The sequence below is a fragment of the Vicugna pacos genome, unplaced genomic scaffold (genome assembly GCF_048564905.1).
Source record: "Vicugna pacos unplaced genomic scaffold, VicPac4 scaffold_20, whole genome shotgun sequence".
Lineage (NCBI taxonomy): Eukaryota > Metazoa > Chordata > Mammalia > Artiodactyla > Camelidae > Vicugna > Vicugna pacos.
Genome location: NW_027328741.1, coordinates 16252165 through 16324253, shown reverse-complemented (window position 1 = coordinate 16324253; position 72089 = coordinate 16252165). Strand labels below are relative to the sequence as shown.

Here is a 72089-nt window from a genome sequence, read left to right as displayed (position 1 = left end):
AAATTTTGTTTTGATGGGGGAGGTATTTATTTATTTGTTTATCTATCTATCTATTTATCATTTGTTTGTTTGTGTCTTTAAATGAAGATACTGGGAATTGAATCCAGGATCCTGTGTATACTGAGCATGCACTCTACAACTGAGCAAGAATTTTGTTATAGAATGAACTGTGTCCCTGTATAATTTGTATGTGAAGTCTAAAATTTGGCTGCCTCAGAATGTGACCTTATATGGAATAGAGCTGTTGAAGGTGTGATTAGTGAAGATGAAATCATGCTGGACTAGTGTGGGCCTCTAACATAATATGACCGGAGTCCCTGTGATAAGGGAATATTAGAGCATGAATACACATTGACACAGGGACAATGCCACGTGAAAATGAAGGTAGAGATTGGGGCAATGCTTCTTCACACCAAGGAATTCTCAGGACTGCCAGAAAACCACCAGAAACTAGGGGAGAAACCCTAGAAGGAATCAGCCCCACTAAAACCTAGATCTCAGACTTTTAGTATCCTAATCAATAAATTGCTGCTTAAGCCACTTAGTTTGTGGTATTTTGCAGGCCTCATCGGTTAATATATAGCCTTTTCTTTTCTTTATCAAATCCACTATTCTTTCCAGGCTTTTTCATCTTTATTATGATTCTTTAAGAGTCTCTAAAAAATTTGAATTTACCATCCCCTATAATGCCTAAAATGCTGGTCTTCTTGAGGATCGTCCTTTATATACAGTTTTAGAATAATATCAAAATCTGTGGTTTAAACTAGTACTCATTTATATACCGAAATTGCATATGCCTTCTAAAATCAGGCACAGATTACCCAACATATCTTAAACTGAATTCACTACACTTGGTGAATTTCCCTATCTTCTTGTCTCTTCCCCACTCTCTCTATTGTTGTAAGTCACTCCTTTGACTCAGTTACTCCAGCAAGAATCTTGAATGAAGGTCAATCTATATTTGTCAACTTCATGTCCTAATTTTAAATAGTACATAAGCCCATCAATTCTATCTCCTTAAAAATTCTTCAATAAATCCAGCTTTTTATAACACTTTACATTCTCTCCTGGTCAACTACAGTACTTTCCTACCTAGCATTTCTGACTTCTGCCTTATGTACTTCCCCCAATTCATTGCTTGAAAGTTGTTCTGTTTAAAGACCCATTCTGTTCTGAAAGATAACAGAGTGTATTGTGACTTTTTAATTTTATTTTTTATTTAACTCAGGAATAATTGACAAATAAATTGAAATTGTGTTTCTTAATACACATTAATGAGAATAACAGTTTTTAGATGCAGTTCATTTATGCAAAACATCTATCTATTTTTAGCATCTAGGTTTCTTTAATCTTAATGCATTTTGATTTCCATTCTTTGTAATGATGAAACATTGCAGATTTAAATAAATTTACATCAGAGTTTTTATTATCTCAAGTTTAAAACACCATAATCAAAGCCTCTTTTTCCCTGTCTACTTCACCTTCAAACCTCCTTCCCCTCCCCAAACACATGCATACACACACACACACACACACACACACACACACAAAGTCATCACTCTCTTTTTTTCTCTTTTGTGTCAGCAACATGCCATGGATATAGCAAACATATTTCTTGGTTGGTCTTTTTGTGAGTCTAAATGAGGTCCTTGTGCATCTGTAGGTGATTAAAAGGGAATTTTTGATTTCATAGAAAAGTGGTAAAATGCTTTGGAATGTCTTTTGAAATAGCATTTCTAAACTTGAAGTGGAATTTTGACATTTTGGCATTTAGCATTTTAAGTTTTATCCATTTATTAAGCAATTTTATGTGTTTTTGTCACCTGGCCTTTTCTGTCTTATTCATATATTTCCAGATGGTACAAATTTCTTCCCCAAAGAAAGTTCATAATGGCAAGAATGTTAGTTATATTCTTTATTTTGTGTTCTGTAAGGCTTTATTGATCCATACAATTCTAATAGCATCTTTTTTTCTGTTTTGATGGAAATGGGAGAATAAAAAATCATTTGTATCATTATAAGTCAAATACTACTTTCTTTCAATAATGAAATATTTTAAGTAAACTTATCTATTAACAGTTTCTCTTTTTAATTTTTTCTTGTTCATTTCCCCCCATGAATATCCCTAATTTTTAGCACAGTAAGCAAAATTTCCTTGGGTGACTAGTTCTTAGAAATTGTAAAATGCATTTGCTCAGGCAATAAGCACTTTACTATATCAACATATTTCTGCCATGCTTATAAAGTCATTAAGCTTGCACCTTTGGGAAGATTTTAATTAATTACAAAATGTCAATTAATCGATGGAGTAAAATGGGCAAAGGTAACATGGAACAGATTTAGCAATATACAAAAGAGTTGGATATCTTCAGTCTATGCTTGATAGAAAGTTCTAATTTCCCTATCTTGAGAAAAAAGGACACTGGACTTAGACATCTTTTTTCAATTTTGCTGTTAAGGAGATTTGGGCCCAGGAAGGTCACTTAACTGATGGACATCTCTTTTCTCATAAATGAAAGGACAGGACCAGAGTACGTAATTTCTAAAATTCTTTTCAACTCTAATATTTTATTTTTTTGTCAAAATCTATCAGCCTCAGTGATACATGTTGTCAAAGACTAGAGATATAGAGAATGATGATGATGATAATGATGATTTTGATAATGTTTAATATTATTGAGTGCTATATGCCTGCATTTGATTCCCTAATTGTTCTAATAGTGGAATATTACTGCCTTCCATTTTATTAGTGAGAAAATTGAGGAACAGATAATTTAACAGATAATATACCCAATACCATAAAGCCCTATGCCAAAGTCAAATATTTCAAATATTAAGCTTTATGGAAAAATTATTATCAGTGTTCATTAGTATCCTTTCTGTGCACAAGAAGACTATATTATTTATCCACTTGAAGATAATTGAGGTCATGTAATTAGCTTTGTCCAATGGCCATGAGTCAAATTTACATGTATAAGTTTTGGCACAAAGCATGGAAAACCCAGCAATGGCTCTGCAGGTGCCTCTTTTTCTGAGATGCCCATGAGGAGGCAGTAAGCTCCATATGGTGTTGCTTCAAGATGGTGGTAATTTCCTTGTTCTGAATCACTGAGTTTCTGGTTTTGGAACAGTTCATCTCGCTTCTTATCTGGATACAGACTTTGCTTGAGTAAATTCTAAATCTTTGTTGTTTAATCCACTGAAATTTGGAGATATATATATATGTGTGTGTGTGTACACACACACACACATACATACACACACACACACACACACACACACACACACATGAGTATACCTAGCCTATATACAAAATCAGGACATTTTTATCCTCAATGAAATTTAAGAGCATGAAACTTTGAAAGTTTTCCATGTTATCAATTATACCAGTATTTTCTGATATAACCAGCCACCTGGCAGTTAGCATTGGGTACCATGAAAACATTCTTAAGCATGAATTATTCTCTCCTGCTAGATTATCTCCTTTTTTCTCACTTCTTTCTCTCTTGAAACCCCTTATTCTTGCTCCCAAATTCTTTTTGAGTAAATACATACCCTAACAAATCCTCTTTTTTTTTTTTTTGGAAATATTTTTTCTTTCAAGTTTGAGATATAGTAAGAAATATTTGATTTTCAATACTGACATTTAATAACAGTGTGATCTCATCAAAGTTATGTCTCAGTCATATTCAATCTGAAAATGAAAAAAAATATGAGTATTATGTAAAAAAGGGTTAGATATGTGATAGCACTTCCCCAAATTGTGTGTATTGCTGGGGTCATAAATTTCTAAAAGGGAGAATTGGAGGATCAGAGAAAAGACGATATCCAACCCTTTGAAATAAAGCAGTTTGGGCTGCCCAAGTGGGTCTGCAAAGGTGGAAAAGATTAGGGAAAGCTGCTGTCTCCAATAATCTGTTGGGTCTCAGTGGCTCTTGGTCAGCAAGATTTTCCTTTGGGAAGATGATGTGGGTGTGGAGAGAAAGACAGCAAGAACTAGCTAGAATTCACATGTATCTGTTTGTTTGTTACTCGTACCTCTAAAATAACAGATTTCAGATGAGCTGCTTTATTTTCCCCTTCCAAAATTTGTAAAAAGAATTTCTTATTTGGGCCAGTTAACAAAGTATCATACAGGATAGGGGATTCTTGTAAACTTTTCTAGCTTAGCCAAGATGACAGTGCAAAAAATTGCTGCAAGTCAATTAATTTTCCTATACTTTAATTTCTTTATTTCTAAAATGTTTGATTTTGCTTCAGCAACTCAGTGTCATAGTTGTTGGAATCACATGTGAATATACACTGAAAATTAGGATAGTGATAAAAATTATTGTTGTTTCCAAAGTAATTGTGACAACATATTTTAAAACGATTTGCCTAAACACATCAATCTGTGATAATAAATATTTAATACATTTTAAAAATAGAAGCCTCTTGAAACAGTGTGAGCTTAACTTGTCTTGTGTATATCTGCTTGTTCTATAGTCTATGATTGTAGATTTCAAATTTTTACAGTGCAGGACACAAAATTTACATAAAAAATTCAATAATCATTTGTTAACTAAATCCTTACTTTTAACTTCTAAGATAATATATTAATAATTTAATATTCATGACACATACAAAGAGGTGGATAGCTTACATATTCTATTACATGGAATTCTGAAGTTCATGTACTACCAAGAAAAATATAAATATAGATTTGAATCTTATGTAACTGCTGCTCTGATAAAATTAGTTGGAAGAAAATTCAGTACTTTGAATTTTAAATAGTTATTATTTTTAATAGTTATTTACTTCAATTTTAGCTAGTGAACAGTGGAAACCAGCACACATTTAAGCCAGTAATTTCTACTTCTAGCCAGAAACACATAGGAACTGTGTATAAATAAATGCAAATGCCATTAATATATAGATTTCTAAAGTTCTACTATATTTTTCTTGGAAATGAAGAGAAATTTCAAAATTATCTTTCTTAATCCTATCATTTGATAGATAAAATAGAAAATTACCCAAAGAAAGAAAAATTATATAGATCATAAATAAACTTTTTGTATAATTTACTGAACTATTCATGTGCCTGTTTTATTTTATTATTGTTTTTTGTAATACAACTGACTACTTACACCAACCACTGTGGTATATATTTTACCAATTGTGCACATATTTCTATGATTCATTCATACAAATGTTGATTATGGTGTGTTCCAAATTCATTTGGGTTTGCAAACCTTATCATAACTAAGACAACTGAGGAATTAGAAATTCATTTTAAACAAAAATCAAAGGAGAATTTGCAAGAGACTATCCCAATCAAACCTATGGCCCTATTGCAGAAAACAGATTTTAAACAAATCTGGGCTAGGCCTTGTTATGTACACGGTATATAGACTGAGGTTCAAACCACAGTGCCTGATGTTGGGAGTATGTGGTCTTATTAAGATAGTGAAAGACATGTAGTCAGTAGTTACAGAGCAGTGCAAGTGTTTGACAATGACTGTTTCATAGGAGAGGCAGTGAAGGATTCATTTCTGTGTTTTCATCAGAGACATAGAGTTCAAAACAATGACTTTGGTCCTAAACTTAGGAGATTTTATACTACAATAAATAGTAGTAAGGAGGGTGTGTGGATATATTGTGTTCTGTATGTGGGGGCACACACACACATGCCTGTTGTGGGCAAAGATAATGTGTATTTTGCAGGGTTAGCTCATTTAGCCAATACTAAAAAAAAGGGGGGTGGACAATAGATCCCAAGTGACTTTGTGATTTTTTACTACTAATAATTATAAAGAAAAACACTGGCAAAATAAGTAAAAAGTACAGAATTTTTCTAGTTTTTTATTATTTTTTATTTTTTTATTTTCTTTTTTTAACATTTTTATTGATTTATAATCATTTTACAATGTTGTGTCAAATTCCAGTGTTCAGCACAATTTTTCAGTCAAAAATGGACATATACACACTCATTGTCACATTTTTTTCTCTGTGAGTTATCATAACATTTTGTGTATATTTCCATGTGCTATAGAGTGTAATCTTGTTTATCTATTCTACAATTTTAAAATCCCAGTCTACCCTTCCCACCCTCCACCCCCCTGGTAACCACAAGTCTGTATTCTCTGTCTGTGAGTCTACTTCTGTCCTGTTTGGTGCAGCCACTATGGAAAACAGTGTGGAGATTCCTCAAAAGACTAGGAATAGACTTACCATATGACCCAGGAATCCCACTTCTGGGCTTGTATCCAGAAGGAAATCTACTTCAGGATGACATCTGCACCCCAATGTTCATAGCAGCACTATTTACAAAAGCCAAAACATGGAAACAGCCTAAATGTCCATCAACAGGTGACTGGATAAAGAAGATGTGGTATATTTATACAATGGAATTCTATTCAGCCATAAAAACTGACAACATAATGCCATTTGCAGCAACAAAGATGCTCCTGGAGAATGTCATTCTTAGTGAAGTATGCCAGAAAGAGAAAGAAAAATACCATATGAGATCGCTCATACGTGGAATCTAAATCACAAAAACAAAAACAAAGAATTTTTCTAGTTTTTAAATTCAAAGTTTGTTTATTCTTTCAAGCAACTGTTATACTTACTGAAGGGGAATAACAGTTCCTGCCTTTTACAGTGAAGGAATAAAGAGTATTCATGATGTTACTTTTCATTAAAATATAAAATTTTCCATCCTAAGGTCCTAGAGAATGAGTTATTCTACCCTGATCAAAAATGGTCCTCTGGGCATTGACTCATATGGGGTAATTTAATGGAATTTCACATTCTGTAATCGAGACTATATGTTCATCTAATGATGCCAAGCATATTTTAAAAACCCCTCAATGCTGAAGTTTCAGTCTCCTGCCATGATTGTTCATATCTCTCAGTTGATTAATGAATCTAAATGACAATGCAAATCAAAGTCAATTTTCATATTGTGTTTACACCATTAGTGAAAATCTAATTAAATATCTAATAATTAATGCAACTCCTTCCAGGAGAGTTAATACATCAGAGAATGTCAACGGGGAATATCCAGTGGGAATATTACCTTCATTGTTGTGTTTCATATTGTGAATTGAGTGAATTATACTGTATATTGTATTTTATATGCATATTTTTTAAAAACTGCGTGGGCAAGACAATCCAGTTCTTGGTACAATAATGTAACTTTCTTTTAGTTGGACATTATTATATTGATAACATGTCTATGTGTCTGACACCAGGTCACCCAGCCAGCTAGCCAGTAAACATTTAGAGAGTGCCTAATACGTGACCAGCACTGTCTTAAATGTCAGTGATATAGAAAGTGTTAATATAGAGTCCTTTTTCTAAAAAAGATCTTTTTTAAAATTACTAACCATTACAATTAAGCTTCTAATTTTCAGTGGGGAACTTTTGAGTGGAGGTCAGGGAAGGTTATGGTGCATATTAGAATATCCTTTGCCATTATATTTCCACATGAGGAGTATTTATCTTCTCCTACTTTTGGGCTTGAACTTGTAACCTGCTTTGGCCCTTAGGCTATCAGCAGATATGATGTGATGCAAGCCAAGGCTTGAAATGTGCCTATGCACTGGGCTTTCTCTCTTGTACTCTACCTCTACCATGAAGACATGCTGAGTAGGCTGATTGGTTTCAAACAAATCAAAGGCACTTAAGATTAGACCTGAACTGAACCCATGTCCTAGAACTAAACAAAAGTGAAGGCATCAGAGGTCTCAGCAGAGCTGGCCTAGTGGGTCAGCAGTTTGAGTTAGAACCCCAGCTGAACAATTAGTCAGTGCATAAGAATATTTATCTTTATCACCCTCTAAGTTATGGGATGTTTTGTTGCAGACCCATAGCTGACAGACACAAATGAATCTGTGTTTTACAGTGATTGCAATATCAGATATGTTTTTCTTTTTAGATCTTCTATTTAAAAATATTTACAGGAGTATAAATATGTGTTCCCTGTTTTAAGGAAACAGAGGCTTCATCATTATTTAACTATAATTTAAGAACCAAGCAACAAAGGCAGAAACAGTGAAAACATCAATGGTATAAATGTAATAATATGAATGATTATATTCTACCAAATGTATCCATGACAATTTCTTAAGTGATCATCAAAGTATAGGCAAATTATTCTCCTCAGAAGGCCCTGTAAGCTCCCTGTGTAGTTAACCAGTTTACATAAACATGGAAGACAGTGATGGAGTTGCTTCTTGATTTAAAAAAAAAGTTGTGTCAGTGTGTTTAGGTAATTTTTTAGAGTTGTGTTTGTGTTTGATCTGAGTTGGCTCAAAAAATGACAAATAGGCAATGTAAATATAAAAATTCAAGGCCACTAAGAGAAAGAAATATATGCTAGACTTAAAGCCATTAATATGTAACTGTTAACTCCTTAAAATAAAGCACACTCTTATTTTATATTATACACCTCTAGTCCTTAGAGCTATGTCTTTCATGATTTTGGTATATCATGTATGAGCAATAAATAGTATTACGTGATTAAAACAATGATCACACATAAATATATTACTAATGAAAATTTAAATGTTTAGGGACCTTTGTATTGTTAGTCCTTGTATAATGTACTAAATTTACTAAAACAACCTTTTCATGTACATATGTACATTAATAATAGAAAGTCATTTGGCATAAATTAACTGTGTATTTTCAGTGATTATGGTCACACCTCAAATCTCTGGAAGTAGTTATTTGGTACACTTTGACATCGACCCCCTTAAAATTAGATTAAATTTTTAGTAACTATAAAATCTCTGACAAGAATATGCTCCTTCCAGCATATTATATATAAATATAAAATTAAAAGAAGGATGTACCCTCCTGTGAGAAAAGCAAATGTAAATATCCAGTTATGTGGATTAGGTGAAGCAAGGACCTAGCGTTCACTTTACATAGTTTTATAGTGGGCGTTTTTTCACCATGAATCTTTCATCACAGGTTGACTAAATGTTACTTGTTCATAACTCACAATTTAAATAGTTTGAGCTCAGGTACCCCTTATGAAAAAAGTGAGATTCAGCATTGCATATTTAATTCTTAAAGCGTAAACTGTCTCATATTTACTATCACACAAAATAACAGAACAAAAATAAGTAAATACAGTAGAAAAATATGAATCTGTAGACAAAATTGACCTGTAAAAATAAATGGGATTATTCCAACAATGCAAATTAGTTTGCCTGTATACAATAAATTAATGTATTATGGCACATTAATAGATTACAAAACTACAAGGGGAAAAGCAATTGATCATTTCAGAAGATGCAGAGAAAGTACGTGATTAAAGTCCAATACTATTCCTGATAAAAAGCTCTTAGAAAACAAGAAATGAAAGAACTTCTTTATTCTGACAAAGAATATCTGGAAAAAAAAACACCCAAAGTAAACTATTGTGATTAATACAAAAAAGGTAAAAACATTAAATTCAAAATTAGAAACAAGATAACAATATCCTCTATGACCTCTTCCATTCATCATTGTAAGGGAGGTACATAAGAACTTAGTAAGAAACAGAATCAAATGTATTATTTACTAGAATCTGAAAGAAATAATCTAAACTGTTTATGTTTAAAAAAATAAATATAAAAGAGTAGTTTTCAGGGACTAAATATCAGGTGTATTTCTATGCCTAGAAACAAAATGTTAGAAATACAATAAACAGATACAATTTTAACCACAGAAAATATGAAGAAAAGGAATTCACCAAGTAAATGTCTTGTGAGCCATCAGAAAAAAAATATGACTGTGTGGAAATGCATTAAAGATACAAAAGTAAATGGAGAAATATAGCTTCTTCATGAATATGGAAAGCCTATATTTTAACCATATAAAATCTTACCAAAGTGATTCACAGATTTAATCTCTATGATTAAATGCTGGCAGAGGTTTGAATGGTACTCAACAAACTTACTCTAAAATTTATATGGAAAAAGACACAGCCAATGATAGTCAAGTTATTCTTGAAGAAATTTAGGTGAGTGTAAATTCCAGCCATAAATATTAGGCAGTAACACTTAGCAGAAAAGTTAGAAAAACACTTACCCAAACTTGAAACTTTAAGTTTAAACTTTAAACTTTAAGTACAAGAGATGTGGTGTTGGGGCAAGGAATAGCGACTTTATTTGGAAAGCTGGCAGACCGAGAGGATGGCTGAATAATGTCTTGGAGAACCATCCAGGTCCAGTCACAATACAGGCTTCTTTTATACAAAACAAAAACAAAAACAAACAACAACAACAAACAAATAAAAAACAAGGGAAGGTGTATGGTAGGTTGTTGCAAACATCTTGCTGTAGAAATTCTTTGTTCTTGCAGCTGTCCATGAGGGGCAGTTCATGGTGTCCCTGTAAACCTCCAAAAAACAAATGTTATTCTCTATTCTACAGCTTGTTATCTTTATGTGAGTGCAAAGCTAGCAAGACCAAGCCTAGGAAACAGGGCACAGTGGTCAAAGCTAAAGGAACAGATCTAATATAGAGTCAGATTTTTTCTCCTCTATTACATTAACTTCAGAAAATTATAATATCCTTATAAATTAAAGGTTTCAACACACAAACTCTAGCAATTTCTTTCCTAAGTTACCTTCAACCTTCTGCCTGTGTTCAGTGTGCACCAAGATAAATATACAAGTATGTTTATAACATCATTGCTTATAGTAATCAAACATCATAAATAACTCAAACATCCACTTTTTGGAAAATGGATTAATGGAGTAATTTTTAAGTTGCATTCTAAAAATTTCAGTTTTATAAAAATTAATAATTCTAAATATAAAAATTGCAGTAAAGAGAATGTTTCAGGGGAAATTGAACAACAATATAACATTTAATAAATATAAATGGCAACTTAAACTAAATGATATCATTTTATTGATATATAAGTGTGTTCAAGAAATTATAAAGAAAAGCAGGAGAATGAATTTTTAAATCTCAGGATACTCCGTAGTGAAGAAAGAGAGGTAAATAGGATAAAATAAAAGCACATTAAGGGCTTTAATAATAAAGTACATGTTTTAGTTAATTTCAAAAAGAAGGTTGATAAATTTCAGTTAGCCAGACAATTAGCCATTTTTGTTGTTTAAATTTTATCTTACTTATTTTTATGAAAATAGTACAACTTTAGCATCATGAAATTTGTGGACACTTCCTTTCTGACTTACTATATAGTTATTTTTTGTCATTTTTATATGTACATTTAAAAATATATATTCTGTGAGGTGTACAAATTGTTAGACAAAGGTTGGAAACTCTATAAGAAAGTCCTCCCTGTTCTTTTTTGTCTAATTAATCTAGAAATCTTCAAGGGATTAGTTGGTTTTTATTATTGTAAATCTTCTCACTTTAATTTTGAGTTTCTCAGTATCCAGACATTCTTTTTTTGTCAGTCTACCCTATATCTACATATGTGAGAGGACCAAGACCCTGATGCAACAATCATTCTTCCCAGAGAAAGCCCATGTCCTGGGATCTATAGGACCCAGCAGCATATATAAATATATACTTATCTACATTGGCACATTATAATCACTCATAATTACCTTTGGACTCACTCTTGGTGTTGAATACTCTATGTGTCTGGACAAGTGTACAATGGTATTTATCCACTGTTACAGTACCAGACACAATTGTTTCACTGCCCTAAAAATCCTCTATGCTTTACCTAATCAATCTTCCCTTTCTCATAACACTTAGCAACTTTTCATCTTTTTATTATCTCCATAGTATTGTTTTTTCCAGAATATCATGAGGTTGGAATCATATAATACATAGCCTTTGTAGATTGGCTTCTTTCACTTATCATTATACATTTAAGGATCTATATTATCTTTTTATGGCTTAATAGCTCATTTATTTTCAGCACTGAATAATAATCCATTGTCTGATTGTTCTATGGTTTATCCATTCTCCTACTGAAGGATATTTTTGTTGCTTCCATGTTTTGATAATTACAAACAAATCTGATGTAAATATCCTTGTGTAGGTTCTCATGTGGACATAGTTTTCAGCTCCTTTAGGTAAACTGTAAAGAGTAGACTTGAAGGATTTTATGGTAAGAGCACATTTAGTTTTGTAAGAAACTGCCAAACTACTTTCCAAACTGTTTTAATCATTTTGTATTTCCATCAGCAATAAGTAAGAGTTCCTGTTGCTCTACATCTTGGCAGGATGTTTGGTGTTGTCAGTGTTCTACATTTGGTTAGTCTAATAGGTATGTAGTAGTATCTTCTTGTTTTAATTTGTAGTTTCCTAATGGCATACAATGCTGAACATATTTTCGTATGTTTGTTATCTGTCATCATCCTTGGTGAGGTATCTGCTCAGGTAATTTGCTCATTTTTTAAATCAGGTTGTTTAATGTTCTATTGTTGAGCTTTTTAGAATTCTTTGTATATTTTGGCTAATAGCCTTTTATCAGATATATCTTTTGAATATGCATCCTCCCAATCTGTGGCGTCTTATCATTCTTTTGACAATGTCTTTTGCAAAGAAAACAAATTGTAATTTTTTTTAAAGTTCAGCTTAGAAATTATTCCTTTCATTGATCATGCCTTTGATGGTATATCAAAAAGTAAAGTGAACAAAGTCAAAATATGGACTAGATAATCCTTTAAATAGCAGAAACTAATTTCCAAAGATGGAGCAAAATACCATAATGAACTTATAATATAAAAAACAGTTAACATGACTATTTTCTTGATATAAAGTAGAAAATATATATAAAAATATATAATTAGAAAAAATTTAACTATCCTTGTGTAGGATAGAATAATAACTATCAGAAAATAACAATAAACAGGTTGTTTTTTATATAATATTGGCAAAACTGGATTAGAAGACAGCTTCTTGAAATGTATGTTTTGTAGAAAAGTCATCCTGAATTTTAAAATCTAGAAAAGGCCAAAATATTATACAAGTATGAAATAAATGAAATTATCTTCAGTGGTATAATGAATGAGGCGTTTAATGCCTGAAAAACGCATCTGAAGGAAAAACAAAAGAAAGTCACTCAAAAAAAAGAAAATTAATGAACAAAGTTATATGTGGAAAACAAAATAAAGTCATAAATAAATTAGTCAATAATACATATGGATAAGCCTAAATTAAGTCAATTTCCCTATTAAAAGACATTAAAATGCATAAATTCTCAGATATTTGGGGGGAATCTCTAGGATATTTGCAAGAGGAACACTTAAACATGCTGCAAAAATTATTGAAAATAAAAATATAGAAAAAGAAACACCAGAAAGAAATACCTATTACTATAAAATGTAGTTATATCAGTTTTAGTTTTAAGCAACATAAATGAGCAAGGGTAAATATATTGGAAATGTCATGTTTTATTTCTCAGTTTGGGTGGTAGAGTAATGGATAAATATTTTATAATCATAACCTGTATGTATCAAATGTTTCATAATTTAGAAATGCAAATAAAAAATATAATCAAATCTTACTGTAATGTAACAAATAAAGAATTAAACATTCTTTTTTGTATGTAATTCCTGGGTATTATGTGTGTGTATATTATATATATGTATATTTTTGTCCTAGAATCAAATTATGCACACAATTTTGCTTTATGAACATTAGACATTCTATATTGAGAATCCCTGATTGTTTTCAAAGACTGTAAGTATAATTATTAATAACAAAGTAACATTTTATTTGTGAAAACCATAAGAAATATAATTACTCAGCTTTACTGATGTTGTTACATTGTTTTTAATGCTTCACACTGTAATTTTTCTATTAAAATAACCATTCTAATTTCTCTTTATTTATACATTTGAAATGATTTTAACTTTGTAATTAAATTATTAAAAATCTTTAGTGAATAATATAGATTATGAAATATAGAAACAGAAAAAATATTACTCACAAGCCCATAATTAACTAAATTTAATCTTTGATATAGAGACTTCCAGAATGCTATCATTAAAAATATACTCATTATTTTAATTATAAATTTTGCACAGAAATTTTAAAATGTTTTACATATCCAAGAAGTCATTAACTCTGTTTTCCTTTTCTTCTTTTTCCCCACTACTTATACCTGATAGGGATCAGTCTTGAAGGGATCATCAAGAGGACATGACTACTGGAATGTGTTTCGCTTGCCTTCCCTGCAGAAGTCCCACCAAGTACTCAGCCTTGCGACAGTAATGTGCTTGTTGCCGAGACCATCGGACAGTATTTTAAGGCTTCTATATAAACTTTTAAGATTCTGGTAGGGTTGCAGGGAGACTCTTGTGGCTGCTCAAGACAAGTCTCATAATTAAGTTATCTTGCTGATAAAACCTGCTGCCCACTAAGCTGCAGGGCTCTGCTTCTTTCTATGGTCTCCTTCCCGTCTGTGTTGGACCAGTTCATGGATCATCAAGCAGACTGGGCTGAAGTACATCCTCCAGAAATTCTCTCTGTGAAGATGTCTGGGTGTAAATTTTTTTTCATCCTTTTTATTTCTAGAAGTATATTTGGTTATTACTCTCACAACTGCTAATTTGTCCAGATGCATAGTTTTAAGCTTAGAGTGATTTATCTTCCTTTCATCATGCTGAAAATGTCTCTCCTTACACAGATTCATTATCATGGTGGCCCAGTTTTTTTTTTATTTCAATTTGAAATTATATAGGCAGAGGTATCTTTTCACCAATTGTTACATCAATGTTTTGAACTATTTTAATATACATGCTGTTTACTAAAATAAAATTGTATAACATGAGAGTTGTGGATTAAGTTTTATTTGGGGCAAAATGAGGACTATAATCTAGGAGACAGCACCTCAGATGGCTCTGAGGACCTTTTCTGAAGAGGCGGGGGAAATTCAATATTATATATGTAATTTTAGTGAAGGGGATTACGTGCAATCAAACACACATTGAGTTCTTTTGCCAGTTATGAGGAGCAGACGTCACCATTAATGAATTTTGTGCTCTTCTAGATATAAGGAGATGCAAGAATTGGGGCTTATAAAATCTTCTCCTGAAAACATCTATCTGAAGCTCTATTTTGTCAGTTTCCCCACAGCACAAAGTGCTCCATTCCTGATCTCCACTGTGAACTTTTAGGGAGTGATGGAGGTCAGCGGCTACAGTGGCTTGTGATTGGTTATAGTACCAAGCAGAGATAGCTGGCAAATGTTATAAACGATTATTCCCCTTAACATTTTTATTTGAATCATTTTTTGCTTACTTTTTTCTCCATTATAATTTTATATTATACTTAAAATATAAAGACTTATGATTGATAAAAATTCACTGTTAAATCTTTTATTTGTAAATATTAGAAAAGAAAGTTATTTTTGCTATCTCAACTTTTTTATAATTTTCTTTTAATTGTATCTGTGTTATTAACCATATAATAATCAATAATGCAAATTGATATAAAGTAACATGCATTTACAAAATCAAACAAGTTAGACGGAAGTATCATTTTAAGAATTACTTTTATTTATTGGCATTTATTTTGAAATATTTTCAAAATAGACGTGATCCTTATTTTGTCTACCTGTAGATTCAATACCCTTTAACATAGCATTTATATAATCATATCGTACTTCTTAAATTTTAAAAAATGTATCCTTTTCTTAGTATTTATATTTATTTTTTAGGATAAATATATAGTTACCATTCCTTCTGATTCTTTGAATGTCTTGGTATTACTTTGGCTTAACTACAAACATAACAACATTAGTGGTAACACAATTATAGAATTATAATATTTTTTCTTAAAGCTTTATAGCTATTTCCATAATATTTGGTGGCTAGTCAGTCTTTAATAGAAGAAGACAAGGCTATTCTTTGTTTTCTCTATAGAAGTAATTTTGTTTTTTGTTTTTTTTCTGGTCCACTTTTAAATTTAACATTTTGAAATAGATATAGATATATATCTATTTTGCATTATAATTAAGCTTTAAACATGGTATATTCTTTTACTTATCTTGATATGCCTATTTCCCTGCCCTGGGAACAAATCTGGATATCCAACAGTTTGGCACATTTTCTTGGTTGTTCTCTGATTGCTTAGAGTCAGGTCATACCCATGCTTTAGCTACTGCACTGGATGACTGAATTTCTAATGCTATTTCCGTCTTTTGAGCTGCAGTTTCATTAAATTTATGTATTATTTATTGTAGAAGCAAATAAAAGCTTATATTTGTAGGTAAATGGCATAAGTTTTAGTGGAATGTGGAGGTCACAATACAAATGTTTAGTTGATATAGATCTTTACTCTAAATAATGATGAAATTTTTTGATGTTAAGTTGCCTTCCTGCTTTCCTTCCCTCTTCTTTTCTTTCTTTTTGATTGGTATTTTTGGCTCTAAAATTTATTTTTTTGGCAAAATCTTATTTGAATTGATACAGAGATGAAGGATACATACACACACATAAATGTCTATATAAGCTCTGCTAAATAATCATAAAATCTGTTTCTCGAATCAATTCAAAATATTTTAAGAATGCTGCTTTCCTTGAATTAAACTTAATTCTTCTCACTTATTTATTAAGCAGCATTCCTTTGTCATGCACTGACTACAGCCTTGTTCTTCCACTAAGTAATTGTGTTTTATAAATTTGCAAGCAACCAGAGTGATTTCAGAATTTGTTAAAGATTTACAAAAAAGTGACATGATCTTAACCGCATGCTGCTATTGCCAATATGCCCGTTAGAGTGATGATTTTACTAAAAGCAATGTCTAACTCCTTCACATTCCTACAATAATGGCCTTATTATTATACTACAAAAGATGACATCTTCAAATAAAAATGTCTAACTCTATAACAATATTCCATGAATTCACTTATTACACAATATTAACAAACTACTTAAAGAATGAATCAAAACCATATAAGATATTATTTCACATGTATTGGAAAAAATAATATGATGAAGTAAATTAAATCTAATAGTGTTAAAATATTCAAAGCCTTTCTAATGATAAAAACTTTAAATATAAAATATTCTACTTCAAAAATGCTTTCAGAGATGTTATAAATGGTGAGAGGATTATATATCATATATAGTTTTCTGTTTATGAATTTGATTATAGCAATGGAACAGTGTAGTATTAAATTTAAAAAAATGCATATCATTTGAAGATATAAATTAACCTCAAATTTGGGTTGTAAATAATTTTATATTTAGCTTTCAGTTTTCTTTATGCGTTTTTATATAATTTCAGGAAAATAATTATCATATACAAATGTACAGATCTGAGTTTTTATCTAATATGTCTCAATCTCAAGAGTTCTAAAACCCCTCCATTTCCTTCTTTCCTTCCTTCCTCTTTCCTTCCTTGGTATAAAAGTTAATTGTTGGCAATATTTTATCAGAACTTATAATGTGAATGAAGGATGAAAGATATATACATATATACACACACACATATAGTGATGATCCAACTTGGAATAAATATTTCCATATTTCTATGAAAAAATATGAATGAATTTAACTATAGTATGTAATTCCTTAACATTTTTCATAATATACAGTATATGTACTTACAACTTCATACAGTGAACTTAATTGTTGAATATCAACCTTCATGCATGGAAGAGTTTTTATGTTATTATAAAGTATACTTTAATAATTGTGATAAAGGAGAATTACATGGTGTTAAGGAATTATGTTAATGTAATGGGCTTTATGAATTCACAAATTAGCTGAGCAATGAGAGTGATTGGAATTAGATAGGCAAATCCCTTGAGGGGAGTAGGGGATTGATCTGTAAAAGATTATTTCTAAGAGTGAGAATAGCATGTGCATGCCCCTGTAGCATGAGGGAACATAGTTAAGTACGAGGATTGTCAGAAGTATATCTATGATAATGATCCTGAAGGTGAACAAGGAGTGATTTGAGGCTACTAACAAGGGTAAGGCCAAATATGTAACAGTCAACATATTATAGCAGGCTGTCCGGCGAGCCGGCCCTCCGCCCGCGCCGCGGGGTGGGCAAGCGCCCCGCAGGGGTCTGGGGCTCCCAGCCCACTGCCCGGCCTCCCTGCCACATGCTATGCGTCATCCGGGGACGCCCCTCGCCAAGAGAGACCCTCAATCACAAGTCACCCGCCCTCCCCACCCTCCTCGCCGTGCCTTGCAACCCCGCCCCCGAACCGCCCTCCCGATCCCCGTGCAGTACCCCCCGTCCATCGCCGGGAAGAACGGCAGTAACTCCAGCAGCCGTGGCGGCTCTTTGAGCCCAAGGGGCGAGCGAGGCAGCCATTGGCGGAGGCCGCTGCCTCTGGCTGTCAATCCCGCGGCCCGGCCCCGCCCCACCGGCGGAGCGTGGCAGGACGCAGGGCCGCGGGGACTGTCGGGACGGTTCCAAGATGGCCGCGCGCTTGGGGTCCGCAACTGCTGGCGGCCCCGAGCCCCGTTCACTGCCACCGCTGATGACCAGAGACGCCGGTCGGATCGGCGACCCCGGGGGCTGTCCCCGCGTGGCGGGAGGCCGCCATGGCGACCCTGGAAAAGATGGTGAAGGCCTTCGAGTCCCTCAAGTCCTTCCAGCAGCCGCCGCCGCCGCCTCAGCCCCCTAAGCCGGCATCGCAGCCGCCGCCGCTTCAGCTCCTTCAGCCGATACCGGCGCCGATGCCGCCTCAGCAGGCACGGCAGCCGACGCCGTCTCAGCCCCTTCAGCCGGCATCGCAGCCGCCGCCGCCTCGGCCCCCTCAGCCGGAACAGCCGCCTCAGCCGGTAACGCCGCCGATGCCGCCTCAGCCCCTTCATCCGGCACCGCAGCCTCTACCGGCACCGCCGCCCGCCCAGCCCCCTCAGCTGGCACCGCAGCCGCCGCCGCTTCAGCCGGTACCGCCGCCGATGCCGCCTCAGCCCCCTCAGCCGGCACTGCAGCCGCCGCCGCCTCGGCCCCCTCAGCCGGAACAGCCGCCTCAGCAGGTAATGCCGCCGATGCCGCCTCAGCCCCTTCAGCCGGCACTGCAGCCTCTACCGCCACCGCCGACCGCCCAGCTCCCTCAGCTGGCACCGCAGCCGCCGCTGCTTCAGCCGGTACCGCCGCCGCCGCCACCTCGGCCCCTTCAGCCGGCACCGCAGCCGCCGCCGCCTCGGCCCCTTCAGCCGGCATCGCAGCCTCTACCGCCACCGCCGCCCGCCCAGCCCCCTCAGCCGGCACCGCAGCCGCCGAACCTTCAGCCCCCTCACCCGGCACCGCAGCCGCCACCGCTTCAGCCGGTACCGGCGCCGATGACGCCTCAGCAGGCACGGCCGCCGACGCCGTCTCAGCCCCTTCAGCCGGCATCGCAGCCTCAACCGCCATCGCCGCCCTCCCAGCCCACTCAGCCGGCACCGCAACCGCCGCCGCTTCAGCCCCTTCAGCCAGCACCGCAGCCTCTACCGCCACCGCCGCCCGCCCAGCCCCCTCAGCTGGCACCGCAGCCGCCGCTGCTTCAGCCGGTACCGCCGCCGCCGCCGCCTCGGCCCCTTCAGCCGGCACCGCAGCCGCCGCCGCCTCGGCCCCTTCAGCCGGCATCGCAGACTCTACCGCCACCGCCGCCCGCCCAGCCCCCTCAGCCGGCACCGCAGCCGCCACCGCTTCAGCCGGTACCGGCGCCGATGCCGCCTCAGCAGGCACGGCCGCCGACGCCGTCTCAGCCCCTTCAGCCGGCATCGCAGACTCTACCGCCACCGCCGCCCGCCCAGCCCCCTCAGCCGGCACCGCAGCCGCCACCGCTTCAGCCGGTACCGGCGCCGATGCCGCCTCAGCAGGCACGGCCGCCGACGCCGCCTCAGCCCCTTCAGCCGGCACCGCAGCCGCCGCCGCCTCGGCCCCCTCAGCCGGAACAGACGCCTCAGTCGGTAACGCCGCCGATGCCGCCTCAGCCCCTTCAGCCGGCATCGCAGACTCAACCGCCATCGCCGCCCTCCCAGCCCCCTCAGCCGGCACCGCAGCCGCCGCCGCCTCGGCCCCCTCAGCCGGTACCGCCGCCGATGCCGCCTCAGCCCCTTCAGCCGGCACCGCAGCCGCCGCCGCCTCGGCCCCTTCAGCCAGCACCGCAGCCTCTACCGGCACCGCCGCCCGCCCAGCCCCCTCAGCTGGCACCGCAGCCGCCGCCGCTTCAGCCGGGACCGCCGCCGATGCCGCCTCAGCCCCCTCAGCCGGCACTGCAGCCGCCGCCGCCTCGGCCCCCTCAGCCGGAACAGCCGCCTCAGCAGGTAACGCCGCCGATGCCGCCTCAGCCCCTTCAGCCGGCACCGCAGCCGCCGCCGCCTCGGCCCCTTCAGCCGGCACCGCAGACTCTACCGCCACCGCCGCCCGCCCAGCCCCCTCAGCCGGCACCGCAGCCGCCGCCGCCTCGGACCCCTCAGCCTGCACCGCAGCCGCCGAACCTCCAGCCCCCTCACCCGGCACCGCAGCCGCCACCGCTTCAGCCGGTACCGGCGCCGATGCCGCCTCAGCAGGCACGGCCGCCGACGCCGTCTCAGCCCCTTCAGCCGGCATCGCAGCCTCAACCGCCACCGCCGCCCTCCCAGCCCCCTCAGCCGGCACCGCAACCGCCGCCGCTTCAGCCCCTTAATCCGGCACTGCAGCTGCCGCCGCCTCAGCCCCTTCAGCCGGCACCGCAGCCTCTACCGCCACCGCCGCCCGCCCAGCCCCCTCAGCCGGCACCGCAGCCGCCGCCGCCTCGGCCCCTTCAGCCGGCACCGCAGCCTCTACCGGCACCGCCGCCCGCCCAGCCCCCTCAGCTGGCACCGCAGCCGCCGCCGCTTCAGCCGGGACCGCCGCCGATGCCGCCTCAGCCCCTTCAGCCGGCATCGCAGACTCAACCGCCATCGCCGCCCTCCCAGCCCCCTCAGCCGGCACCGCAGCCGCCGCCGCCTCGGCCCCCTCAGCCGGAACAGCCGCCTCAGCAGGTAACGCCGCCGATGTCGCCTCAGCCCCCTCAGCCGGCACTGCAGCCGCCGCCGCCTCGGCCCCCTCAGCCGGAACAGCCGCCTCAGCAGGTAACGCCGCCGATGCCGCCTCAGCCCCTTCAGCCTGCACCGCAGCCTCTACCGCCACCGCCGCCCGCCCACCCCCCTCAGCCGTCACCGCAGCCGCCGACCCCCCAGCCCCCTCAGCCGGCACCGCAGCCGCCGCCGCCGCCGCCTCGGCCCCCTTAGCCGGTACCTCCACTGCTGCCGCCTCAGCCCCTTCAGCCGGCACCGCCGCCTCAACCGCCACCGCCGCCCGCCCAGCTGTGGGTCAGGAGCCGCTGCACAGACGGTGAGTCCCTGCGGGCCCCTCCCCAGCCCTGCGCGGGTCTCCGTCCCTCCCTCGGCCTCCCACGAAGGCCCCGAAGCAGTCCGGGCCCCACGCCTCTGCTTTCCCGGCTGCGAAACTCGGGAAGGAACAGGGCTGTGTTGTGATCGGGGGCCGCGCGTCCTGTTCGGCTTCCTCTGAGCCACTCCCCACCCCTCTCCTCCTCTGGGCCAGGTGTAACATTTTGTCTTCCCTTTTCAACTGACGGCTTAAAACAGTGTTTCAGATAACTGTCAAAACACTGTACATGCAAAATACTAGGTTAACTTAAGGGAAGGAGTAGGAGAGAAGGGGGAAAGGAGCGAAGTTCACCGGTCACTTCTGCGGGGGAGGGTTAAGTGGTCACAGTGGTGAACGCGTAACTGCTACATGGCCCAGTGCGCTTACCATCATAGTCGTTACTGTTACTAACCCCAGACAGTTCTGGTATTAAGGAGGCATGACCACAGAACATGTGCTCATTGAGCTTAATTTTACACAAACAGTAAGTTTTCCACGGAATCAAGACAGGCAGTAAACGCCAGCTGCAGAGGACAGCTTGTGCAGGGCTGGAAAAGAGCATGGCATGATCAGAACTTTAGTTTGACTGGCTTGAAATGTAGAGGGAAAGGGAAACTTCACACTGATGAATCAGAGAGGAGATAGCTGTTTTTTATTAAACTAAAATGGTTGAATGAGCCTTGTTGATTAATGATTTGCCTTAGCAATTTGAATTTGGATTCTGCAAGTATTTTATAAGTTCTGTAAGAAGCTTGTTTTAAAATTTCAGAACTCTTAAGGTATTAGAAGTTCAGTTTTATTTTATAAGAATTTTTAAAAAGTGTTTATTTAACTCAATTAGAACAGAGTTCCTTTAACATAGGAGACTTTATTATCTCATGTATTAATACCCTCTAGAGGTACACAATGAAAAATGTGATTTATAAACAGATACATACAGACACAAGGAAAACAGAGCATGTAGCTTCAGTAACAGTTTAAGAGAAAAGTCAGAAACAGAAATCTTCCCTGGTCAAAATACCAAAAAAAGCACCTGGGGCTTATATCCCTTAATTGATTTGAGCTCTAAATGGACAAATACACATTTTTTTTAAAAAAAAAATTGCTAAGAACAAGATTCTTTTTCATGTTGAGTAATAATTTTGGAGTTTAAATAAATACCAACAATAGAGCTATGAGGGAGGAAAAATATAAAATACTGATTTTTTTATTTGATTTCACCGTAAGGTGCATTCTTAAATACATAGGAGACAACTGTCATGATTTGCACAACTCGCTTGCAAATAGTTCAACAGTATTAACAATGATTGAATTTAGGTGGTGGGCATATGGGAATTTATCATCTTATTAAACAGTTTTCTGTACTTCTGAGACTTATAATAAAACATTGGAAGGAACCTGTTAGACATAATGCTCTATGTGAAGTAATTTGTTCCCTTTGTGAAATTCTAGGAAGGTTAAAATGCATGTTCATAACTTCAAGAAAGTCACAAGCATTTATGATGTAATCAGAACTACCTGAGGATCTGTGAAACTTGGTGAGTTGGTGAATTTTTTAAAATGTCTTAAAACATTTTGTTTTTACAAAGATTACAGGAGTAAGAGAAGGTAAATCTTAATCAACTCTTAATATTTTTTTCCTGGTTGATGTGATATAATTATATGTGGGGAAAAAAAGGTAAATTCTAAAAGGAGACAGTACCTTGATGGTTTTCTATGGAGGAAACTCAAGCAGGAGGAAGTTTAATTTAAAAACATAAATTACTGCACTTTATAATACATTCTAAGTTGTCATTCTTTTGAATGCCTTCCTTTCCAGACAGATGTGTTATTCTGGGAGATCATCAGGACTTCTGGGTATTTGGAGGTATTGACCTAACCAGTGGAACTGCTGATTTATAAGAAGTTGTCCAGAATTTTGGAAAACTGATTAGTAGAGGTAAATAATGTTTCCATGGCAAGTGATGACAGAAAGTGACTTCAGTGAATTTTCCTTTGTTTTTAGGCAGATGTACCTTACCATGTATGTTAACAATGATTTCAAGCTGGAGACTGAGAAGAACTGCCATTTTTGCCAGCTGGGATGCAGAAAAATTTGGACTTCTGGGTTCCACAAATGGGCTGAGGTAACTAAGACAGTAAACATATCTTCTTGGTCAACATGTATCTCAGGGTAATCACAGATGTGTTCCATTACCTGATACTGTTTTAAATTGGATAAAAACAAGAAAATTTAAGAAATAGAGTTTGTTTTTGCTTTTACATCAGTTTGGCAAAACAGAACAACCTCTTAATTACTAAGCACAAACCAATTTTTTCATTATTTTTAAAATATTTTAGTTTCTATTTATATTGGTTTTGTGATAAGTAAGTAAAATCTGTAAGCTCAGAAAATAGTCAAACCTAGGAAACTACTTCTGACAAGTGAATTAGCCTATTGAAAATCTGATTTAGATCCTTGGCATTAATTTTCAAGTTTTTACAGTTTCCTTGGATTTCTTCTATCCAGGAAAACAACATGCTCTTTTTAGATAACTATACTCTGATTATAGTCTCTCCTTTATGGATTCAACACTAAATTGTAACCATAGGTATATTTTACCATTTACAAAAGTGCCTGGTTGGGAAGTGTAATACAATGATTTTGTAAATTGAATTACTCTAAAATTTCAAGGATTTATTTTTAATTCAATTATGATTAATTTTCATTTGTCACTGGCTCTTAATGCTTTATTTTAAAGTGTCTCTCATAGACCCCCTTCTTTCATCTTCTTCCCTTATGCTCTCTGTCCAGTAACTCTAAGTTCTTACATGTTCAAGGTAGGCTTGTGTATTTTTTTAAAGGCAGGCGCACCAAAAAGCACTTTCCTGTGACTATCCTCTGTTTTGTTCATTTATGAGTCCAAATTTTATAGAATTGATTTAAAGAATGTCATATCTTTCTTATTATTGTGAATGGTTTTTAAAATGCTTTCCTTCTGACTCATTTCTGCATACTTTAAAATAATAATATGAATCAAATAAGTATGGGAATAAAATCACATTTACTTGTATCACATTTGATTCCATTTATATGGCAAAGTCTTATTATGTTGTTGTTATGAACATGCATTTCATAATACACTTATTTAGATGAATCAGAGCTTATTCATTAAGGTCATTTACTTTTAGAAATATGTAATTTCTTGTGAACACATGTATATAGAAATACATGTGTCTTTTTATAATTTAAGCAGCTTAAAATACAGATAAAATAAATCCAAGATACAAGATAATATGCCTTGCATTAATTTAAATTCATGTGAGTTAAAAGACAATTTGAATATTGTTTCCCATTTTCTACTAGCTTCTTGATCATATTCAGCAGCACATTTACCTTTACATATAATTAAGGAATCTTTTTTATTTCTACTGTAGCTCTGTCATAATGGAAACTCTGCCACAGAATCAGCTGTCATCTATCCCATGTGGTCAAGTGCAGAGGTGAGAATTCTCATTTGTGGGATGACCACTCACAGCTTTAAATGTTTTTACTGTAACTGCTTTTATAAGGTAGCAAGCTAGAGAGAGAGAGAGAAACAGAGAGAAGAAAAGAGTTCTCTCTGCATATTCCCATGTTGTGTGATGGCATTAGTCTTCTTCTGCTGTATTTTTCTAGAATGTGTGTGCGTGTGTGCATGTATGTGTGAGAAATGTCTTGTCTTTGTCCTAATAGCCACTCTTCTCTCCCTCGAGTTTTTTTCTCTATCCTCCCCTCCTGTATTTTTCTTTTTCATCAATATCTTCTCTTTCAAAAAATTCTTGATAAATCAAATTTCCAACTTCCTCACTTTTTTTTTTTTTTACATTTTTATTGATTCATAATCATTTTACAGTGTTGTGTCAAATTCCAGTGTTCAGTACAACCTCACTTTTAATATGGTAAAGTTACTTGGATCCCCAACATCAAGGGATCTCATACTTTAATGTCTGTAAGGATTTCCAGAGACACCTTTTAAAAATACAGTTTTCCAGGCCTTACTTTGAGCAGTCCTCTTCCAGTAGATCCAGGGTGAGGCTGAGCATCTCCGAGCCTTCCCCCTTCATATTATGGTGCAGGGGATCAGGGGCAGTTTTCCTCTGGGTCTCCCTGCTGTTGCTATGAACAGCGGCTACAGCATCACTAATATTTTTCTTTCTTGTTTTAATTGCATTAATATTATCAACCAGTTAATAGCATTTTCTTAAAATTATGGTCAAAAGCATAGGTGTTTGATTTATAATGGTATCTGCAAACCACTCTTTTACTGAATTAATTTGTTTTGCTTGTATTTCCAAAATTGTAAATGCTGTGAGTTAAGTGACTGCTTTGCTTCAACTACAGGAGAATGTGAAAACACTCCAGGAGAGAGAGGTTGCATATATCAATGCAGACTCATACACAGAAGGTAAATTTTATTTCAGATTGTCATTAAATAGTATACCAGTATTTAAGTCTATCAACTCCAACTCATAAACTAGGATTATCCTCTTTCTATGAGATGCCTCAATAATACCTCCATTTCTCCATTTTACCAGAGAGAACATTATTATGATTCAAATGAATCAATATGATTCATAACTAAGCTATTGATCCTAATTTCTTTAGTATATTTACCATTTGCCTATCTTGGATTACTACTTAAAACTTTAGTACTTTTGACATTCTTCCTGTGGAGCTATTTTTAAAAGTTGGGCTAAAATATTTCATACAGAAATAGTTCCTGTATGTATTGGAACAACTCTGAAATAAGCACCCACTACAAACTTCCTTTTGACCCTGACATGTGGCATGTGCATCTGTAGGCTTTCATCGTATTATGGTTATTTCTAGGTAAGTGTCACAGGACACATGTTAGTTACTGACATGCTCTAGTCTAAAGTCTTCATATTGAATTGAATAAATGAATAAAAACATGAACATTATGGCCTTACCACTTCCTTTGCCAAAGACCCCTAGGTACTGCTGCCGTAATGAGCAATGACCCTTACTTTTACTGCAGGAGCTGCAGCCTTAGCAGCAGAGTCCACCTCTGCAGTCTCCTATCCTGAGTGTGTGCTGCAGCCTCTCTGGCTCCTGAAGAGTTATTTCCACCTTGTGTTTTAGTTTTAGCCAGACTGTCTGCCTGTCTATTTATCTCCCTACCTATCTGTCTATTCTAAAATTTTATTTATTTCTTTTTACTGAAGTACATTTGATTTGTAATATTAGTTTCACGTGTACAGCAAAGTTACTCAGTTATATACATATACATATACATATGCATACATATACATATACATATACATTGTTTTTAGATTCTTTTCCATTATAGGTTATTATAAGATACTGAATATAATTCCCTGTACTATACAGTAGGTCCTTGTTGGTTATCTGTTTCATATATAATAGTGTATATCTGTTAATCCTGAACTCCTAACATATCTCTTCCCTTCCCCCTTTCCCCTTGGGTAACCATAGTTTCATTTCTATGTCATGAGTCTATTTCTGGTTTGTAAATAAGTTCATTTGTATCTTTTTTTGTTTGTTTACATTCCACATATAAGTGATAGAATGTGATATTTACCTTTCTCTGTCTGACATACTTCACTGAATATAATAATCTGTAAGGTCCACCCTATTTTTAATTCTCCAGGAATGATGCCTTGAATTTGAAATCTGTTATATATTGTTTATAATTAGAAAATAAAGTTAGAATTAAATACAGGTTTGTAGTCCATTTGGAGGTATTAAAATTCTCTCAGATTTATTTTGCAGGCAATTATACTCTCAGAGTTGACTGTACACCCCTTCTTTTCCAGTTGGTATATAAACTGACAGAAGAGGTATGTAAATAGATCTGTTGTAATGATTTCTGATGAGTAGATAAATCAATAACTTTTGTTTTCTAAATTACTAATATTTAAACTGGTGACAGACATAGCTGATTTGTATAAACAAGAAATCAGAACGAGCTTTAATACACTACTTATGTGACATAACTATGAGAACAGTAGTGCTAGTCTCTGTTCTAATAATAGTTCCTAATAATTGTATACATTTGTTAAAATGTGCAGGGTCTATTGTTTCATGGGGCAGAGTCTCTTTGATATAACAGAAAGAATACTGAGCTGGGTTGGGGAAGCCTTGGCTGTGAAAATTGCCTTGGCTATTCATTCATTCATTCATTTATTCATTCAGGAAGTATTTATTGTGTGGTTACTATGTATCAGGTCCTATGAAAGGAACTCTAGCAGCAAAAGTGATAAAAGGACAAGGTTACTGAATCCAAATACTTTGTAATCTAGAGAGGCCACAGACCTGTAAATGAGGACTCATACTTCACTTGAATATTGGATACTATATACAGTGGAGGACAGTTGCAGAAGAGAGAAGTTAAAATCCTAGGGTAGCTGGTAGGTTGGAAAGCATTAGAAGGTGTTTAGAGAAGGATTAGTGGTTAGGCTGTAAAATGGAAGGATGTGAAAGCGGGGAGAATGTTTCTCCTCAGAGGACACAGGACCTAATAAAGATGTGGATGTGTGAAAGAACATTTCCTGACCTCTGGGTAATGCAATATAACCTCAATGTAAGGTGTTGGTGAAAAAGCTGGTAAGAAACAGGGCCTGAGACATAGGCCTAAATGTTCATAAATCTGGTGATGGTGAAATTAAAGAATCTTTAACAAGGTTGTACATTATCATTTTTATTCATTAGAAAAATTACTCTGTATCAGTGCAGTGAATACGTTAAGCTGTAGTAAGTCTAAAAGCAAAATGGAAATAATTCCACATACTTATTTAGTACACAGGAATTTATAAATACTAGTTATTGATGTAAAAACTACTCTGAAAATGCTACTGCACTCTGAATCTCTAAAAATTATGTGATCTACTCATTGAGTATATGTGTGCTTCATTTAAATAACCCCCATTATAGAATTTAACTGTAGAAATGTTTCTTTCAAGTAGGTATCACTTAGATGACAGTGGGAAGTAGATGTCACATCTCTGTGGTCCTGTTTCCCAATCGCCCTTCATCTTGCCCTGTCCTTTTCACTGTTAGTGTCTTTAACATATCATCCTACCAAGTGAGCATCCTCCCATGCCCATCACAACGCCCACCATACTGGGAAGCTTAGGTCCTTGATCCTTTTATTGAAATGTCCCATAAAAACATCTAAAAGCACGCTGAAAAGACAGCCCTTGTTGGGGAATCCTTCTCATGAGATACATTTACTCTCTGTCCTACAGAGGAGGCTCCTGCCTTTATAGGAGGGGTAGTAAGAATTTTAGGGCCAAGAAGGAGAAGCTTAGGTCTATCCCCTTTGTACATTTATTTAATAAGTATTAAATGTGTAAGTGGTTACCATAGTGACAGGATAAATCAAACATAGTTTCTGCTATTAGTGTGTTACCTGTGTAGCCAGGAGAGACTATGATCAAGAATTTTCAAATCCAAGATAGAGATTAAAATCACCAAAGGGTATACAGATAAAAGTGTGGGAAGCAAAAAATAAGTATCTTAGTTTATTATTTTACATGTTGGAATTAAACAGCCTGCTTAATGGGAAATTGCAAACTTTTTTCCCATTCTAAAGCCTCTTTTACATTAATTTGAATTTAATTTTCATGCCACTTTAGATACAATATATTTGACTTTCAGAGTTTTTGTTTTAGGTAGTTTTTTAACAGTTTAACTGGGAAATTAAAATGTGTATTTAGAAGTTACATTATCAGGATGAACTAATTAATTGTCCAGAAGAGAAGAGTGAGATTTTATAATCTTGTTTGATTTGATTGTCAGTGGAAGAATCAGACATCATTCATCTGGAGAAATGCTATTGGTTGCTGAGGGCTCAATCCCAAACTGGATGATTTGATTTAGAGACATTTGGCCCATTGGCTTCACCACCAATTCGTCCATCTCTGAGTGAAGGTGGGAATCCTTCTATTTTCTACAAATGTTCTTTGCTAAACACCTGAGCCTTGTTCCACCTTTGGAGCCTTGTGTAAGTCGGTTTACCTTTCTGCACTTGAATATTCTCATATATAAAATCAGTTTGACCAAGACAATCATTATGAAAGTGTGCTCCAGTGTGGTGCCTCAGCATCTGGTGCAGGGTCAGGGTGGTGGACACTGAATAGGCAAAGCTCTAGCTTCCACACATGACCCCACCTCTTCCTCAGCTGAGGAGTGTCTATTGTATTTCTTTTATATAGAAGAAGGTTCCACTGCTGTATACTTCCCCCACCCTTAAAAAATTAAGAAACCACTAGACCATCTCTAAGGTCCCCACTTAGCTCTAAACTTTTCACTACTATATATATTTTAAATGAGGTTTACAAGGAGCAGTTGTGGGTGATAATCACAAAAACTGTATTTGAAATCTGAAAGCTTGGGTTCTTCTTCTGATTCAGACCTTTTTAAAAAAAATTTCTTACTTTTAGCAAGTCATTTAACTACTTCTTAGCTTCAATTTTCTGCTCTTTGAGGGCACAGAATTAGATTCTTGAAATAGACAGTCTGTATTCTTCAGGTTTCTAGTGTGTTTTAGAAATATTTATTTGTTAGGGGAGCTAGAACAGACAGGGTTTCCACTTCAGCAGTGCAGTTATGTTTTTAACTTTTTATAATTAGAGATTGAGAAATCATTTCATTTGAAAATAAAATGATTCCATTTATTTTTTAGGAAAAGTTTAAAAACCAAAGGATTAGATTATAAATTGCCCTTTATTTCTGAAATTTAATATATTTAGTTATACAGATTAAGTGGTACAATGAAGACTGCAGTACAGAATTTCTGTCTCTTATAATATAGTGTGTTAGTTTTCTTTGCTTCATGAAGGAGCTGTATGAATCTCATTAATAACAACACAGTATATCTTTGATAGAGTTCAACTTTTCTTCTTCTTTTTTCCTTTTTCTTCTTAGTCTTTCCAAATTAGGATAATTGTGGTCTCTGACATTTTTCCAGTTAAATTTTTAAAATACATTTTTATTTTTTACATTCTACAATCACTTTTGACTTTTGGAATTAATATAAGATAGAGACAGGTATGCAGACAAAACCAAACACTAAATGATAGTATTTTCTTCTAGGAAGTTAAATGTTGGTTATAATTATGCCAGGGGGTGGGGGAAAAACTTCCTAAGACAGTGGAAACTACTGATAACTTTTAAAAACTAAATCAGTTTATGCGAGTCATGCCTCCTTTCATAGGCATGTCATTATTAACAGAAAGTTTGTTGGCTGTGATTTATTCTGTCTGTGTTCCTATTTTACAGGTTTATTTAATGCTTTTGGTGAAAATCATGACAGCCACATAGATTTTAAGGAGATATCCTGTGGGCTATCAGCTTGTTGCAGAGGACCTCTGGCTGAAAGACAGAAATGTAAGTGTGTTAAACATCACAAAATTTGGAAGCTATACAGAGAAAAAAATTAGCATCCATTCATGTAAAAAATCATCTGATTAAGGCTTGAATTTTCATCCCTTTTGCAAATAGCAATCTCTTGCTAAGGTTTTACTGACGTCAGTGTAAAGGTTCAATCATCTATTCTTTTTTACTGTGGAGTAATTTAAGATCTTTGTTATTAATAATGGTTGATTTTCCAGATAAATGTACAATTCATGATAAATGAACTACATCAGTCATGATGTGTTTGAAAATGTTAAGCATATAGAAAATATTTTCTGGTAGTCTATATAGAAAATTTGTCTTGCTTAACTTGAATTTCAACTTATTTTCTATCACTGTGTATATTGATATTTTATTAGCAAAATTAAATTTATGATAAAACAAGTTTATTAAATACTAAATTTATCTTTTAAACCTATCTAAAATATTATGGCATAATTTATAAGCATATTACATTCCTAAATCTTAACCATATTTGTTTAGGAAAATGCAGCAGTTTACATTTAATTGGAACCTAATTCTTACATATTCACTAGGGTCATTATCTCTGCATCTTTCTAAAATACAGCTTCACAAATACTGCATATTTTGGGTATGATACTTAATAGTTCAATATTCTTTAGTAATGTTGTACTGTGATGCACTCAGTTAACTTAATAGCATAATTATTACATGGGTGTGTGAAGTAGATAATTATTTAATCTTAAAAATTTAGATTTCTTTTATCTTCCCTGATAGTATACCATTACTCTAACCTGGCTTTGTGATAGATTATTTGTTCACATTAAAGTTCTGGTATTAAAGAGGCTGAAGTCTTTGTTTCTCAATTGAGGTTGTTGTCTTAAATTTTTTTTTAATTTATTTTTTTGCCAGTGGACTAGTGGAAGTTAACCAAATAGACTAACTAGCAATTTTGCTGATATTGATGTTAATTAGCAAAGTGCTGATATTTTGGATTTTTAGCTTGTTGTATATAAACGTCATTGAAGAATTGAAATTGTTCTTAGGCAAAAATATTGGGTGCACATTAATTACATTGGAGAGGCAAAATCTTTATACAGTCATCTCTCATTATCTGCTGAGGATTGGTTCTGAGACCCCCTCAGATACCAAGTCCATGGATGCTCATGTCCTTATGTAAAATGGCATAGTATTTGCATATAATCTATGCACATCCTCTTGTATACTTTAAATCATCTCTAGATTACTTTTAGTACCTAATACAATGTAATTATTTGTAAATACAATGTAAATGATATGTGAATAGTTGTCAGTGCATAGCAAATTCAAGTTTTGCTTTTCAGAACTTTCTGGGAAAATTTATATATATATATATATATACATATACATATATACTTTTGATCTATTGTTTATACCTGTGAATGCAGAACCAATGGATACGGGGAGCTGACTGTACCAGCTTTTTGTTGATTCTTAATGTAGATGGAATATTTTCAGCATTGTAAGAATCAACTCTGAAGTGATCAGTTATAAATATTAGAAATTAATTTAAAAGCTTGAATTACCTTCTCAAAATCTGTGAGATATTGTATAGTAACTTGGCCCTTCTTTTTCAGTTTGCAAGAAATTTAACTTTAGATTTAGATGAAGGATAGAGTTCTCTAAGCTGGCTAATTATATAAGGAGAGAGACTTGTGAAGTGTACAGGAATTCCTACAAGTTCAAAGGACTTTAATGACACAATCTCCTCCAAATAAGAACTTAATCCAGAATGTAGTTGTTTGAGGAACTAAGTAATTTCACTAGGGCAGGTTGTAATAAAATGTATTATACTTCAGAATATAAAAGTAATTTTCCTCCATAAGAGTTTCTTTTCTTTAGTTTGCTTCAAGGTATTTGATGTTGATGGTGATGGAGTTCTCTGTAGGGTTGAACTGAGAGACACGTGGTTGCACAGAGGTCTGGAAGGACAACTGCACCGATGATACCCTGGTAAAGTCTGATTGTATACATCTTCTTGCATGTAAACTTCCAACAGGAACATAGAGTGAAGAATTTTTTAAAAGAGGTTGAGAAAAAGATTTCTTACTACTTCTAGGTTCTATATTATGCTACTCAAAATATTCATAGCCAAAGATGCAAAATTGGGAAGAGAATTTACCTTAGAAAATTTAATAAACTGAATGTATTATGTAAAAAAAAAAATGAAACCACTGGAAAATTGTCATAAATTTTTAAGGTAAACAAGCAATCTATTTCTGGAATTAAAAAAAAACAAAACTTGACCAAAAAAATATTTTATACTTCAGCTACTGTCTAATAAAAATGATACCTTCTCTTTCCTAACTACTGATTTGGGTTTCTGGTTTTAAAGGAATTACTTGTGGATCTATCCAACATTGTAGAGACACATAGAATGCACATGACACCACAAAGGTGAGTCTAGCAGAGACTAATTTATTCTTTTCTAAAAATACATTATATTCTGAATTGGTATACATACGTTACATATACATACTTGAATCTCTTCTGCATCATCCCTGCTAAATGCTTATTTGGACCTGTGGTTACAATAACTCCAAGTTGTCCCTAAGGAAAGCCCATTCGACCTTTAAACAACTCCATTAAGTGTTATTTACATAAAAACATTATATTTTATAAGCTAGGCATTTTGTAAAAATTAAGTAGAGACAGCCCTTGCCATCTGTAGTTTATAATCTTTACTTCTCCCAGTTTAATACATTATGGTAAGACAAAACTTATATTGAGCAAAAGAAGCCACAATAAAAGAACACATTGTACAATTTAATTTATATGAAGTTCTAGAACAGAGACAGAACTAATGTTAATAAGTGTTACAATAGTGATTTTGGAGATGGGTGAGTTAACTGAGAAGGAGCATAGGATATCTGGGATGATGGAAATTATTTTTCATCTCAATCTGGGTGGTGTATATAGTTTTTAAATTTTTTTTTCAATAATATTGGTGAGGGTCTGTCCTAAGGTCTTTAATAGCAGCCAGAATAAGTGTATAATAGCAGAAACAAGCATGTACTTTACAAAGAATAAAGCCTTGAATTTTTTTAGTTTCAAAACATTTATTAAAGATATTATAATAGGTTTGCCTTAATGTCTATGTATCCCTGTGAAACTGAAGATAATCCATATATGTGAGACACATATGAGTTAATTTGACCCTTTCTATTCAAATGTTGACATGTACCAAGTTGCAAATGGTAGGATGTAGACCATAGTGGCCTTACACAGGCTTAGAAAAATAAGTAACATTTTTTTCAATCACAAATCCAGAAGAAATCATCATAGTCTTATTAACTGACACTCAATAGAAATAAATAATAGAAATGAATTTTTCAGGGCTTGATCTTTGTTTGGCAATTCAGATAACCGTCTTCATTTACTTTTCTGCCCAAAACTAAGGTAGCCATTTCTATTTGGTATATATGAAAACAGAAACACAGGAAAGTTTCTATTAGGAAATACCTTATGTAGAGATACAATTTCCATCGCCTTTCTTCTGGGTGTTTGATAAGTATGGAGGTTATCATTGCTGTCTATTTTTATATAAGACCGAGTTTCTTCTTATGGCTGTACTTTTGAACATTAAAAAAAAAGATCATTTAGCTGCTCCATCTCCGTGTAACCATAATAATGAAATGGTAAAAATTTAGAATAGATTTTGGACCTTTCAACCAAACCTATTACCCATATTCACTGGTGACTAGACGGTGACAATATTACCCATTATTTTGTACCATTACATTGGTGTTAATATACTTCAATGGAAGTTGCATCATGAAAGCCATTAATTACCATCACAGTGCTTTAAAATCTTTTCTTGTAATAAATGGTAATATATATTGAATGAATACATGAATATCATTAATAGTAAATATTATTAAATATCTTTAAATAATAAATCATTAGATAATAAAAATATAATTAAGTAATAAACGCTAAGAACATTATTATTCATCTAGGATTGTTAAGGTGATTGTTCAAAACATGAAGTAAGAAGCATTTGGTTATATTTTTGCCTGCCAAGAAATATTGTCTACTGTATATAAATGTAATTTTTGGTACACTTTGACACCAAAAAAAAAAAATACTGCTTTACTCAACTTGTGAAAGTAATGTTACATTTTATTTTGAGGAAATGTTAATATAGATACTCATTTATTATATATATTTAGTTCTTTTAAATCTCTTAAGAAGTCTAATAATATTGCCAGATGTTTTAAAGATCTTAGAAAATTGTTAGGGTCAAAGGGCATAATCCAAAGAGTTTGGAAAAATGCTTTCAAAGTTAGTAAATAGTCCTTTTTCTCTACCCAGAAACTTTTGTGGGTTCTGTTAGTAAACTTCACCTTGAACCAGAAGATACTGTGAGTTATTTCCCAGGTCTTACTGGAGGAAGATTTTTGGTGATAAATTGCCCACGTTATGAGTGACTACTTCAGAGTTTGGTTACTTTTGAACTTATTCTTGCTGGCCTACTTTCGGATGAATACACAGCATCTACATTAAATCATTAGTTTTCTTTCAGACAAATGACCATTGCAAGTTTAGTAAAACAAGTTTAATTCAAATAATATAAGAAAATGAAGATTTAAGATATTCTTAAATATTGTTTCTCTTTCAGAATGGCCATCTTAACTCTAGAAGAATATCAGATCTGGAGTGTGAAAAATGTTCTTGCCAATGAGTTTTTGAATCTACTTTTCCAGGTATGTTTAAGGTAAATGACAGAGACCGAGGGCAGTGGTACCAGTAGTTCTACATCTTTTCCATTATGTAGTAGTTAGACAACTAGACTACAAAACCATATATTGCCAAAAGAACTGCATTAACCTGTACACCACCAGCAGATGGTAAGTTAGAGCGTGCGTGCTTCTTAGAGTCACAATGTGCCTGATAGGAAAGTAGAGTATAGCTGATAATGTTTATCTTAATAACTCATGATAGAGCAGATTGTAGACACATAGAAAAGCATTTAAAATGTAAAAGCCATTATAATTTGCTATTTTTCTTTACTTTTTTTTTAAGACCCTCCCTAACAAGTAAGGCAGTGTGGACAGAGACATAGATCATAAGTTGGCAGCTGTAAATTTTTCACAAAGTATACCATCTTTCCAGTTAGGAGGTTATTTTAGATGCAGAGCTGTTTCTTAATTTTCTTTCTTTCTTTCTTTTTTTCTTTTTTGTAATTTAATTCTTTAGAAGGTCCAATAAAGATTGAAGGAGAAAGGAGGAAAGAAAAGCTGTCAGGGGTGAACATGAAATCATAAAACTTGCCAGATTTTAAGTATTTTTCCAGTTAAAGTAGTTCTCTTTGCTCCAATTTAAAGAAACAACTTATAGTTTCCCATTTTTCATAATTCTTCAAAAATATATGTTGATTTAATAGTATTTTACAGGGGGGAGGGGTGTGAGTAGGGACAGACTGGAAGTTCAAGATTTGTAAATACTGACAGGTATATATAGAATAGATAAACAAGCTTATACTGTATAGCACAGGGAAATATATTCAAGAATTTGTAGTAGCTCATGGTGAAAAAATATGAAAACAAATATACGTATATTCATAAAGGACTGAAAAATTGTGCTGTACACCAGAAATTGACACAACATTGTAAATGGACTATAACTCAGTTAAAAAATAAAAGATATAACTGTTAGAACACTATAAAAAAAGTAGTATTTTAGATTTTTTTTTATTTTATTCTCCTTTTCTTATAAAAGCACCCCTATGAAGATCAATAAGGCTTGATATCTTCATATCTATCATGATCCTCCATTGTGAATACAGAGTAACCTGCCTGTGGCACAGCTATGTTAGAATAAATGAAAATTGAACTCTTCCTGACAGCTAATATCTAATGTATATTTAAAGCATATGAAATCTGATAAGCCTGTGATGCCCATTTAAATCAATCAGTTGCTCCACTGTCAATTATCTGCCAGGATCTAAGTTGATATGTCTTTATTAAATATAAATACATATAAAAATAATATAAACCTACTATAAACAGAAATGACTTGGTTAGTAATATGAAAATTGAGCAGCTATTTTTATCTCATTTAAAATGATGCCCTCAATTACTTTAAGTTATCATTAATTATATAGATATTTTGACCACTGAAGTTTGTGTCTGAGTCATGTTGCAGCTCTTACATAGCAAAGCATTTTGAACTTTTATATTGCCTTTCCTATTTTCTCATGCTTATCAGGGACTTGCATAGGCATTATTTTTTCTATGACTCTATAAACAGATGTATGCCTGAAATTTTCTTTTGTGTCTCAGTGTTTCTAGCATTATATTACTGACAGATTTTTTATTGGTTAGCAATCTAATTTTTTTCTTGGTATATATAGTCCTTTCAGTCCTTTCAAATATATATATATATATATATATATATATATATATATATATATATATATATATATATATGTAGTCAGTTTTCAATTTTGTGTCAATTTCTGGTGTGCAGCACAATGCTTCAGTCATACATGAACATACATATATTCATTTTCATACTCTTTTTCACCATAAGTTACTACAAAACTTTATTGGATATAGTTCCCTGTGCTATACAGTATGAACTTGTTTATAAATTGGGAGTTTGAGATTTCCAGGTACTAAATATTAACATTACATTTTATGATGCTCACTTTATCCCATATTCAGACATGCTTTTAAAACTTTATTTTCACTTAATATATAAGCAAGCAGGCTTACTCTAAATTGTTTTATTTTCTGTCTGTTTCTAAAATAGAATTAGCTAATAAATTCAGTGATAAAAGCTTGAATTATACTTTTATTTTATTTGCCAAGATCCCACTCCTGGCTGACCATTTTGGGTATTTAAGTATAAAGTAAGTAAATGTCAGTAGAATTAGGAAACCATTCCTGTGGTAATATTATTTTCAGTCCTTTCAAATAAACTCAGTGCCCAATATTTTGCAGAGGAAGCATTCTAAACATGACCAGGATCTTCTATCTTATACGTTTGTCAGAAAGTATCAAATGTTAAACAGTTTGATAAACAGAATAGTGCACCACACTGACCCCTACCTATATCCATGTTCTAATCCTGAAATCTGTGAATATGTTATTTTACATGGCAAAGGGTATTTTGCAGATGTATCAGGTTAAGGACTCTGAGACAGGGAGATTAGCCTGGATTATCTACATGGGCCTAGTCTAACAACAGGAGTCATTAAAAATTGAAAATCTTTCCCAGATGTGGTCAGAAAGATATGACTTTGGAAGAAGGATTAGAAAGCTGTAAAGCTGTTAGCTTTGAAGATAGAGGAAGGGTCATGGGTAAAGAAATGTGGGTGAACACTAGAAGCCGGAAAAGACAAGGAAATATATTCTTCCTTTGACTTACAGAAGGGCATACAGCCCTGCTGACATCTTGATTTTTAGCCAAGTGATACCTGTTCCTGACTTGACCTACAGAATCATAAAATAATAAGTTTGTGTTGCTTTAAGCTGCAAAATTTGTGATAATTTGTAACAGCAGTGATAAAAATAAGTATAGGGGAGGTAATCCAAATTTATGGATTGGAGGGTTCAACATTTTAAAGATGTCAGTTCCCCTTCAACTGATTCAAAGATTTATATGTGCACATCAAAATCCCCAAAACTTAATTGTTGTTACTGTTTCTTTGTAGAACTTGACAAGCTGATTCTAAATACATAGAGAAGCTTGAAGAGCCAACAATAGCCAAGCTGATATTAAAGAACAATGTTAAAGAACTTATTATAAAACAATATTAAGTCTATGTGATAACTTCCTAAAGTTAGACATATAGACCAATGGAACAGTATTGAATTAAACCCTGTACCATACATGAACAGTAATTTTAGATAGATTATAAATCTAATAAATTTGAAACAAAAAGCAAAGCATCTGGGGGAGGGTAAAGCTCAGGTGGAATGTGTGCTTAGCATGCATAAGGTCTTGGGTTCAACTCCCAGTACCTCCATTAAAATAAATAACCTAATCCCCCACCAAAATAAAGCATCTGGAAAATAGTGTAGGAGATATTTTAATGACTTTGAAGCGGCAAAGAGTTCTTAAACAGGACACAGCACTAAACATAAAAGAAGAGTTTTAAGTTGGACTTCAGTAAAATTAAGAATTATTTTTATCAAGAGATACCATTAAGAAAGTGAAAAGCCACATGGTGCGAAAATATATTTGCTATATCTATATCCACCAAAAGACTTGTATCTAGGGCATATAGAGAACAAAAACCAGTGGAGAAAAAGGCAAAACCTCAATATTAAAATGTGCAAAAAAATTGAACAGGTGCTTCACACACAAAAAGAAAAATCCAAATAAGCTATGAAAAGTGGCTGAGCTCTTTAGTAATAATAAAAATACGTACTACAACCACACTTGGAACACCATTAGACATCCACTAGAATAGTTAGTTGTTAAGTGATATGAAGCATTGGTGAGGGTAACATGCAATGGGGACTCTTACACATGGCCAGTGGGAATATAAATTCTTACAAATAATTTGAAAGTAGGCTTTTTGAATGAAAGTTATATATGTATATGTGTGTGTGTGTATATATGCACACACACACACATATACATACATACAAACACACACTCCCTGTGTACCCTTCAGAAGCTTCTACATCAGAGCACAAAAGGACATCCAGAAAATTCTCATAATCACTATTTGTTATAGCCCCAAATAGAAAATGACCCAAACACCTGTCAACAATAAATACATAACCATAAGTGGTGGCACATGCATACAAGTTGTATACTTTAAAGCAATAAAAATAAATATACTAGTTTACAGAAAACACTAGTGGATGAATCTTACATAATGTTGAGTGGAATGTACGGGACTAAAAATTTCAAAAGCAAAAAAACCAATCCATGGTGGCTGAATTTAGGATGGTGAATCCATCAAAGGGGTGCCATAGTATCTGGGAAGAAACCCAAAGTGGAACAGCAATGTTCTGTTTCTTGACTGGATGAAGGTTACATAGATGTGTTTACTTTGTGAAAAATCACTGAGCTGTATACTTAAGATATGTTCACATGTAAGCATGTATATTATATTTGCATTTTTAAAAAAAAATGTTTGCTTGCAAAAAAAGATATCCAAAGCCTAAGTATTTATCAGTAGGAGAATGGATAAAACAAATGATAGTATATTCAAACAATGGAATACAATTCAACAATAAAAAAGAATCAACTACCGATACAAGGATGAACCTCAAAAGGCTAATTTATACATTTCATTGTCAGGTAAATTTTAACTCAGAAGGTAAACAAAACTATAAGCAGGCATGTGCCCTAGGGGGAGGGGTGCTGAAGCCTTTGTCTCCTCAGACCTGTGCCATTACTGGCACATCTCGCAAGAAGAGAGACAGGGCTCAGCCACAGCTACCATCTCCTCCTGTGCATATTGCCAGGGCGGGGGCAGGGCTGAGACCTGAATCTGCACGTGGGGGCCCCACAACCTTTTAGGCAGGACTGAGACTTGTTTATAGCCTGAGGCAGAGAGGATTTTTCTACCCTGACACCTCAGAGAACTTGTGCCGCCAAGGGAAACAAGGAGCTCAGATTTGGCACAGAGCGTAGGCGGGGCTGTTCCGTGGTCTTCCCTGAGCCCACCTACAGACCGCCTACCCGAGGCAGAGCAGGCAGCTGCACAGAGCAGCGGAGCGACCAGCACCAGGAGAGGGCAGGTGGGCAGCCACCCACCTTCCTGGCAGGAACACAGCACCTGACCACAGTGCTGGGACAGGGTGTGATCTGCCCACCTGCTTCCCCCTAAGCACAGCATCTGACTGTGGCATCAGGAGGGGGAGTGACCTGCCCACCCACTGGATAAGAGTTCAGCTCCTGACCTAGTGTTAGGAGGGGGCACAATCTGCTGGCCAACAGCCACTGAGAGCAGCACAGATGAGGGTGCCAACAGAAGGCCTATGAAACAGCAAGCTGAGTTCATGAAGCAGGGCAAAGACACAAAGTCCTCTCGATAAAATCATTAAGGGCACACCATCTCCAGGATAAGTAGGTAACTGCTACTCCTTAAGCCACGGTGCCAGAGAGATATGAGCAATGTGAAGAAGCAGAGAAACCACTCCCAATGAAAAGATCAAGAGAAATCCCCTGAAAGCATGAACAAAGAAATAGACATTGATGGTCTATTAAATCAAGATTTCAAAAAAGAGTGATCAAAGTACTGAAGGAACTAAAAGAAATAGTGTTTAGGTATATAAAATGTATCAAAAATGAAATAGAAACTATAAAGAAGAACTAGGTAGAATTAGTAAACTCATTGGCTGAGATGAGAGCTGACCTAAAGGCTGTGCAAAGCAGACAAGAAAATACAGAAGAATAAATAAGTGACCTAGAAGACAGGACAACAGAAAGCACCCAATCAGAACAGCTGAGAGAAAAACAAATGAAAAACAAAACAATATACGGGACCTATGGGGTAATATAAACTGTGCCAATGTATGCATAATAGGAGTTCCAGAAGGGGAAAAAGAACAAAGCGGATTGAAAAGGTATGGGAAGGACTCATGACTGAAAATTTCCCAAACCTAAAGAAGGAATCATATCCAAGCACAGGAGGCTCAGAGGGTCCCAAGCAGGAAGAACCGAAACAGACCCACACCAAGGCATATCCTAATCAAGATAGCCAGATTCAAGGATAAAGAAATGATCCTAAAGGTAGCAAGAGAAAAACAAAGAGTGAGTTACAAGGGAACCCCCATAAGGTTTTCAGCTGATTTTTCTACACTATTTACAACAGCTAAGGCATGGAAACAGCCTAAAATGTCCATCAACAGATGACTGGATAAAGATGTAGGATATTTATATGATGGGATACTATTCAGCCACAAAAACTGACTACATAACGCCATTTGCAGAGATATGGATGCTCCTGAAGAATGTTATTCATGGTGGAGCAGTACAGAAAGAGAAAGAGAAATACCATGTGAGATCACTCATGTGTGGAATCTTAAATATATGCAAGATCTTGTGGTAACTCACAGCAAAAAAAAAAAGTGACAATGAATATATGTACGTTCATGTATAACTGAAAAATTGTGCTCTACACTGGAATTTGTCATAACATTGTAAAATGACTATTACTCAATAAAAAATGTTTAAAAATAAATAAAATAAAATATAACCTTTAAAATACTGTATAATGAGAGGTGTGATGTTCTAGTATCTGTTCTAAGAAGTACGTTAGACACACATAAGAATAGCCAATGGTCAGAAAGATCACATGTTATCAGCTACCACCCCATGCAAATTAATGACATTTAGCAGATATTCATATATGTGTGTAAATATATAAAATAGGTATTAGTCTATATGTAAATCAAATCAAATATTATATTATAATCTAATGTAAAATCATATCAGCAAAAGCACTGTGCTGACATAAGTGTCTTGGTGTAAACAGATTACAATTTTTTATTGAGTTGTCATAATGGGATAATATTGTGAACCAAGTGGAAATTGTAAAAAAAAGTTATCCAAAAAAAAAAAAATCCTGACTACATGAAAAGATGCAGTTACTATAAGGCCTTTCCCATTATTTACTATCAGTGTCAGAAAGTCTTGGAATAAGTTAGGAGAATTAAAAACTCTAACAAGACACAAGAATGCACTCTCTGTTAAAGAAAATAAACGAAAAGAAAAAAACAAATGAATAGACAATTAAGGTCCTACAGATAAAAATACCAATTTTTATGGGAAATAGCCTTAAAATAAAAAATGAGATTATATTCTAATTTCACCTTTTGAATTAAGATATACAAAATTTAGCTGAATACCTTCGTATTTTGCACTTATGAAGAAAAAAGTGTATTTGCAATGAAAAAGCAGCCATTACCCTGCCTTTTGAGTATTCTAAAGTTTTAGGTCTGAATATATTTCATCTTAAATGATCTTAAGCACTATGCAGTGGTTGGTGTTTTAAAAATACCACTGTGTGTGGAACTTCTAAAAGTGCTTCAAAAAATTTATATTTTTGTAATAATTTAGCAATGGCCTGGATATTATTTTTAAGAAGACAACTCACCATGGAATACTGCAAGATTTTTTCAATGAGTTTATATTCACACATGTTTAAGATTGTCACTGTATTATGAGAAAATGTCAACCGTGGCAGTATTTTGACTTGAAAATGAGATAAGCTGAGAAGCATATTTTAAGTATAAACTAAATGATTGCATTCCTTTAAAGACAAGAAAGTAAAAGCATGATAAACTCTGACTTTGACACACTTAAAATATAAAAATTAACATAATGTAATTTTACACACTTCTCTTTAACTCTCAGTACTTTCTCAGCCCCTTTCCCATTACACCCGCGTCCCCGCTCCTGACCCTTGGTGTACACACCTCCGTTCACACGGAGAAAGGGGGGACCCGGGCGGTGAGGACCAGGGGCGCGGACACCCCCGCGGCCCGGATGGACACGGACACTCACACCCGCATCCCCGCTCCTGACCCGCGGTGTACACACCTACGATCACACGGGGGAAGGGGGGACCCGGGCGGTGAGGACCAGGGGCGCGGACACCCCAGCGGCCCCGATGGACACGGGCACTCACCCGCTCCCGGCGGGCGAGGAGAATAGTCGAAGCGGGCCCGCCAGCGCACCCGTCCCCTCCTGCCCTGCTGGCCGGGGCCCCAGCTCGGTCAGGTCCACACACACCCCGGCAGGAAGCGGGCTCAGGTCGTGGGAAACCGGCGTAACTTCAGACAGAGAGCGGGGAGCATCCTCCCGCAGACACGCAGGCAGCGGTGTCCCGGAGCCTCCTTGGCGCCGCCCTCTCAGCCCTGAGGAAAGCAAGCTCCGCCCCCAGGGAAGACGCTGGCTGCTGACGCGGACTGCGCATGCGCACCGCCACCTAAGGCACGCTGGCTTCGTTCGCCCCCTGCAGGTCCTCGAGGGCGGTGCAGGATACTCGGAACTCACTGTAGAACACATGACCCCTCCCAGCCATGATGCTAAATCAATGGAAATCTCAGTGCCCTGGCCTCTTTTTTAATGGCACTGGTGATGCTCTCATCCAGCCATGCCTGCTCTCTTGCCTGGCACATGCCTCAGTCCTTGGAATCCCGCCTGAATCAGATTCTGTTCTGGAGGAAGGACAGGTGCAGAAGAATCTCAAAATTCCAGACTTAGAAGATGACCAGGAACCCAGACTCAACTCTGTCAACTCCCTGGGGTCCCCTGAGGAGTGTGGTTTTCTCAGAACCATCTGCCCTGTGTCAGGAGCAGACCAAGCCTCAGGTAGCTTAGAGAGGCTATCATGCAGCACATGCTTTGGATGGTTCTCAGTTCAGACCTGCATGATCTTGAGACCCTTTTGTAACTCCTAACACTCTGTTTTCTCATACCTATAGTGATGGTTATTGATGACTGAGTTAAACCTCTTACAATGCTGAGGTGCTATTGTTCCTTGGATAACAGAATATTTTGAAGGGATCAACTGTTTATCACTTCCCCCTAATGAAGTATGTTTTTAAAACTAGAAATATTTCAGGGGGCACTCAGGTCCTCCTCTTGCACCAGTTCCTGAGGTGTTGGCAGTTTCTGCTCTGAGCTCCAGATCCTGATCCTGCCGGTGGTCTATGGTGATGCCAGTGTGTACATGCTCTTCCTTTTGCACCGGTGTGGAAAGGAGACAGCCCTTCCCCTACATGAGGCTGCAACACGCTGACACTCAAAGCAGGCACAATGAAGAACCAGCTAGAGTCCCCGGTACCAGCTGTCCCAGGTACAAACGTCACCTTCACCACAGTGTTCCTGTGCTCCTATCAGGCCTTCACTACTCCCAGCAGGCCATGCATGAGCAGTGTGACAGTGTGACACCTGCACAGCATGGTGGTGATGATCCCACCTTATCTGTTTCTTTTTGGAATGTCCCCACACCTCTCTGAGCTTCACTTTGCTCTTCTCACAGGCAGAGTTGTACAGGCATGAACCTCACAGGGTTATGGTAGGTAGTCACGGTAGCTGCTCACCCAGTGTCAGGCTCTGCCGAGATGGCTGCTGGGAGTGCTGTGTGTCTTCACACTTGTCCTTCACTCTCCCCAGTGAAAACACTCTTGGCCTTATCCTTCCCTGGTCTGCGGCCTTTCTGTGCTTGCAAAAGAACATGGAAACTATCTGCAAAGAAGTTTTGAGGTTCTGTCCATCTGGTCCAGGAAATGCTGACTCTCCGAGTTGTGCTGTTGGGTGGGCTCTCATGGGAGGGGCTTGGGCAGGACTTCCCTTTGCAATAAGCTGCCCCACCCAGCCCTTTCCATGATCCAGACTCCTGGGACCAGGGTGCAAATCCCCAGCTCCGCACTTGTCAACCATGTGACCTGGGCAACTTTCTCAAACCCAAGCTTTGTCCACCCACGGTTAGCAGAGATGGGGGATAACAGGATGTCCCGCACAGAGTGTCTGTGCAGGTTAAGTGAGGTAGAACAGACAGAACAGTGGTGGGGCCTGGCCCATTGGTTGACAGAAGGGAGCTCACCATGTGCAGCAAGTTCCACGGGTCACCCAGCAATCTGCCCAGAGGCTTAGCCACTCCATCGCTATCATGCATCTGAAGTCCACTTAACCACATGGGAGAGAAACAAACACATATTCTGAGTGTAGCTACCACAGGGAAAATTGCATCTGAGCGGGGAGTAATACCAGAGGGTGATCAGGATGGAGGAAGATGCCCCCTGGGTTTGAGCAGACTGGAGCTGCCCTCCAGAGCCTGGGGTTAGTGAGGATGGGCTTGTAGAAATGCCCCTCTCCTTTACCCATCAATGCTGGGTCCTGCGGGTACTGAGTCCCATAATCGGTGTGCTGCTTGGGTCCTCAGCACAGAGAAAAACCCAGGGGTTCCCACAAGGCTTCGGCCACATCCTCTGCTTCCTGAACTCCCACTCTGGTGACCCCACCTGGGATGCAGAGATGAGGTGAGGCAGGGACCTGTGCTGTCAACATCACTGCTCTACCCTGGGAATCTGGCACACAGTAGGTGCTTGGTAAGACATTGTTGAATGAACAGCAATACTGGGCCAAGTTTGTGTGGGTGTCTGTGCCCCCAGATCAGGGACCCCTCAGGGCCCACCTCACAAGTGACATGAAAATAATAATCCCACCAGGAGCAATAACAGTTCCTCAGAATAAATGGGCTTTTCCAAGCACTCTCCACCTGTTGCAAAGGCCTCCAAGCAGGGAAGTGGGCTGTCAGGGGCAGCACTGCACTCTCCACTGTAACAAGGAGAAAGCCAAGGGCCACAGAGAGGAGTGCCTTTCCAGTGTCACTGCTCACTTTCCCACCTTTTGGGAGACCAGGAGGCTTTTCTACTACATTCTGGCTCTGAAGCCCCAATACTGTGTGGACATGCCTCCCTCCCCGGAGCAAGGAACCACTAAGTGACCTGTCACTTGTCACCAAGCAGACAGGCTCATTCCAGCTCATTGTGCCACCAGCAGGTTGTGCTAGAAGCAGAATCCTCTGGGAGACATCACACTCTCCCAAGCTGGAAACAGGTGAACAGCTCACAGGTTTCCTGAAGAGGATGGTCACATGGCCTTGATCTGGCCGATCAGCATTTTCCATCCTCCCTGGCCACTGTGATTGGCTCAAGGCTGGGCACCAGCCCAATCAGGCTCCACGGAGGTCAGGCCTAGTTGCTGGAATCCTGGGAGCAGAGAAGTTCTATTTCAGTTGGGAGTTGAGGGGTGGTGATGTCAGCCTGTGGCAGTTGGTGACTATCTTGCTTTATAAAGGCAGAGCCATGTGAAGATGACACCAGTGGCAGAGCCCAGAGTTGGGGAAGGATGACTTTTGTTGATGTCACTGAGCACCAGGTACAGACCTGCCTGAAGCTATCTCCCTGTGGATGTCTCAGTTAGGTAAGTCATTCTCTCCTGCCCTGTTTGCTTCTTAAAGCCACTTTGGTTTTCTGTCACTGGTTTTAAGAAAAAGTTTGACTATTCCTTCAAGCTGGCTAAATGGAGACCCTGGAACTGCAACAGTGAGGTGACAGGCAACAATGTGGCAAATAGACTCCAGAGGCCTCTGTTCAAACAGGGGATTGTAAATGACAAGGGAGAGTACACATGGCCTCAGTGAACAGATTTGCTACTGGTAGCTCCCAGTTCCTGGATATTAGAGTGCATGCACTCAGCCAAGTCTCAGCTCTGCTGTCACACCTGCTAACCCACAACTCTCCTCTCCCACCTGCCGGGCCTAGGGGGGCTGGACACCCCCGGGCACCTGAAACAGCCCAGGGCTTTGTGTAGTAATTTACACAGGCTGCCCCCAGTTCTGAGGGTGAGGGTGACTGGGTTCCAGTTTACAGAGAAAACAGACTAGACGTTCTCACTGGTGAGATGTGGGGGTGGGACCCCAATCTACCATCTGACCTATGACTTCGGAGTGGACAGCCTCCCCACCCTCAGCCAGGATGCTTGCTAAGCCTCTGGACTCAGGAGTCCTGTTCCCTCCATCACCCCTCCTGGAGGTGAGAGTGGGAGGCTCTTCTCTATACAACATTCACCCCTGCAGGGGCACACGTGTGACCTCACAGTCTGTCATCCCTTCCTTATGACCTGGACCTCCTTGATGTGTGAGCACTGCAGATCATGGGTGCACACGTGGGCAGGTGCACCATGACTGAGAGGACAGCACTCCAATTTAAGCCCCCTCCATGCTCAGATGATTACATCCTGGAATTGAGGGGTTCCCAGGGGTCAGGTGGCCAATTCTGGCCTTAGGGGCAAATTCTTATCACCCAGGGGGCTAATTTTTAAATTAAATTACACATTTACAATTCAATAGTCAAGCCCCTTTCTAGGCAGCCTTGTAGTCTCTCAGCTTTTACCCCTCGCTGTGACCATGTTCTAAGCTTCAAATTGAGTGCTATTATGGACATGAACATGTCCCTGTCATGTGTCACCTTCACAGTAAGCGGCCACCCCAAACTCCCCTCCCTTCCCCTTGTCGATATCTCCACACAGGGAGTAGGGTCCTTTTGATGCAGTTGTGCAAATGTGCGAGCTAAGGGTTTAGAATGTCCAGGCTAGGAGGGGTCTTCTCCACATGGCAGGGCAGGTGGGCTGGCAGGGGGTGATGGTTCACTTGTAAAACCTCAGCTGGTTTCAGGCAGTGACAACAGACTGGCAGCCAAGGGCTCAGCTGGTGCAGAGTAAGCGGATTAAATGTGTTCACCCAGACGCCTTGGGAGTGGCAGCCCTGGAGTACGACTACAAGTGAGGAAGGTGGAGGGTCCCCAGTGCCTGGACCTCCAACTTCTAAAAATCAGGACTGAGATGTGGCTTTGAAATCAGAACACTGGAATTCAAAGCTTCCCCCACCACTTTGTCAATAATTCAGAGCAAATCAGCCTCAGTTTTCTCACGTGTAAAGTGAGAACTTTGAAGCCTCTCCCTCTGAGGGTGTGGAGGGAAGTAAATGCGGTGACAGCAGAGCACAGGAGCTGTCTGGGCTGAGCCTGCATACAGGCAGGCCTTTGTTGCTGCCATGACCACTGTCTTCCAGGGCAGGGTCTGCACTCGTTCCCTGTGAAGGTCCAGACAGTAAACATTCTAGGCTTTGAGGGACCTACAGTCTCTGTCACAACTACCACCCTCTGCTGTTGGAGGGCAAAGGCAGCTCCTGCACTAGGTAGTCCAGGCTCGCACCCCCGCTTCCTGACATAAGTATTCCTGAGATACAATTTTCACATAACTTTGTTGGCTTTAGGTGTGCAGCATAATGACTTGTTACATGTGCATATTGTGAAATGATCCGTTCATTAACTTTACTTGACGTCTGTCATCACCCATAGTGACACACTATTTTCCTTGTGATGAGAAATTTTAAGAGGTACTCTCTTAACTAACAAATGCACAACGCAGTGCTGTTAACTACAGTCACCTTGCAGTACATTATGTCCCCAGGACTTGTTTATCTTCTAACTGGAAGTTTGTACATTTTGATTATCTTCCCGAATTTCAATCACCCCCTGACTCACCTCTGGCAACCACCAACCTGATCTCTGTTTCTATGTGTTTCGGTTTATTTTGTAGATTCCACATATAAATGAGATCATAGGTATTTGTCTTTCTGTCTTATTTATTTCACTTAGCATAATACCCTGAAGGTCCACCCAAGTTGTCACAAATGGCAGTATTTCACTTTTTTAATGTCTGAATAAGATTCCATTTTATATACATATATATGCATCACGTTTTCTGTACCCATTCATCTGCTGATGGACACTTAGGTTGTTTACATATCTTGGTTATTGTAAATAATGATACAGTGAACATGAGGGTGCAGTTGTCTCATTGACATAGTGATTTCATTTCCTTTGGATATATTTCCTGCAGTGGACTTGCTGGATCATATGGAAGTTCTAATTTTAAATTTTGGGGGAGACTTCTTACTCTTTTCCCGAGTGATAGCACCAATTTACATTCCCACCAACATTGCACAAGTTTCCCTTTACTTCACACCACCACCATCACTTGTTATCTCTTGTATTTTGATGACACCCACCCTGACAGGTGAGGGGGGTATCTCATTGTGGTTTTGATTTGCATTTCCCTGATGGTGAGTGATGTTGAGCACCTTTTCATGTACCTGATAGACATCTGTGTGCCTTCTTTGGAAAAATGTCTATTCAGTTCCTCTGCCCACTTTTTAAATCAGATTGCTTGTTTTTTGCTGTTGAATTGTAAGAGTTTTTTATATGTTTTGGGTGTTAACCCCTTATCAGATATATAGTCTGAAAGTACTTTCTCCCCTTCTGTCTGTTATCCTACCCTCTGCTTTCTGGATGACAGGGGTCCAGGCACTTGGGAATCTCTGCTTCTCACGTGTTTCCAATGGTGGGTGGGTGAGGGCTGTGTTCTGATAAAAGTGTGCACAACCGTGGGTCACTACCCCTTAGTTTAGAAGGTGGGCTCTGAAGAGTGAAGTGTGGGCAGGGATGTTTCCCTGAAGTCATCATTTGGATGGTCATGTGCTCTGGAACTCACATCATCTAGCCCGGGTGTGATGGGGCAATTTGCAAAGGGAGGACCTTGTAGCTAAGACACTGACCAGGTGATCTTGTGTCTTGTTGGAAGGACCTGGAAACAAAGTTGTGTGGAACAGGGACTCCTCCAGGTCACAAGGCTCAGTTCAGACTTCTGGGATGCAGAGACCTGCTCAGAGCCACTGTCACTGAGGAGGGAAGGGCCTCAGGCAGGAGGGAGGAGTTGCTGGATTTCACTTGCCCTGTTTGTCAAGTTTCAGCTCTGGTGATGTGTGGAACATGGGCTTAGCTTTGGGAATGTAAGAGGAGAGGTTCCTGGGGAAGGGCTGGCTTTTTCCTCTGATTGAGGTCCTACTGTGTGCCAATCACAGCAGCCCTCTGAGTCAGGGCTGGAAAGCCAGGCACAGAGAGGTCAGGGAGTTTCCAAGTCACACAACATTAGGGGCATCATTAGGGTCTGATGCAGACCTGACGCCCAGCCCACATTCTCTCTCCTTTCTCAGGACCATCATGATCCCACATGTCAGAATCACCCAGAGAGGCCCAGGTATGGGCACTGGGACCTTTCCTGCCTAACATGCCAGGAGCCTTAAGAGGGACGACAAGACACTTCCTGAGTCCATAATGCCCAGAGGCTGCTCTTAGCAAGAGGCTCAGCACACACTCCTGGATGAATCCTAGCTCTGTCCTGAGTCACTCTGTCCTCCCTGCCTCAGTTCTTCTGCCCACATGGGGCTGCAAACAGCAGCCACTTCACAAGGGTCTATGGAACCTCCAGGATCCTGGAAGCAGCGCCCTCACACAGGGAGCACGGTCTCCTTAACTTTTCCTCACCTCTTTGCTGGATGTAGAGTCCCAGAGGGGCACTGGCTTGTCCCAATTCTCACCCCAGATCAGGGTCCAGCAGGGGGTGGTGTCCAGGCTGGACTCTGTCCTCTGCCCCTTTTGGGGACCCTCATTCATTGCCCCTTGGCTGCCTGGACACTGTCTTCCAGGGGCCACTCTGTGCCTCCCACACCTACCTAGCATCCACCCACCCTGGGTTACTCCAGCGCCCTCTGGCCCTTGGCCACACACCTACTCCGTGTTGAGTGGAAATGAGGTGACCGACATGCTGGGCCTCCTGGACAGTCTGGAGGAGCCCGATATCCCCAACCTGCCCACCACACCAGGTGCCCAAGATGGGGAGAGGGTGTGCCTCCATTCATACTCTGATTTGCTCAGATTCTCAGCACCTACTTTGCTGGGTGGATATGGGGGCAGAGGTATGATGTTAAAGCAGGAGACATGGACAGCAGACCATGAGAAGGGGGCTAGCCCAGGCTGGTCTCATAACCCCCTTAGATTTGACTTTATCATCTTTAAAGTGGGACAGACTCTTGTGAGGTGAGCAGGATCCTGACCCATAGCCAGGCACTGTTCTACACACCTTAGAGAAGCTTACTGACTCCTCATGAAAATCTGTGGGGCAGGGACAGGCATTATCATCCATTTCTGCAGAAGTAACTGAGGCGCAGAGAGAACAGCTGAGGTGACCACCCCAGATTACAGAGCCCAGGTCATCTGGTTCCAGTGTCCAGGCTCATGGTAAGTGCCCATTCTGGGTTTTCCTCCTCCCTTCATCCTCCACTGGGACCCATGGCCGCAGCCTCATCTCAGTGTGATTGTTCATGGGGAGCAGGGTGGTTGCACTGAGGGCCCGTTTCTCTGAGGACTGCTTTCCCAGAAGGCTCAAGGGGTTGACTGTATTCACTACTGGACACCCAGGCCTGGGCCCAGGCCAGCCACACTGCAAAGCCTGAATCAGTGATTGTTGAGTGAATACCTGAACCTCTGCGTGTATCTGCATGTTGCCCCCATTTCCTCATCTCCACAGCTGGCTACCCGGCCAAAACGTTGTGTAATCAGGCCTGGGCCAGGGACAGTCAAGGGGACCAGAGCTGCTCAGCTGGGGACAGGAAGCCTCAGGGGCCCTGTGGCTGTCCCAAGCACCTCCTGGGGCAATTCACAGGGAAACCCAGACAGCTTCCAGGAACAGCAATCAGGTCCCAATCCCAGGGGTATAGGGTAGGTCTTGAGGGGTGTTCCTGAGACTGACTTTGTGTATGAAGGGGGCCTGGGGGTCAGGCTGCTTTCAACGTCCATTCCAGGCCCACACCCCTGCTGGCAGCATGGAGCTAGTCATAAAGGACACAGGTCGTGGGGCCAAGGCTATAGCAGGGCTCTGTTCCCTCTCTGTGGCTCAGTGTCCTCATCTGTAACAGAGAACTAGTAACAGGGCCATGGGAGGGCTCACTGAGACCCTCCTCTGTGGCTTTGGTTGGACACTGCCCTCTCTCTGCTCAGTGCCCTTCTCTGTAACAGAGAACTAGTAACATTTTTCTTAGCCCGTTTTGGCCCCATTTTTCTGAGTCTCTTTCTACATTGGGCCCAGGGCTTTCACAGAGATCACAGACTTGGGATGTAATCAGAGTGTGGTCACAGCCCTAGTGGTCTCAATTGAGGCCAGAGGAGCTTCAGGGGGGGTGGGAATCCAGAACTGCTTCATGGAGGAGGTAAGATCTGAGCTGTGTCCCCAAGGATGGGCTGTCATCTAGCTGAGGCCTGGCATTGAGCAGGACCCATGTACATGGTTAATGAGGGTGTGAATGAATGGATGGGCACCCCTCTAACAGAGAGTGAGGGGGGAGTCCCCTAGGCCAAAGCAGGAAACACAGGGCACCCTGGGGGAGCAGAGGGCGGGGCTGCAGTGTGATGCCTGCCTCACCCTTTATGGGTGTCTTGCCACCACTTTAGCGTGTGTTCTGTTGGATTTAAAGCCCTTTCCTCTCCTCTGCTAAAGTATCCTGCTCTTCATTCCCAGCAACATCCGCCTGTGTCACCTCAGTGTCCCCAAGTGGACCTGGACCTGTCTTGTGGGAGATTGTGAAGAGGGATTTGGTGTGCATCCCAAGAATGAAGTGGGAGGGAGAGGATAATAGGGACCTCCATAGGGGATCATGGGCTGGGAGACATCGGAGGGGTGGGGAAGGCAGAGCCTCAGAGCTGTAGGATCCTGCTAGTGGTGGCTCCTTCACGAGGGGCTTCACAGGAAGGAAGTAAACATGGGGTAAAGGCAGAGCTCAGTTTGGGGCTTGCTGACATGGAACAGCTCATCACAGAGATGTCCAGAGGAGCTGGATGTAGGGAACGAAGATGCCACTGATGTCAGTGTCAAAGCCTGAGACCCAGATATGGTGGGGCGGTGGTGCAGGGGAAGGGGCTTGAGGATATCAAGATGTTCATTCATTGGGGTCCTCAGGGTGGGGACCTTCATGTTCACTTCATAGCCACCTGGTGCCTGACAGAGTTAGGCTTAGGGAGGTCACTGAGTAGACACGTGCCGATAACCTAGATTCTCCTCTTTCCACATAAAGTCCCTGGTGTGAAGCCAGCAGGCACTCTTCAGAGTCATACACCCTCACCCATGGGCTCTCTGTGTGCCTAGAGCCCAGTGGCCCCTTACCTCCCACTCCCCACTGCAGGACCCTTTGCACACCTGCATTTCCACAAGCTATAAAACATCTTCTCTTGCTGTGTGTTTACCCTATGAAACCTCATTGCCCCAGGAAGAGAGAACTCACATCCTTCCCTTATTAAATTGGTAAAGCCTTTTGTTCAGAGAAGCCCCTGACAGATCTCACAACCAACAAGGTACCTGTGCATGAATTGATCATGCAGCCCCCTCCTTCTTGTGTGCACAGCACCCCCCCAATAACAGATCCCACACACTCAACATTGGCTCTCGTGTAGGCACCTCTTGCCTGTGTGGCCTGATGTTGCCTATAGCAGTGTCCCTATTGAACTTTCCTAAACCCTTCTCAGACGCTGGTAATTCTTTGCCAACCCAAGTAATTAGCCTGCCATTGTGCCCACAACACCTGAAACAGAGTTGACTAAATTATGCAGACTGATGATGCAGGTTAATTTGCTATAAAGGTGAAATCAAGGTTTACAAATGAAAGCAACATACATACTCAAGGCAGGACTAAGAACTCACACGGATAACTAAGACCCTCCACATACATCCCACTTTGCCCTTAGGGCCTTTGGGATGGCTGCTCTTTCAGCCAGGCTCTCTCTCCCCCTGCTTCTTAAACACCTCCAGGAATCTGCTCAAATGTCCTCCCTGACCTTATTTTTCTCCATGGAACATATCACCTCCGGACATTGTGTATATTTTACTTAATTTTCTCTGTGTCCCCCACCAGGCTGTCTGCTGCATGAGGATGGAGACCTGACTGCTTCACTACCTGCTGTGCCCGGTATCTGGAACCCACCCAACACAGTAGGACCTCAGAGATTGTGTGACGGGTGTGTGATCACTGTAGGCCACAGACAAAAGCCTTCCCAGCAGTCATGGTAAGAGTCATTCATACTCTACTTACTGAGCCCTACTGTGTGCTGGTTACTGACCTGGGTGGGAGGCATGCAGTGGATTAGACACAGTGAGCACACACAGCATGTTAGGAGGGACCTGTGCTCTGGAGAGCACATAAGGCTGGGGGAAGTCAGGAGTGCAGGAGTGGAGGAGAAGAGGGCCAGGTGGAGACAGTGGTGCCAGAGGAGACAGAGAGGTGGGGCCCAGGTCGTGTAGGGCTTTATGGCTCCTGTGAGGGCTTTTCGTCAGGGCAGCGGAACCATGGCTGGGTACGGAGCAGGGGCCCGTGTCCTGAATGCTATGCAGGAAATGGAGCAGGTGTCTGCTGGGGAGATGTGCTTGGAGGAGGCTGTCCCTGTAGACTGTGCAGGCAGAGAAGGCTCCTCTGAGGAGGTGACATCTGAGCTGAGCCCTTGTATGGACCGTGTTTCCACCTTCTGTAGACTGGATGCTTTCATCTGCCCTGCAGCCCTGTGCAGGACACACCCTGTTCTCAGTCACCTGGACTTGGCCTCCTGCCTCCCTTGTGGGCCCTCCCACCCCAGAAGGAGTCCTTCTAGATCTAACTCACTACCTCCTCCACTGGACTTGGACTCACACTGAGCCACTGTCCACCTGCCCAACTCACCCAGAGTCAAGTCCAGAAACTTGGGGGAGCCCCTCCACCACAGAGCCCATGAACTTACTCAAATGGCCAGTCCTCAGCCTGCTCACATGCCTCACACTCCCCTCCTGCAGAAACCCTGTGACAGATCATGTCCACAGCACCCTGCTCCTCCGATCCTGACCCCAGGCTTTCCCATGGGGTGTGACCCCGCATGGGTTGCAGTCCCCTCCTCCAGTCTGGTGAGTAGAAACTACCTTTTCTTTTTTCTTTTGTTAATATATTTATTTTTTTAATTTTTATTTTATTGAGTTATAGTCAGTTTGCATTGTTGTGTCAATTTCCAGCATAGAACATAATTTTGTCAATTGTGTTTACTCTTTCAAGAAACCATCTCTTGGCTTGATTTTTTCAAATGTTCCTTATATCTCTATTTTATTTATTTCCTCCCTGATCTTTATTATTTCCTTCCTTCTGCTTACTTTTGTTATTTTTGCTCTTCTTTTTCTAATTCTTTTAGGTGGTAAGTTTGATTGTTTATTGCAGTTGTTCCTCGTTTTTGAGGTAGACCTGATTCTCTCGCTATAAACTTCCCTCTAAGCACTGCCTTTTCTGGATCCCATAGGTTCTGTATGGTTGTGTTTTCATCATCATTTGTCTGAATGTGTTTTTTATTTCTTCTTTGATTTCATCATCCACCCATTTTTTTTTAAAGTAGTATGTTGTTTAACCTCCATACTGTCATTTATTTCTCCTTTATTTTTCTGTAGTTCATTTCTAGTTTCATGGTATTGTGGTCAGAAAAAGTTGCTTCAAATATTTTCTATCTTCTTCAAATTGTTAATACTTCTTTTGTGACAAAGTATATGATCTATCCTAGAAAATGTGGTATGTGCACTTGAGAAGAATGTATGTTCTATTTTAGGGAAATATAATGTTCTGAAAATATTACCCAAGACAAATTGTTCTAATGTATCATTTAATTTCTATGTTGTCTTATTAATTTTATGTATGGAATATCTGTCCAGTGATGTTAATGGATTGTTAAAGTCTTCTACTGTGATTGTGTTCCGATCAAATTTTCCCTTTTTATCTGTTAGTATTTTCTTGTTATCTGTTATGTATTTAGGTGCTCCTATGTTGTGTTCATATATGTTAATGAGTGAAATATCTTCATCTATGACTCCTGTAATCATTATAAATTGTCCTTCTTAATCTTTCTTTATAATCTTTGTTTTAAAGTCTATTTTATTTGAAATCACTGTTGATATTCCTGCTTTCTTGTCATTTCCATTTGTGTGGAATATCTTTTTCAATCCTCTCACTTTCAATCTATGTGTGTCCTTCTCCCTAACGTGGGTCTCTTCTATACAGCGTATTGTAGATACTTGCTTTATTATCCACTCTGCACTCTATGTCCTTTGATTAAAGCATTTAGTCCACTGACATTTATATTAATTATTGATAGAAATGTGTTTATTACACTTTGAACTTTGTTTTGTAGTTCATTTTGTATTTCCTCTTTGTTCCTTACTTTTCCTTTTTGTGGTTTGATAATTTTCCTTTTTATTATCTTGGTGTCTTTTTAGTTTTGTGACTCTATTGTAACTTTTTGGCTTGTGGTTAACCTACTTTGTACATATATTAACCCATTACTATATCTGTTTGTTTTAAACAGATAGTAATATAAGCTCAAACCCATCCTACCAAGAACAAAAAAGAGAGAGAGACAGAGAGAAAGAGAGAGAGAGAGAAACCTGTATATTTTCTTGCTCGCCTCTCCCACCCTTAATGATTTAGATGCCCTCTTTTATGATTTCATGGTTATTCTGTTGTAATTCATTGTAGCAATCACCTTTCCAATTATGGTTTTCTCCTTTTTGTAGCATCCTGCTTCTTTTCTATTTAGAGTAGGTCTTTCAATATTTCCTTTAGCATAGGTTTAGTGTTGCTAACTTCTTTTATTTTTTGCTTGTCTGTGAAGTTCTTTATCTCTCCTTCTATTCTAAAGGATACCCTTGCTGGATAAAGTATCCTAGGCTGCATCATTTTTTCATTCAGGACTTTGAATATACCTTGCTTCTCCCTTCTGGCCTTTACTGTTTTTGTAGAGAAATCAGCTGAAAGTCTTATGGGGGTTCCCTTGTATCTCATTCTTTGTTTTTCTCTTGCTGCCTTTAGAATCATTTCCCATTCTCAACCCTGGTCATCCTGATTGTAATATGTCTTGGTGTGGGTCTGTTTGGGTCCTCCTTGTTTGGGACGCTCTGTGTTTCCTGTACTTGGATATCTGATTCCTTCTTTAGGTTTGGGAAGTTTTCAGTCGTGATTCCTTCAAATATCTTTTCAATCTCCTTTGTTCTTTCTTCTCCTTCTGAGACCCCCATTATGAGTAGGTTGGCATGCTTTATGTTATTCCATAGGTCCCTTATATTGCTTTCATTGGTTTTTATTTGTTGTCTCTCAGCTGTTTTGTTGTCCTGTCTTCTAAGTCACATATTCATTCCTCTCAATTATCCAGCCTACATTTTACATCCTTTACCTCAACTCTCATCTCAGCAAATGAGTTTTCCAATTTTCACTGGCTCCTCTTTAGAGTTTCAATTTCGTTATTTGACATATTCTCTGTCTCTATACACAATCTCTTTTAGTTTCTTCAGTACTTTGATCACTCCTTTTTTGAAATCATCTAGTAGACTATCAATGTCTATTTCATTGATTGTTCTTTCAGGGGGTTTATCTTGTTCTTTTAATTGAGACAGGTTGCTCTGCTTTTTTATCTTGCTTATATCTCTCTGGCACTATGGCTTATGGAGTATCAATTATCTACTGTGGTCTTTTAAGAGTTTACTTATTTATATAAAATGGATGCAGAAATAAAACTAAGCACAAAGAAATTAGTTTTAAAAGCAGTATAATCAATAACAGAAGAACATATTGAAACAAGATAACAATTGAGTTGGGATGAATTTTTAAAATATTAAAGGAAGAAAAAATATTTGACAACAGAGTATAATCACAACAGAAGAAAAAAACAAGGATAAAAATGAAATTAGACAAATTGAAAGATAATAATAAAAGTATTTTAAAAGAAAATTTTAAAAGGGATTAAAAATAGAAATATAAAAATTATTTAAGAAGTAACATTTAAAAAGTAAAAGAAAATGGAACAGAAAAAGAAAAGAGTATGTTCCCGTGGAGATTGTGTGCCCTTAGTAATTTTATCAAGAGGTCCTTCTTAAATATGTGTGGTTACCAAGTCTTACTTCTGTGCCTTTTGTCTGTTATCCCTTTGGTTAATGATGTGGCCATTAACCTGTTAACCAGAGCCTACCCTGGCTATTGAATGGGGACTCCTCTTTGTTTTGTGGTTGTCACAGCTCCTGCCCTTGCCTTGCTTCATGAACTCAGCTCGTTGTTTCCAGAGACCCTCTGGTCACACCCTTGGTCTGTGCTGCTCCCAGTGCCTGTAGGTAGACATGTCACATCTCCTCCCAGTGCTGCATCTTGGTGCTGCACTCCTACATGGTAGGTGGGCAGGTTGTGCCCCTTCCCAATGCCGTGTCCAGGTGCAGCAGTCCTCCACAATAGTTGGGTTGGTTGCTCCCATATTCAGTGCAACTCCCCACTCCACATCTGTTCCACACTCTGTGGGTGGGCTTGAGGCAAATGGCCACACCAGCCCTAGTCCCTGCTCTTTGCCAGAACTTTGCTCCTTGTTCACTTGTCTTAGAGGTGTGGGTTCGTAGAGGCACCAGGACAGAAACTTCCTATATGTCTGGGGATGTAAACAAGTCTCAGTCCCACCTATGAGGTTGCAGAACTGCCAGGTACATATTCAGGTTTCAACCCCATGTCTGCCTGGGTGGGTATGATGGCTGTGGCTGAGCCTCATCTCTCTTATTCTGAGAAATCACCAGTTATGTTGCCATGAGTCAGCAGAAACAAAGGACGAAACACCCCTTCCCCCAGGCAAGCCAGCAATATTGCTTTGCTTTATTTTTTTTCTTATTTTATGGGAGGCCCAGGCTGTTCTGACCTGTATACAATCCAAGCAGATGTCCACAGCACACTGCAGTCCCCCAGGGTTACCTATGTACAGTCATCCAGAGTCTGCCTGGATCCAGCAGCCTGTCCCTTCCCATCCCTGATTCACTTCTAGGTTTGGGGGTTGTTGTCACACTTTGTGCCCATTTAACTTAATTCTGTCAGTCAAGGGTGGTTCTGTACACATCTGGGCCTCAGAGGTTCCCTGTCCATCCTGCTGACCTCTCCGTTGGAAAGAGGGAGACCCAGTCAACCAGCACTATCCCTCCTTTGCTGCTCCCTCTTCAAAGGACCAACCCCAAGCCATTTTGCATTTTCTTCCTTCTTTTTTCCTTTTCTCCTACCAGATTGGAGTCTCCTTGCAGTGTTGCTGGAATGGCACATGGTTCTGAGTTTCCTGCAACAGCAGGCTTATGTCCTTCCTGCATGGCTAGTTGAATATGACTCAGACCTTGGTCACTTGCAGGAGCAGGCTAGTTTTCTCACTGCTGGGATGGTGGAATCAGACCCTGTCCTGAGTCTTCTGCAGAAGCAGCTCCAGGTCTTCCTGCAGGGCTGTTGGAACATGACCCATCACTGGTTCTGCTTCAGGAGTAGGCACAGAGTCTCCTTGCAAGGATAGTGTAATTGGTCCCAGCTCAGGGATCACTACAGGGCTGATTAAATGTGTCCTGGCTCTGTGGTTCCTGCAAGTGTAGATTCTGTGTCTCCCTTCAGGGTTGGTTTAGTGGGACCCATTCCTGGGTCTCCTGTAGTAGTAGGCTCAGAGTCTCCCTGCAGGGCTGGTGGAATGGGCCCCTTCTCTAGGTCACCTGCCAGAACAGATTTGGACTCTGCCTTCAGGCTGGTGGAATTGGGCCTGTTCTTGCATCTCCTGCAGGAGCAGGCCTTGGGTCTTCCTGGAAGAATACTGTAATATGACCCATCTCTGGTTCTCTTGCAGGAGAAGCTCATGGTCTCCCTAGAAGGTTAGCAGAATTTGTCCCATTCCTTGGTCCAAGGCTCAGGGTATCCCTGCAAGGTTGGTGGGATGGGACCTAGTCCTGTGTCTCCTGCAGTAGCAGGTTCTGTTCTCTTTGCAGGGCTGGTGGAATGTGACTCCACCCTGTGGTTCTTTTGCAGATGCAGGCTCAGGGACCCCACCAGAACTGATGGCTTTTAGTCTCCTATGGGAGCAGGTGAGGGATTCCCTGGAGAGCTGTTGGAATTGGTCCCAGTCCTGGGTCTCTTACAATTGCAGGCTCAGTGTCTCCCTGGAGGGTTTGTTGAATATGACTTGGCTGTGGGTATGCTGCAGGAGCAAGCTCAGTGTTTCCATGCAGGGTTGGTGGAATGGGATCTAGTTCTGGCTCTCCTGCAGGAGGAGGCTGGGGTTCTCCCTGGAGAGGCTGATGGAATTGGACTGGGATGTCTGTCTCCTGCAGGAGCAAGCCTATGGATTACCTGCAGAGCTGGTAGAATGTCACACAACTCTTGTTCTTCTGCAGGAGCTGGCTCATATTCTCTGTGAATGGCTTGGTCTCCCCCAGGAGCAGGTTTGTAGTCTCACTACAGGGCTGGTGTTATGTGACCCGCACTGTGTTTTCTGCAGATACAGTCTTAGTGTTTGACTGCAGGTTTGGTGGAATGGGACTAAGTTCTGGGTTTCCTGGAGTAGCAGGCTCACGGTCTCCCTTCTGGGGTATTGGAATGTGACCCAGTCATGTGTTTCCTGCCGAAGTGGCCTCAGGATATCCCTGCAGGGCTGTTGGAATTGTACCTCACTGTGTATCACCTGCAGGATAAGGTTTGTGCTCTCCCAGCAAGGCTGGCGTATTTGGACCTATTCCTGGGTCTCCTGCAGAAGCAGGCTTTCAGTCTTCCTGCAGGGCTTCTGGAATATGACATATCTCTAATTTTCCTGCAGGATCAGGCTTGTGGGTCACCCAGCAAGGCTAGTGGAATTGGACCCACTTCAAGGTCTTAGTGCATGATTGATGGAATGGGACCCAGTCCTGGGTCTCCTGCAGGAATTGGCTCAGAGTCTTCCTGCAGGACTGGTGAAATTGGACCAATTCCTGAGTCTCCTGCAGGAGGAGGCCCTGCATCTTCCTGGAGGGATGGTGGAAAATGACAGAGATCTGTTTCTCCTGCAGAAACAGGCTCAAGGTCTCCCTACAAGGCTAGTGTAATTGGACACATTACTGGATCCATTGCAAGTGAAGGCATGATGGTCTTCCTATGCAGCTGGTGGAATGTGATTCGGCTCTCAGTCTCCTGCAGGAGTAGGCTAGGGTCTCCTTGAAAGATTGGTGAAATGGGACACAGTGCTGTGTCTCCTGCAGTAGCAGGCTCAGGTTCTCCCTACAGTATTGGTAAAATTGGACCTGGATCTAATTCTCCTGCAGTAGCAGACTGAGGGTATACCTGCATGGCTGGTTTAGTGTGAAGGAACAGCAAGTCTTAATACATTGGCCCACTCCTGGGAAAAGGATAAACAGGGCTTGGTGCATGGTCTCTTGTATTGTCTGAAAAAGCCCCTTGAGATGTGTTGATTCTGATGACCTCTTCCAAGAACTTGAACACTTTTAGAATCTGCCCATTCATCTTGTTTAGACTGAAGGAATCTGCCTTTCATCAGTTCTTGGAATAGAGATCAACACAAAAGGAAAGAGGGAAGAAAAAAATACCAATCTATCTGTTGAGAAATCAGCTGAAGACATTAAAAAGTTCTCTTGCAATACACTTGTTTCTATTTTGGTGCAATTAGAATCATTTCCTTATTATCAATTTTTGCCATTTAAATTAGAATATATATTGTTGTAGGCCTACTGGGGTTCGTTATGCTTGGACGCTCTGTGCTTGTTGTGTTGAGATAGCCGGTTCTATATTTGGTTTAAGAAAATTTCAGTCTGATTTCTTCAAATACCTTTTCAAACCATTTGTCTTTATTCTTTTCCATGTGGGATCCCTATGAGTCATACACTGGTATGTTTTCTCTTATCCCAGATTTCATTTACATTGCTTGCATTGGTTTTCACTAGCTTTTCTATGTCGTGTTCTGACTGAGTGATTGCGGTTATCCTGTTTTCTAAGTCATTTATTTGTTCCTGTGCATTATCTAGTCCGATTTGGACTGTCTTTAGCTTAGCTATTCTCACCATTGAGTTTTCTGATTATATTTGGCTCATCTAAAGTGTTTCTCTTTCCATTTATACTAGCCTGCATTTGTATTCATAGACTCAAGATTTCCTTCAATGTTTTTATGTCCTCCCTTTTCAAGTCATGTTCTATTAAATTTTGGGGGTCTAATACATTGGATGTTCTTTCAGGAGACTCCTGTTTTTTGAAAATTTGGAATAGTTCTTTTAACTTTATTATATCTCTCTATCGCTATGGGTTAAGGATTATCAGTTATCTATTATAGACTTGAACAGCTTTTGAAAGTGAAATCATTTCTGTGCACATTTAGTTTTAATGCTGTGAGGATTGTTTTTGGTATGTAATGATGCCATGCATTCCTTCTGTGTCTGTTGCCTGTTATATCTATGATTGCTACTGCGGTTTTTGTTGTGGTGAATATAACCTATTCTAGTAAAGTTAGCAGAGTGTCATTTTGGTTAAATGTTTATCATAGCTCTGACAGTGCTGGGACTACTAATTTTTGCTGGAATAGAGGTTTCCAAATGGTTTCTGGGCTGCAGGCTGGATATGTGGAGAGGGAATTGTTCCAATACACACTCATGAAAGTGCATTCGTCCTCACTGTTGCCACGGAAAAGTCAAAATTTTATAGTGGGTTCCCTCAGGTTCTCTGCAAACAAAAATAAAAGTGGAAACAAATCTAATGATGTCACGCATTAGAACCTGCTGAAACAATCCTGCAGTGCCACAATTGGGTCCTTAGTGTAGTACTGGGTCAGCACCACAACTATAGTTGCATTAGCATGTGGTAGGCAAGGTTGATGGAAAGGCTTCAAATTCTCCTATTTTTCATCAGATCTCTGCTCCAAGAACTTTTGTCAATAAGGCATGGGAACTCAAAGGCAAGCATGGAGCATTTCAAAAACCTCTGCACTGGACAATAAGAAATTTCAATCCTGCCTATGAAAGTTGCAGATCTTTTGGCTATAGAATCTTATTTCAACACTAAATTGCCCTGGATTCTAGAAACCAGATAAAGATGGCTCTGATTGAGACCATTTCTCCTTTATGGAGAAAATGAGCAATTATACTGTGGATGTGAAAAGACTGTGACAAAGTCCCTGGGTTACTAAGCTAATCCACAACACATATGCCAGCAGATTTAATATTAAGAGAGGACCCAGGCAGATCTGTTCTCTAGATAGTACCAACCACAGCCCAAAACAATCTCCAAACCCCTGGGAATAAATTTGTGACATCAGCCACACCCCTAACACACAGATTCCACAGGCACTCCTAACTCAAAATTGGCAGATGGAGTATTGGTCTGGGAATCAATTGCAGAGAAATTTTGTGATTATTGCTTTCAGTTATGTCAATCAAACGTCCACTATGCACTCTTTTAACCCTCAGCGCATCGTCTTCCATCTTAAATGACCTGTCCACTTTAGAGTGTGCATCCCAGTAAAACAGTTTCCCCTTTACTGCTCCTTCACCAAAGGTCAGGACCTGTACTGATTTCCATTCTCTACTTTGCCTTCTACTCTTTCCAGGTTATGTGAGAATTCTTTCTGACTTTTGAAGTAAGAGATGTTTGGCCATTATTCAGCAGGGATCCTGAGCCAAGGGCCGGGAGAGTGGATGTTTACCTTGCTGTATATATGGGAGAGAGTGAGCGAAGTTTGCACTGGTACTCTGCCAGTTTGGCATAGATAAATTAACACAATTTAGACATAACTCACAGACACTTGATCCTTGTTTAGATATTTTTCTCTATATCAATTGTGGAAGGATGTTTTCGAAGATTCCAAGTCTGACAATGTGTACATACCTCCATTGCAGACTTTCAAATAGTTAACAGAATTGAATTACATACTATGGGAAGTGTATCAAAATAAAGATAATTTTAGAAATATACTAAATCTAACTACAAGACAGAGTTGCCATATTTAGGTATCAGCTTGAAATACCCAAATAAGAAAAATACACAGAAAATATAAATTAGCAGCCAAAAGTCATGAAGGAGGCAGGTCAACACTTTTCTCTTGGTGCTTCCAACACTAAGAAAAAAAATGAAATAATTCTTAGAATCATTAACAACCACAACCATGGGTTTCCATTGTTCATGTGGTGCCCTTTCCTAATAATGGCACATACTGGTCAATGTTGGCGATTCAAGGGGCAACATTACTATTTAGGAAAGCACAAAGAAATCCAAACAATGTATTTTTATATAGGCTTGGTTTCAATAGCACTTAGAGACATTATAGATACGAGAACACTGCAAAAGTTTTGCTAGGCTATTGAGAATCATGTGCTCTTCTATGAAAGATGAGAATGTTTAATCATCCAATTATGTTGAGAAACACAATTAAACCTGACAAATATGGCAACCACATATTTGCACCCGGTACATGCCTGAAGGGAAAAATGGTCCACAAAAAATGTGTCACTACATATCTATGCCAACAATTACACTTCATTTCAATAACAGAATTATAATAGTTACAAATACTGTTTTGAAAAACTGAGGATAAATAAATATTCAAATTCAGGCAAAGAATCCACTCACTTACAAAACACCGTTCACACCAAAGTAGATATAACCCCAGCATGATCTGAACCTGGGGGAAGGTCATCATTTCACAGTGTGAGCTAAGAATTCAAACCAACCTATTTTAGTCCAGAGTAGTTGACCATGGAGGAGTTCACTGTTGTGCACAGAATGTGAAGGTGGAGGAACTCTGAATCTAGGAGGGTCTTCCTGTGCTCCTACTGGCTTCAATGCAGTTCAAGGGCTGATTCTCTGAAATGTATAACTGAGTGAAGGGGAGGGAAAAGCAAGTGCTTGAGAGCAAGGAACAACCCTGGGAAAAGGCTTAGCAGGGCTTGGTGCTTGGTCGTCTGAGTGGTTTGTAAATGCCCCGTGGAACGTTTGGAATTTCAAGACATCTTCGAAGAACATGAGAGCTTCTATCATTTCTATCTTCTCTTATGTTTTGGATGGAAGAAATCTTGGACATGTACTTGGAGCAGAGAATTAAGTACCTTCCTCAAGTGCACGTTCACATTCCACATGTTAATGACAGTATCAACGAGGCTCAATATGTCCATGAATGTCTTCCAAGCTTGGTATTCTCTACAGCTGTTTCCATGCCAGTATTATTCATTGTAGCAAAACAAATCTCATCAATGAGATAGCATCTCTCCTCAATCAATGCAGATATCTTTTCTGCCAGATTCACTTCGTGTCTCCTATAAAGTCAAATTCTAAAGGATTGGGCAATTCTGAAAGTACCTCGGAGAATCACCAGTGAGCAGATGACAGGCATTTCTTCCACTGTTTGCTCTTAAAGTTTCTGAAACTGACCCGTGAACACAGGCCATAGGGCAGCAACAGTATCTCGAACTTACACAGCTTCCCGGACCAAAGACTTAAGCCAAGCTCCACAGAGGGAGGCAGACCCTCCATCACACTGATCCACCCACAGAACTCTGCCAGGTTACCTAGGATCCACCAGCCACAACAAGCCTCGCGGTACACAACAATATTCCACCTGGAATCCAACAGATAACTGCCATCCCCAATGGCTGCTGCATCTTGTCAGTGTTGGGGGAGGGGCTGCATCCGACGAGAGGTTCCTAAGGTAAATGTGATTCTACCCACTAGCATCCCATGGGCCTTTCTTCTTCCCTCTTTCTTTGGTCCAGATCTGTATGCACAGTACCAACTGAGGGAAGTGTGTCCATTTTCAGTTAATGGTTTCACACGTCTTTAAACTTTCTAACAGTTCACAGCACACAGAGACCCAATAAAGGAAACTTATGTTCCTATATTATCCGTACACCCGGAACACATATCCGTCGGTTGATTTCTGCTGAAACACCCGCACTCTCAGGACATGGATCCATTTGGTTCATGGGGGCTGAAATTCCAAGAAATGAAACCAACCCCAATGTGCACTTTACTGTCTGTCTTTTTTGCCCTTAGTACACTATTGCAGAGCTAATTGTTTTTGTTATAGGCTTATGCCATTTCTTCTCTACATAGGGAAGAATATGGCATTCATTCATCCTGTTGGAAGACATGCAAGTCTATATCACGGACTAGGACTATATTTTCTTCCAAATTGGCATTTGGGTTAGGTCACGATATGCTCTTAAGAATCAATATTTACGAATATGAATGCACGCCTCTGATTTCCAAATACAAGTGTGTTGAGTACATGCAAGCCGCTATACTGGGTCGATGCGTGCTGAATGATCCTTGACATCACCTTGAGTATTTTCTTTTGAATAATCATGGTTCCTTTGGTATATGTCAGCCAACCATACACAGTTGGTGCTTGTTTGTTTGTTTGTTTGAATCTTTGTTGGCCTGCATACCGTTAGTTTTGCAAAAACATCAGGCCATGAATTTCTCGGTTCGCTTCAGAGAGTCATATAAGCTGATTCACTTAAGATAGTGCTTCCAATCACCAATGATTTCCTGCTTACCTCTCCCAACTTTAGGGTTTTGATGTCCTCCTTGCATTCTTCTTGTTTCTTCTTTGCTACTCATGCTCTTCTTGCATTTCCAATAAAGGTCTCTTCTTTCCACTTCACCTTGCTGATTTTTTATTCAGGGTAGATTTCTCAACCATTTTTGTAGGATAAGATTTGAACTGCTGAATTCTTTTAAGATTTGCCGGTCTGTGGAATTCTCTAGTTTTGCCGTTATTAGAAATGGCGGTCATGTGTCATAGGCTACCTTAGATGGCAGCATTTTCCCATTCAGGATGTGAATTATGTCCTGGCACTCCTCCCTGTCCTACAATATTGCTGCCGAGGTATCAGCTGAAACCTCTCTGGAGGTTCCATTGTGATTATGTTGTTTCCTCCAGGTGAATTTTAAATCAATGGGATATTCGTGAACTTTGTTGATTTGAATCATACCGCTGCTGGTAGGTCTATAGGGATTCCACCTTCTTTGGACGCTGTGTACTTCCTGAATTTGCATAGATGACTCTTTCTTGGCTTTCAGCAAGTTTCAGTCTGATAATCCTACAGATAAGTTCTCAGACATTTTTTGTTTCTTTATCTCTTGCTTTTCCATCTGGGACTCTAATGAATTCTAGTCTTTCATGCCCTGTATTAACCCAGGATTCAACACAAATATTTCCATTGGTTTGCACTTGCTTTCCTATGTCTGCTTCTGACCGAGGGATTTCTGTTCCCCTGTCTTCACAGTCATTCACGCGTCCCTCTGCATTATCTAGTCTGCTAAGGACTGAATTTTAGCCCTGATATATTCACATCAATTGAGTATTCTGATATACTTTGGCTCGTCTTCAGATATTATTTTCCCCATTTTCTGGTATTATGCCATTTGTGATTCTGAGACTCTGATGTTTTTCAGTGATTTCCTGACCTCCATTTTCAACACTTGGTCTGGATAGCGTTTTGCAGTCTAGTTGTTTGAAAGCTTATCTTTTGGGCCTTCAATATCTTTGGAACTGAAAATGGTACTTATTGTTTCTTTTACTGTACTACTTCAAATCTACTGATCACGTAATATCAGGTATCTAATGTAGTCTTCTAGGGCTTTGTTAAGTGAAAATTTTAGACACTTGTCTCTACGCAATTCCATGGGATTTCTGTGAGGACAATTTCTCCTAGACATTGATGCCATGTTCTGTTCCTGTGTGTGCTGTCTGGTCTATCTCCAATTGCTGGTGTTGCCTTTGTTGTGATGAACACCCCATACTATTTCGATTTAGATAATCTCACTTTGATTACGCTTATCTCACAAATCTGAAAGAGCACAGGACACTTCCTCTGGTGGAAATGGAGCTTCTAAAGGTTCTCAGCTCTGCATTCTACTCTCTGTTATTTTGGAGTGTTTCCAGAAGAGCAGAGTGTGAGTGCGCTTGTGCTTTGTAGTGCCACGGGAATGTCGCACTGAAACCAGTTCTTCCAAGAGCTTCTCTGTCTACAGAAACACCAGTGGAAGCATATCTATGGATGTCACACATCAGGGCCTGCTGGAATGATCCCGCAGCCCGAACTTGGTGTCCTCGCTGCCGAACTGTGCCGGTGCCATCCAAAATGTAGCATCCGCTTTTGAGAGATAAACTGAAGGAAATCCTTCCTCTTCTCACGCTGTGGTCTTGGACCACACTTCCTTGTCCTCTCATCCTTGTGGCACGGGTGCACGAAGGCAACCACAGAGCTGTTGCACATCCTGAGCCTCAAATCAAACCATAATCACAGCCCAGGTTATGAATGTAGCAGATCCTAAGGCTTTTCATTCTGAATTCAAACCCAAGGCCCCCTGGATCCCTCAGACCCGATGCACAATATCTCCGATTCAGCCCCACACATGCTCTATTGGCAAAATGCCAAATTGGTCTCTGGTCCTGCAGATGCACTGGGTGTGGCCATGGGACATATCGATAATTTCAACTGCGCGCGCCAGGGTGGTTGCTTGCTCATTGGGGTCCCAGGTCGGTTTGCTCTCTTGATAGGACCCACCACATCCCACAACGCACTCCAGATCCCTGAGACTCAGCGTGTGCCACCATCCGTAGCCCTATCCCTCCCTGAACGCTGCCTCTGCTACCTCAAATTTGGCAGCTCGGAGCTTGGTCTCAGAATCAACTGTGGGGATATTTTGCACTGGATTCTTTGAGTTCTGTCAGCCAAGCATCTGCTGTGCACTCTTCTAACACTCAGCGCATCACCTTCAATCCCATGTCTCCTGTCCGCTTGAGAGTGTGCGTCCAAGTTAAAGAGAGTTTCACATTTACTGCTCCATCAACAGGGCTCAGACCATGCACTGGTATCCATTCCCTGCTTTTCCTTCTCCTGCTTCCAGGTGTTCTGTGGCCTCATCCTGTCTTTGGAAGTAACAGACCTCCCTTCGGCAAGTGTCCTGTGCCAAGGGCTGGGTGAGTGGATGTTTCCATTGCTGTGTTCATGGGAGCGAGTGAGCGCAGGTTGCACTGCTTCTCTGTCAACTGGGCATCGATGAATCAACACTTTCCAGATACATTTCACAGAAATGTGATTTTTTTTTATCTCTTTGTTTCTATACAGCCGTGGTGGGAGGGATTGTCCGAAGACTCCAGTTTTGACATTGTGTTGATATCTCATTTGCAGTCTTTAAAAATTTAATAGAATTGATATAAATGTTTTGGGAGTTATACGAAAATGAAGTTAGTTTCTGAAACATACTAAATCGACCTAGAAGCCAGACTTGTCAATTTCGGTAACATTTTGTCAGCTCTAAGGAAAACATAGACAGATAGAATGCAAAGTAGCAGTCCGAACTGTTAAAGGGGTCATGTCAACTCTTTACTGTTGAAGCCTCCGAAACCAACAGGAACCATGAAATAACTAATGGAAACATGAAATAACCCCCAAGCTTGGATTCACTTGTGCATGTGGTGCCCTTTACTCCCGATGACACCTACTGGTCAATGTTGGCATTTCAAGGTGTAACATCCCTCTCAAGGAAAATACAAGAGGAAACGAACTAAATATATACATTTAGCTTTGAATCCAAAGAACCTAGAGGCATTATAGCTATGAGAACCCTGCTGCAGCTATGCTAGGCTACTGAGAACCAGGTGTTCTTCTATCAGTGATGAGAACGCTTAATCATCCGATCACGTTGGCTAAAGCACTTGAATGCAACCAAGTCTGCACCCCCATGATAGATTGCCCCCGGGGGCTTGACTCAATTGAAAGACGGTCCACATAAGCTGTGTCTTTCATGTCATTGGCGACTTTTACAGTTCCGTTCACTATCTGACTTCTAATATTTACCTAGACTGTCTTGAAAAACGGAGGCCTAATACAGATTCAAGTTCAGTCAAAGATTCCCCTCACTTACCACACTCCCTTCACCCCAGAGAAGACATCAACCCAGCATTTGCTGAATCTAGCGGAAGGCCATCGTTTCTTTGTGGGAGCTAAGTATTCAATTCCTATCTATTTCATACGAGAGTATTTGACCTTTATGGGGTTCCCTGTTGTTCACAGAGGATGAAGCTAGAGGAACTCTGATCCTAGGAGGGGCTTGCTCTTCTCTTACTGGCTTCATTGCAGCTCAGGTACTGATCCCTCCAAATGGATGCCTGAGTGGAGGGGAGGGAAGAGCAAGTGCTTGATAGCTAGGCCCAAACCTGGGAAAAGGCTTACCTGGGCTTGGTGCACTTTGATCTGAATGGCTTGGAATTGCCCCTTGGGTCGTGTGGATTATCTGACCTCTTTCAAGAACATGAGCGTTTTGATCATCTCTGCCATCTCTTCTCTTTAGACGTCAGGGATCTTGGACCCGTTCTTGGAGCAGAGAATTGAGGAACTTCCTCCAGTCCACGGTGGCCCTCCGTATGTTTCTGCTAGTATCAGCGAGGTTCAATATGTCTCATGAATGCCTTTCGAGCCTGCTATCCTCTACAGCTGTCTCCAGGCCAGTATTCTCTATTGTAGCAGAACATCTCTCATCAATGTGTTCGCATCTCTCCTCAATCCGTGCAGCCATGTTTTCGGCCAGCTTCTCTTCGTGTCTCCCATAAAGTCGACTTCAACAGGACTGGGCAAGTCTGAAAGGACCTCGGAGCCTCTCCAGTAAGCTGAAGACAGGCAGATCTTCCACTGTCTGCCCTTTCAGGTTCTGGAAACTGACCCGTGAACTCAGGTCTTTGGGCAGCAGCAGTATCTCGAACTGACACAGCTTCCCGGACCAAAGACCTAAGCCAAGCTCCACAGAGGGCGGCAGCCCCTCCATCGCACTGATCCACCCACAGAACTCTGCCCGGTTACCTAGGATCCACCAGCCACAACAAGCCTCGCGGTACACACCAACATTCCACCTGGAATCCAACCGCTAACTGCCATCCCCAATGGCTGCTGCATCTTGTCAGTGTTGGGGGAGGGGCTGCATCCGACGAGAGGTTCCTAAGGTAAAAGTGATTCTACCCACTAGCGTCCCATGGGCCTTTGTTCTTCCCTCTTTCCTTTTGTTCAGATCTGTATGCACTGTAGCAACGGAGGGAAGTGTGTCCATTTTCAGTTGAATGTTTCACACGTCTTTAAACTTTCTAACAGTTCACAGTACACAGAGACCCACTAAGGGAAACTATTGTTCCTGTAATATGGGCACACCCGCAATACATAGCCGTCGGATGATTTCTGCTGAAACACCCGCATTCACCGGACATCTATCCATTTGTTTCAAGGGGGCTGAAATTCCTAGGAATGACACAATCCCCAATGTGCACTTTACTGCCTGTCTCTTTTGACCTTAGTACACTTTTGCGGAGCTACTTTTCCTTGTTATAGACTTGTGCCATTTCTTCTCGACGTAGTGTAGAATATGGCATTCATTCATCCTGTTGGAAGACTTGCAAGTCTATATCACGGACTAGGAGTCCATTGGATTCCAAATCGGCATTTGGGTTAGGTCACGATATGCTCATATGAATCAATATTTACGAATATAAATGCACGCCTCTGATTTCCGAATACAGGTGTGCTGAGTACATTCAAGCCGCGATACTGGGTCGATGCGTACTGAATGATCCTTGACATCACCTTGAGTAATTTCTTTTGAATATTCATGTTACCCTACCCTTTTTGTGTTGTTTGTTTGTTTGATTCTTTCTTGGTCTGCTTCTCGTTTGCTTTGCAAACACGTCAGGCCATGCATCTCTCCGTTTGCTTCCAACAGAGAGTCATATAAGCTGACTCCCTTAAGATAGTGCTTCCAATCCCCTATGATTTCCTGCTTCCCTCTCCCATCTTTAGGGTTTTGATGTCCTCCTTGCTTTCTTCTTGTTTCTTCTTTTCCACTCATGCTCTTCTTGCATTTCCAATAAGGGTTTTCTTCTTTCCATTTCATCTTGCTGCTTATCCCTTCAGGGGAGAATTCTCAACCTTTCTTTTAGGATAAGTTTCGAACTGCTGAATTCTTTGAAGATTTGCAGGTCTGTGGCATTCTCTAGCTCTGCTGTTATTAGAAATGGTGGTCATGTGGCATAGGCTACCCTAGATGGCAGCATTTTGCCATTCAAGCTATGGTCTATGTCCTGGCACTCCTCCCTGTCCTGCAATATTGCTGCTGAGATAGCAGCTGAAACCCCTCTGGAGGTTCTCTTGTGACTATGTTGCTTTCCTC

The 72089-nt window shown here is 40.3% G+C and overlaps 1 protein-coding gene across 1 annotated transcript; it reads left to right on the top strand.

Moving 5' to 3' along the window:
- Positions 1 to 21141: 21141 nt before the first annotated feature.
- LOC140693820 (uncharacterized) lies at positions 21142 to 70608 on the top strand. The gene is made up of 18 exons (XM_072957446.1): positions 21142 to 21240; positions 22729 to 22814; positions 23096 to 23143; positions 23282 to 23402; positions 24694 to 24759; positions 25640 to 25703; positions 27053 to 27120; positions 29081 to 29212; positions 30563 to 30670; positions 32540 to 32650; positions 33033 to 33094; positions 35319 to 35403; positions 44227 to 44471; positions 46478 to 46603; positions 51235 to 51321; positions 53985 to 54135; positions 54893 to 55000; positions 70451 to 70608. Exons 3-8 carry the CDS (start codon positions 23100 to 23102, stop codon positions 29126 to 29128), a joined length of 411 nt encoding a protein of 136 aa, XP_072813547.1. The 5' UTR covers positions 21142 to 21240; positions 22729 to 22814; positions 23096 to 23099; the 3' UTR covers positions 29129 to 29212; positions 30563 to 30670; positions 32540 to 32650; positions 33033 to 33094; positions 35319 to 35403; positions 44227 to 44471; positions 46478 to 46603; positions 51235 to 51321; positions 53985 to 54135; positions 54893 to 55000; positions 70451 to 70608.
- Positions 70609 to 72089: the final 1481 nt, after the last annotated feature.

Bases quoted from the DNA above. Each gene is read 5' to 3' on its own strand.
- LOC140693820 (XM_072957446.1), top strand. From the start codon at position 23,100: ATGTGTTATTCTGGGAGATCATCAGGACTTCTGGGTATTTGGAG. The intron at 23,403-24,693 runs GTAACTAAGACA...TTTCTACTGTAG, and splicing joins GGTTCCACAAATGGGCTGAG to CTCTGTCATAATGGAAACTC. The intron at 27,121-29,080 runs GTATGTAAATAG...TTTGATTGTCAG, and splicing joins TATATAAACTGACAGAAGAG to TGGAAGAATCAGACATCATT.